The sequence below is a fragment of the Verticillium nonalfalfae genome (genome assembly GCF_003724135.2).
Source record: "Verticillium nonalfalfae strain VnAa140/NRRL 66861 chromosome Unknown scaffold_15, whole genome shotgun sequence".
In the NCBI taxonomy this organism is placed as follows: domain Eukaryota; kingdom Fungi; phylum Ascomycota; class Sordariomycetes; order Glomerellales; family Plectosphaerellaceae; genus Verticillium; species Verticillium nonalfalfae.
The window spans coordinates 1-66,404 of NW_021167240.1; the positions used below are offsets into that span (position 1 = coordinate 1).

Below are 66,404 nucleotides of genomic sequence, written 5' to 3' on the forward strand. Positions count from 1 at the left end.
CCACCCTTGCCCCCTAGGAAATTCCAGCCTCTCATTCGATTCGCAGCCATGGCCACGGCCTGCGGTTCAGGTGATGAAGAGATGGGCTCTTCGCCGCCGGATTGGATGGCGCTTTTTATGGGCATGAGCCACTTCGCTACCATATCTAGCAAAGTTGACAACCGCAACAGTCTTTTGTCCCCTGTACTTCACCACATGCGCGCCTTCTTCGACTATCGAGAGCGCCTGACGTTTCCATCATGCATTCCACGACTTTGGGCCGAGGTCGAAGCTCTCGACATAGACATCTCTCAAGAACGGAGGCAGATATACACGCGTGCTGTCCGCGAGCTTGACTTCATGATGATGATCTTCACCGAATTCCCAGAGACAAAGGAATTCTTACATGCGTTCACGTGGCTACACATGGTGGCAGACGACTTGATGCCTCTGGTCAGAGGGCCGTGTCCGCCCCAAGAGGCATTGGCCATCTTGAGTTATTTCTGTATGTCGATAGACTATTTGCCAATACATTGGTGGATGGCTGCCTGGGCTGATGGGCTTCGTCGATGGACAGTTGACCAACTAGACGAGAGGCATAGGGCGTGGGTCATAACGCCTCGAGGTTGGGGGGCCCATATGTGTGACTCCTTGTGGTCATCACAGTTCTCAGGCAGTGTATGATATCGAGAATGTCAGGACAAACATCGTAAAACGCAATGCTTTATCCCAAGTGTGAAGCGCAAACCCAATGCTTGACCGCCGCCATTCGCAGAAACCAAAAAGAAACAAAGAAAAGACCTGAATCGCCATGAACATGAATATACACCCAGACGTTTCATAGAACTCTGAATCCTGATGTGGAAAGGAGTATGTCCGCTGAGGTGGCGTCTACACCAAGCTTTTCAACTCAATGGGCTGTCGACTATAGAAATGCTCGTTAATGTCCGCCGTACTAGAGCTGATTGCCACGGGCTCCTCATACACGACATTACGTTGTTCAAGATCTCCGACATACCAAACCGCCAGGATCGCCATGGCGAGAGCCATCAATACAGCGTCGAAAATGTATATCCAAATCTCGTGAGAGATCAAATATCCTCCATTGCCCTGCAAATATTCGACCACGCGAAAGGCGCTTCGGACAAGAATTAAAAGGCTAGTCGTGTAGAGGACATAAAGATGACGTCTCCAGGAGATTGTGTTGACAACTGCCGATGGCGTTGGGGCGGCAGACAATCGAGTATGAAACGTGATGGTCACGATCATGAAAACGGAGAAGATAACAATCTGGACGAAGAGGCCGACGATAATGATCTTCTCGCCAAGTTCATATAGCTCAAGGGTGCCGACTGCCTGTATACCGCCTCCACCAGCCTGCAGCACGAAAGATACGATATCTCCAATGACGAAGATCTTGGTCAGCCATTTGACTGGAATAAGAGAGAGATGTTCAGCGTGGAGGGCTTGAATAATTCGACCAAGAATCATGTAGATCGACGCAGCAAAGAGAGCTGGAGCCACAAGAATCAACATGGATTGGACAACGAATGGTCCGATAGCCTCCTCATCGAAATGCGACATTATTCTTCCGCCGTAGCCGAGGGTCTGGACTGAGGAACACATTAGCGTTGTGATTGATGAGGTGAGTATAGGCGCCTTTTTTCTTACAGAGACCGCCAACCGTGAAGGCAGTGAAGTATAAAGCTCGAGTTCGCATCATTCTCCAGGTATGTGCTGCTGTTAAGAGCGCGAAAGTCGCAGCAGTGACGATTGCCGCCATGAGAGATGGAGTGTAATGGTACAGCGTGAAAACGAACTCTCCCTCTGCTTCTTCGGTAAGATTCGTCATATTGAAGGGGGCAGCGAAAAGGACAAACAGTGTTCAGATGTCTAGGAACACTGTAGAAAGCTGAAGGATATGGGATTCGAGGTTTGTTAGAAGGTTGGTATTGCGTTCGTTCAGGATCGAGACGATATTGAAGACTTGTAGGAGAGATGCGTGAAGTTGACAGGACTCAGAAGTTCTTTACTCAAATGGATCCTTCCTAGAGGTTGAGGTCAAAATCAAGACTTTTATATCCAACGATAATGGTACTGCAGGACTCGGAGGTTGCCACATCGTATTGACGCGATGCGAGTCCGAGATGGGCCATCAAAAAAAGGGGGCTTAGGAGAGGAAACCCCATGAAGATTGCGATGCATGGCTGCAGCGCTCAACCAGAAGTGTGGCAGTGCTTGCGGAGGTACCGAGCCTAGGAGACCTCGAAGGGTTTATGCCTGGGCCCTTGGCGTCGCGTCAGGGGTAAAACCGACTCCGTGTTTGCTCTAGCTCCTTTCGCCAGGACCATATGTGTTGGAGCTGTGTCAGTCGGACCATGTCCGTACCCGCACCAAGTCCGACATTCGCACTGGTGCAGTTTGAATATGACAAGATCTGTGTCGACCCCGCTGGCATCACATGCCAACCTATGTTCATTTGATCCTGCACATTGATATGGATGCAAGCTTGAAACAAATTTAGAATACGGTATTGTGCCAGCTTGCTGCAGAGCCGATGTGTTTTGTAAGATTCACAGGCCTCACACCCATTTCATAGAGTCAAGATCTTAAGTTTATCCCCCAGTACTGCGACAAACTTCGTAACAGACCTCGTGAGATGATAAAAGAGCCAAATTGAAGTTGACATCGAAAAGGTTTGCCTTTACCATGCCCAGTCACGATTTCTCTGGAAGACATTAGGTTGAATGTCATGGCATTTGGCCTAAAAGATGTAACCATTCTAAAGGTTTCCCAACGCTAAAAACTTAGCAACTATTTCAGCATCACTATCTGCAAATACTCTTTGAGAGTGCTCATTAGTATGCAAAGAAGCCGTTCTCCCTTTGGTGACAACTTCCTCCACTACACCCCTCCCCTTGGACTGAACGGTCTTGTATACACCCTGGGCGGGATATGCCAAAAGCCCAAACATTGCTGGTGGAGACTTAGATGTATGTCACAACTAGGGGGAAACCCGGAAAACATACCACTGCCAGGTCTGGTAACGAGACCCATTGAACCTTTTCCTACACCCTTGAAAAAGCCAAATGCGCCCTCTTTCTTGGCCCCTTCCAGAGGTTTCGTGACGACGCCGGTGATACCTGCATAGAAACCAGATCCAAAGTTCTACATCAACGTCATTATACTTTCTACTACAGTGGGGTATTTGGGGCGCGGAACAGCACTGGCTTACCTTTGCAGCCACAACCCCTCCAGACTTCCAATCCGTGACGGGCCCATGGTCAGTTACGGAATCGCCGTACAGTCGCGGCACTGCTTTCAATCCTTCGGTCAGTGCAAGGGGTACGTCCACGAGTGTTCCCTTCACAAGCGAGGTTGTCATCCCCTTGACACCGCGACCTGCGGCCGCCGCGGCAGTGGACCCCACGGAGGAGTTTTCAGATTCGTCCCCACGCACGCGCTTCATCTCCCTGAAGGGGTCGATAAAGGTACCACCCAGAGCAGTGGTAAAGTCTGTGATGGTGCCCAGCACCGACGAAGCTCCTGCAGTCAGTGGGTCCCACCGTTTGTTATCGACGATATACTCCTTGGGTCGGTAACTGGCAAACGATTAGCTGCCGTTGGAAAGACATCGTTAAAAGAAGCCACTGACGGTTTCACATCAGACATCTTCAGCTTTTTGGATCGCAATAGCGCAGCCAATGCAGCATCCGAGATTTTCAGAATATCGGTCGCTGCTTTTACCTTCTCTCCCTTGTGCTGGTAGCGCCACCTGGCGACCTCACCATGAAGGACATCGCAGCGCATGTCATCTAGCGGGAGCTGTTGTTGAAACAGTTCTACTGCACGCCTAACACCAAACTCCTGTCGCATCTTGCCCGCAATAGCCTCCGCCGCATTCTGTGCCTCCGGGCTGAGGCAGTACTGGATGGCTCCGGTCAAGCGTTCGACAGAGAGCGCTCTGTAGCTGATCGGTGGGGGCCCTGCGCGGTTCGACGCGATAACACCGCCCCAGAAGGGTTGACTGCATTTCCTGTCAGTTATATTCAAGGGCTGGAACGTAAGAGTCCACGAACTCGCCAAAGAAGGGGACGATTGTCGTTGGAATACCGTTCACGAGGCCACAGGCCGTGGTGCCTGCACCGCCGTGATGTACAACGGCAGCCACACGCTTGAAAAGCCACTCTGTCATGATATTAGAATCTGAAGCTCATTCTCACGAGCAGTTGGGGAGGTACGGACCGTGCGGGCAGTCTCCGAGATAAAACACAGAGTCAGTGTTCGGCTCGTCTCCACCAAGCTTGCTCCAGCCACGAGAGATGATGACCCTGACGCCAGCGATCCTGCATGCCTCTTTCAATATTGCCGTCATTTCCGTCGCATTATCAAGTACGATACTTCCGAAGCCGATGTACACCGGCTTAGGGCCGTTCGCTAGAAAGGCGGCGAGTTCCGGGGGAGGGGTGAATGAAGGTTCGTCTCGCATGAAAAAGCCGCAGATTTCTAGGCGACGTTGGCTTTCTGGTTCGCATGTGTTCCGATCAATTACTTACCTATTCTCGGGCCCCAGTCGCTCGGTTTCGGGACCAAAGCTGGAGACCAGCAATACGTGTAGGGTACCTTCATCAGGTCGATGATATCAGGGCCGACCGCCGCGGGCAGCGGCTCGAGTTCCAGACATGATGCCCTCCATGAGTTGATCACATCGCCCAACCTAGGTTAAGTCAGCTCGTTTAGAAGAAAGGCGTTGTGCAGACATCTCAAGCGTGACAGACGTACCCTTGCCATGTCATCAGGTCCACAACCCCATAACTCAAGTAGTTCGAGGTTTTGGGATCCATGTTGTGAGTCTTGACATTTGCCAACGGGTGTGGGAATGCTCGCGTAGCCGTCCACGGCATGGTGAACATCATGTGTAGAGGGATTCCTAGCGCTTGAGCGCAGTGTATATGCGCGAAGCTAGGGGGGTTCGCGATGATGGTGTCCGCGACAAAGGGCCGGCCTGAAACGGTGTCAGGCTGAACACAAGACTTCCAGCACCCGCGAAGCATCTCGTAAATCATTTTACGTTTGCGGGGGATGTCGCCGCCTCGGAGGGCCTCCATAGAGGGGATAAGGCCAGGGTTTTTGACCATGTACTCAGGAGTGTCAGGCATATATTTCTGGAAGAAGTTACAATACGGGATTTACATACGGACATGAGATCTTCAGGATCCCCACCGATGGGGTAGAACTCCAGCCCCGACGAGCGCACGAAATCTGCGAATGTGTCGTGTGTCGCCAGTCGCACCCTGTGGCCTGCTCTTTGCAGCGCCGTGCCTAGTGCGATGAAAGGCTGGACATCGCCTGAATACGTTAGTATTACCTCTCGCGATTATCATTTACAACCTCACCTCGACTTCCAACGACCTGAATATTAACATTGAGAGATGGGCAAGGGCCTTGCTGGGTTGCTGGTTCGGAAGCCTGAAATGGTGGTGAAGGTGGTAAAAGAAGTCTTAGTTCTTCGGGCTTTGTTGAAGTAAATTCGATATCAAGGCTGCCTTGTTCTTGATTTATGCATGAGCAGGTCATCCATCCGTTCGCGAAGTAAGACTTACCATTGACAGCTGCTGAGCTCGCCAGCACAGAGCCCGACGAGTGCACTTCATATGGCGGCGGAGTCTCCCAAGATGGATCCGTTTCTGGCGCTTCTCGGAAGCCGTCTACCTGGTCCTGCATTCTCGAAGACTCGTACGGCATGGTGAATGGAGTCTGAAGAAATCTGCCTGCCTGCTCTGGACGTGATAGAGACACATTCATATGTCGCAAATCAATGTTCTCCCCCCACAACTTTATACCACCACTACTCGAGCGCCACCGAAACTGAACTCGGTGCATGACGCAGATCGTGTCATGTTCACTGATGGACCTGATCTGTGCGCTGAGACACAAGGCGACTGGACTGAGTCGACGTTACGCTACACGATCAATCATTCGGGACGCTCGACTCCACTTCGGACAGCCCTCGCATTCGGGATCCGGTGCGATCCGCCAGGTTGGTTCCTAACATTAGTTAAGGTTTGCTACGGAAGACTTCAGGCCTAACTGGCTCAAGTCCCCAAAATCAAAAAAAAAAAAAAAAATCAAAAAAAAATCCGATAACTAGGTCTACCCCCTCTTGGAGACCCTTAAAAATGGATCTATCCTAGGTATGGGATTATCCAAGCTAATACGGCTTCATACGGCTTCGGACAGCTTCGTACAGCTTCGGACTATAGCCATGCCTTACGCCCATCTGTTGCCGTGCCTTGGGGCCACCTGTGGGTGTGCCTTGGGCCCATCTAAGATCGCACCACTTTTGAGGTTGGAGGTTTGTGTATACTCCTGACTAGAAAGCGAGTACTTGTCGTGTGTCGATTCCATGAGTTCCCTAGATTTAGTATCGTGAAGCCCACCGTTGATGCTGATACGCGAAGCCGAAGCGAACAGCGTCCGCAAGCGCCCAAGGTCCCGGGAAAACTCGCCAGAATCATGCGCCTTTCGCCACGAAGTGTTCTCTTTAGGCTCTTGCAGCGTCATCTTCTCGTGGAAGGTGGCCTTCAAAAGCTCTTGCACGTCGACGACCATGCTTTCGCAGTCATTGACGTCAACCGTTCGTGCATCCTCCATTGCAAGCCTCGCGAGTCTTTCGACGATTTCGCTCTGGTCAGCACATGCTGTCAGGGGGCGCAGGCCCGTGAGCATCTTCATCATTTGGAGCAAAGAGGCAATATGCTGATCATGTCGCATGGCCCGAGCTGCCGCTTCTGTCGTTCGACTAGCTGACTCGGCAGCCGCTGTTTCGTTTTGGATAATGTCAAGGTAGATTCGGAGTCTGAATGCCTGCCCCCTCAGCGTTTCTGTCATGTAAACCACGGCCCTCTCGCTGTTGACGGCGCGAAGCCGTCTATAAGTACGCTCAATAGTGGTTGCCCCGGGAAATACGACGAAATCCTGAAGGCGTGCAGAGATGCTCGATAAATGAATAGAGCAACCTTCCAAGAGATTTTCGAGGTCTTCAGCGTCATACGCTGGGATTATTTGGATTTGCAGGTTTGTGAAGCTTGATAACCGCCTAAGGATACACTGCATTAAAGTCACCTCGATCGTGAGGCGGCGTACGCTATCCGGAGCTTCTTTGACCGCAGAGAGAACGTCGTGAATCGTGAGGCGGACTTGAGAGTCAAAGTAACGAAGGCGAGCACACTGGCACCAAGCCCGATTGGTTCTGCCATATTATGCGCAATAGTCAGAGCCTGACTGAGCAATGTGTAGGGCTGGTCAAGTACCTACGAACTAGAGCAAGTGTGGGATCGGAGCTGTGTTTGGAAGGTGTAGCGTTGAGATTCGTACACCAGGTCGTAGAGTACTCGAAACATCGGTCGATAACGCTTTCTGTCGAGGCGACCTTATAGGATGTGGAAACAAAGTGCAGAATGAGGAGTGATGTGGCTCGTTCCCTTTTTATCCACGCCAGGTCAGGCTGAGCCATGCACGAGAACGCTCGCCCAATGGAACAGGTGCCCAATAGCCGACGTTCAGTCATATGCTCTTCCCTCTTCCCTGGCCATTCATTGAAATTCCACGGATGAGGCCTCCCGGACTTGAAACAAGAGACCATAGCCATCACATTTGCAAACGACGAGCACGTTCAACCTTATTCATGACCCATCAACTCCAACCCATCTGATCTACATCTTCACTCATAATACAAAATCCAGAGCAGGCACCAGAAGAGAACACTCGCCAGTGGCTCAACCTTTCCGAACCCCCCCGCTATGCAAGATTCCCAACCAGCCAGAAGAAGACAAAGGCGGAGGACCCCAAGAGAACTAGTATATATCCAAAGAAAATCTCGTATACAGGTTTGGTCGTAGTACAGCACATGCGCATCGACTTGGACGGATGAGCAACGCGGCGAGAGCTTTAGGTACTGAGACGCTATCTCGGGCTGAGAGGGCTCTTGCCAGGACCGACCGCCTTGCGTAGCTTCTGGAGTTCTTCTTCGAGCCTTCGCCTCTTCGCTTGCTCCTCCTGCGCGACTTGTTAGCTTCCATCGCGACCAAAATCTACGTAGCTGGAGTGTGCTTACCCGAATATCCTCCTGGAATTTCTTTCTCTCCTGCTTCATCGTCGCCCTGAATTGCTCGCTCAGCATCGACGCGCCGGCTCCGGGGCGCGCACCTGCACCAGCGCCAGGTACTGCCTTGAGCCTCTCAGCGTCGAGCTCCTCCTGCAGTCTGCTGACCTTGTCTCTGGCGCTGCGCATCTCGCCCTCAAGTTGGTCGCGTAGACTCGCCATCTCAAACTCGAGGCTTGCGCGAGCGGCCAGGGCATCGTCAAGGCGACCCTCAACATCGAGCTTCTCACGCTCGGCGCCGATAGTCTCGGCTGTAATGCCTTCAAGCTCCTTGAGCGTCGACGCTAGCTCATCCTTAAGACGCTCCACCTCCGTCTTCAGCTGCTCAACCTCGACCGTGCTCTTGACAGCGGCGACAGCGGCAGCCCTCTCCTTACGAGAGCCGTAAGCGCCGTCTAGCTCGGCCTGGGCGAAGGTGAGTTCCGTCTTAAGGCCGACCATCATTTCGTTCATCTTGTCCATCTCCTCTTGCTGGTCCTTGGCCTCCTTTGACTTGGCCTCAGCCTCTTGCTGCTTTTCCTCGGCGAGTCGCTCGGCATCTGCCAGCTTGGTGGTGAGAAGCGCTACGTTCTCCTTGGCCTGCTTGAGCTTTGATTCCGCGTCCTGTACCGTCGAGCTGACATCGGCCATTCTTGTCTGGACAGACCTGCTTTCCGCCTCCAGCGCCGCAATTCTGGCATCGCGTTCCTCAAGCTGTGGCCTGAACTGAGCAGCGCTGGCATCATTGACGGAGCGTGCGTTGTTGGCGTCTTCAACGTCCTGCAACGCTTGCGAGAGCAGTGTTTGGGCCTTGTTCGCCTCTTGCGCCGAGCTTTCGAGCAAGGCTCTGATCTGATCGATCTCGTCCTGCTTCGATCGCAGCTCTTCGTCCTTGGCCGAATCCGACTTGTTGTTCAGCTCGCGTTGCTGTTTGATCTGCCTCTTCAGAACCGACTTTTGGTCCTTCAACTTTGTAGCCTGAGCATAGAGCCACTGGACCTTGGTCGAGAAGGCAGACAGGGAATAAGGTTCGTTGACGTCCATGCCCTCATCTCCCGACACGTCATCTTCATCGGGCTCCAGACCCTGCTCCGCCCTCATCTTACGCCGCTGATCCTTGCGCTGCTGGATATCTGCAAAGCCGCTCTGAATTATGTCCCATAGCCCCATTAGCACGGCTTCAGACTGGTCGCCCTCTCTCTTCCTCGTTTCGCTGCTGGCGGTAAGTTGATCGACGCGGCTCAGCTGTGTTTCGAGGGCCTGGAGCGAGCGATCGGCGTAGTCAAACTGATCATCGAGCTCCGAGTTGGTCACATCAGGAGGAGTCGGGTACTTGGAGTCGACGGACAGCATCAGGTCGCGAAGCTGCGAGTTGAGATTGTCGACCCTGATTTCCGCGCGGGCCAGTGCTATAGACGCGGTAGCAGCTGCTGATTCGGCCTCTTCTAAGCTTTGCGACGTTTGGAATTCCTGGTCTTCTTGAACCGTCCGCAGGCCTCGCTCGAGATAGGCAAAGTGACTGTCGAGGGTCGAAGAACCCTGCAGAGACCTCTCAGATCCGGCAGAAGCGCCTGACGGCGGAGCCTGGTAATCGCTGTTCTTGGCTGGGTTAAGCTTGACGATGACGTCCCGCAAGGAGCGATTCAGCGTTTCGAGCTTCTGCTCCGTGCTCGATATCGATTGAAGGCGTTGGGTATCTTCCTGGCGCCAGGCATCGATCTCTTGCGCTAGGGCATCAGTCTGAGCGCGGAGCTGGTTGTTTTCATGCCGCAGCTGTTCACCCTGCCCCCGTGCTTGCGCATTCTCTTCGCTCCCAGCCTGGGCTTCGGATACTTCGTAGCGCAGGCGTTCATTCTCCGAGAGGAACTGGGAGTTGTCGCTTCTGAGGCGATCAATCTCAGCTTGCGCCTGCTCGTACTCGACTCGGAGGCGTTCATTTTCGGCTTGTCTCTGCGCGGTTTCGCCTCGGAGGCGCTCGATTTCTGCCTGTGCCTGGGCATTCTGCTCCCGGTTGGCGGACTTCAGCGGTGGCTCGATGGGGATGGAGCCCATGCCTCGACCGAGGGTCCCGTCATCGAGGCTCTGGTAGAGGCCTTGATCGTTAAAGTACATGTCGTCGCCAGGCTCCATGCTGTTGCGACCGTTTGAAAAGGCATAGAGACTCTCAGGACTCCCCGGCATGCCATTAGCAGGCGGGCCCATGTTCCGTGGCGCGGCCTTCTTTGATGCCTTGTGCGTCAACTGGAGAATGGCAGCCGTGTGCTGAAGCAGCCGCTGTCGGGGTTCCATGAGGCTCTTCTCGAGGTTCCAGAGTTGGGTGGCCAGCTCCTCGCATTTCTTCTCGCTCGCCTGTCTTTCCGCCTCGGCCTCGCGAGCAGAGTCTCCTCCGCTGTACCGGTTGAGCAAGCTCTTCCTCCTGTTTCCATCTTGCTTGCCGGTAGAATAAAGTTTGGACATGGATATCGCGGCATCCCGGTATTTCGCCTGAATGGTAAGATTCGTTCGGGCTTGTTGGATCCGTTGCGTCAACGTCTGAATCTGTTTCTTGAGCCCGTCCACCTCTTCCTGCGAAAGGATCTCGTAGGATTTGCTGTCCGTCAATGCCGTTTCCGTCAGAAGATGCACCTGTATCGGGTCTTTGAGGTCTACGAGAGCAGAACTCTGGATCTGTCCAGGGTTGAGCTGCACAAAGGGTCAGTAAGCGCCCCTGGTGTGGTGTCTGCCACGGAATACCACGAACCGGACTAGAACGGGGCGCATCGCTTCTGGAAGTGTTCGCCATATCCCTGGCGTATCCATCGACCAGCGTCTTGCCGTTGATGCCCAGTGGCTGCTGGTACTGGGCTGGGGAGAGCCTCCCCGGCGCATACCCATAGGGGTCTCTTCCTGGCGAAGACCGGTCCATAGCTGGTGACTATCCGCACAGCAGTTACCCAGCTCACAGCATCCTCCAAGCAGACTCGCTCAGGTTGCGCAAGAGAAAAGGGGGGGTCCGTCGAGCACGTCGGACTTGATGTAGCAGTTGGCGGTCGTCGCGTGGGGGCGCTCGATTAGGGGTTCGTTCACGGCTGGCTGCAGCGGGTTCCAGCACAAAGGCCCACTGGGACTCGGGAGTCGAGATGTTCGTCGAGGGATGTCGTAGCGAAGGTCGTCGGGTACGTCGAACCTACACACCTTATTGTCGAGTCGTGAAAAGAAAAAGAGAAAATGAAGTGGCTGCGATGCCATCAGCGGCAGGCATAGACACTAGGCAGGGCGGCATTGGCTGGGAGGAGAGGGCCAAGGGCGGATCTGCGGTACCTACGGTGAACCCCTTGCAGGCGCATCTGGCGATGCGCATTTGCTCGCTCCAGGCGCTATGCCCCTTTGGGGGCTCGCCCACGTCTTACTTTCAGCGCCTGGGGTGGCTGGGGTCTCTCGGCCACGCGCACCCGCCATGTCAGGCGCGTCCACCCGCCCGAGGCCAGTGCCAGTCGCGCTACGGCCCTGTATTTTTAGCTAGCCTCCTCTGAGTGTCGCCTTGGCCGGCGCTGGGGAATGTCCCAGTTGAGTGACGTGTTCAACTTGGGAAAGCAAATCCTGTCAGCGTCTAGCACACCATGTGCTAGCATGAGGCGCGCAACGCGCGAAGGAGAAGAAGGGTGGCCTCGAATTTGGAGAGGGTTCGCAAGCCATGCATGCGACAATGGACGCTTTGGTACCTCCTTTCGATCGCAATCTCGGGTCAACCCAGGGCCCTGGGCTAGGGTCGGAATAAGCGGGGCTGAGATATATGGGATCAATAGTCGATATCAAGACGTTACTGTGAGGCTCAACTCTAACGAAGGACATGCAAGAAAGGCTTTTGAAAACGTGCCAGGCTGTTGTGGCTGGCTTTATTTTTCGTCTGGGGTTTTTTCCCCCCGTCTGGCTGAAAACCTACATGAGCCCTCGCAGCTGGTCCTGCATCTCCTGAGGAACAGTCCTCTGCCTGCCCTCTCCTCCCTCGACCGGAGCCTGAACCCCTGAGGCCGTGGCAGATGTGTTTTCGCCCTCCAGCCTCCTCCTCAGCCCTTCAAACTCGTCGCGCCTCCTCTGTGCTCTGATGCCTACGAGCCACCCAGGCACGCGCCACCTCGTCATGGCACTAGGGAGGAGATCGTTCCTCCAGGAGTGTCCGACGACCCATCCCACCAGCGCACCGAGGACCGAACCCGGCCACTGGAACAGGGCCAGCTGCAGGGCGAGTGCGTACTTGTACGACTTATCTGACAAGGTGATGCCTGTGAAAGAGTCGCCCGAGGGGTTGGCAGACGACGTAGCGACCCGATATCGATAGATGTGTGGGATAATGGCATGGTATTGGGCGAGTATGGCGAAGATGATGGGAGTCGGACCAGCCGGCATGTAGTTGAAAAGTCCCGCTGTCAGCGGCCGAAGGAAGACTGTCAGAAGCAATGGCGGGATGACAGCTGTGAGGAGGCCAGAGACGACAATGAAGGACTGTGAAGCAACCATGTCAGCATCCGGTCCGTTAGCAGAGCGGTATAGAAACCTACAGCATATTTTCTCGATCCCCAGACCTGCTCAAGAATCCTCAGTTGATAGAGGGTCATGGAGGCAAACAAGGCCTCGCTCGAGTTTGTGTAACATAGCTGATAACTCAGCATTCGCCAGAATTGACGGTACTGCCAGAAATGCGAGTCCACGAGAATGTAGAAGTAATGCTTCACATCAAACAAACTCGCGACGACGGAGCTCGACACAAGACCAATGACCAGGGCGCGCGTCACGGGCGCATTCGTGAATGACATGATGGGCGAAGTGGCGGGGGAGCTGTTCGGTGGCACTTATGATCGCATCGTGTGTGGCAGTGGGTCAGGCACCGGCGATTGTCGTCGTCGTCGTAGGGCGCTCGTCGGCTTGGCTGACTCGTCCACGCTGAGGGCCGGAACCGTGAATATTCGATTGAGGTTGCCTAGTTTGGTCAAGGTGAAGAGTAGGCAATCAGGCAGTGCAGCAGCATGATCAACTGGGCAAGTTGGAGCTCGACCCGTCAATGATGCCACATGGACGATCTTCAAAGGACAACCCGAAGGCCAATCCGAAGGAAACCCCCCCTCCACGGGAGTTTAGAGCCAATGAGAATGAGTTGCGTCACAGGGGAGGGCCACTGGTCAGTGTGGCGCATTGGAGCTTACTGATTGGCGCTTGACGTGTTCTTCGAAGGCTCGGCTCGTGGTGGATGGCTGGGTACGTAACCCGGCGCGGCGCAGGCCACTCTCGCCGCCAATACGCAAGTGTCTTGTTTCTGACACTCGTGATAGCTTGGAAGGCCGACTTTAAGCTGGTTCGGCCGCCACTTGCTTCTTTTCCTTCCGTCCACACACCACCCGCACCAGCGTCAACTCTTAATACTGTACTTTTTTTTTGTTTGTGCGACTACATACCGCGCTATCCATACAGCCCTCCGAGTGCCTCAACGAACCAAGACAACTGGGATCGCCGAAGCTCAACAAACTTTCTGTCATCCGCTGCGACATGGCCGAGATCTTCCAGAACATCAGCAAATGGCTGCTACGCTCCCCTCCGTCCGAATGGGCCATCAACCAGCTTAGAGAGCTGTTGATCGGGGCGCTGAAACAAGGCCCCGTCCCGCAACATGTGGCATTCGAGATGGATGGCAACAGGCGCTATGCGCGGGGGAAACGGATGGAAACCATTGAGGGCCATCACCACGGCTTCGAAGCACTAGCAAGGGTACGTACGTCAATGCGGAAGATGTTTTGACCAACTGCTCACCATTTGCCAGGTCCTCGAAATCTGTTACAAGTCTGGCGTCAAGGTTGTGACTGTGTACGCCTTCAGCATCGAGAACTTCAACCGACCCCAATACGAAGTGGATGGCCTCATGGAACTGGCCAAGGTCAAGTTGGAGCAACTGACGCACCACGGCGACCTTCTTGACAAGTACGGCGCTGCTGTCAGGGTTCTTGGACAGAGGGATCTACTACGCGAGGACGTCCTCGAGGTTGTCGACAGGGCGGTGGAGATGACCAAGAACAACAAGAAGTGAGTGACCGTCAAGCTGCACGAATATCGTGCGATAAACTGACGACCCCAGAAACGCTCTCAACATTTGTCTTCCCTACACATCGCGGGAAGAGATGGCCACCGCGATTCGATCCACGGTAGAGGACTACATGACGCCTCCCGAGCCCAAGTTTACGGCATTCCCTGCTTCCCGCATTACGCAGAAGATTCTCTCGAAGCAGCTGGATGAGAAAGATCAGAAGGACTGGCCTGCGGTTCACGAGATCACGCCTATTCCTTCATCGCCTACACCATCCTCGCGGTCTGTCGCCGATGATGATACGGCGTCATCAGCGACACTGCCTCCCGGCTCCCCATCACCGCCGCACATCACACACCACGAACCCGGCCAATCCTTGCTGAAGAACCCCGAGACGATTACCGCTGAGACGCTCAACAACCACATGTATACGGCTGGAGATCCCCCTCTCGACATTTTTGTCCGCACTAGTGGCGTTGAGAGGTTGAGTGACTTTATGCTTTGGCAGGCTCACCAGGACACACAGATCTTCTTCCTCAAGTGTCTGTGGCCCGAGTTTGATCTGCAGCACTGGCTGCCCGTGCTGTTGGAGTGGCAGTGGAGGCAAAAGCAGATGGACCGTGAAGAGCGGCCCGAAAAGAAGAGGGCTCGAAAAGCGGTCAAGACGGCGTAGTCCTCGGCTTGGCGCGCGCGTCATGTGGGTGGGCATTTCTTGATTCGAGACTTCACCCTCCAATGCAAGACCTGGCCTGGCGCCTGGGTTGGGGTTGACGGAGGTTACGGTTGGGCTACTGTAATTAGTACTAGACGTTGGGACGGAAGATACCACGGCAGATTATACTCATACTTTTTTTCTTCATTTTCGATCCTTTTTTTTGGTGTCGTTTTTCTCACGAGAACACTGCCTACCCTGAAGAACCGAATGGCTGTGCAAAGTCAGGGGCGGGTTGCTTATCTGGGTGCACTTTCTTATCATGCTTCATTCTGTGGGTGGCCGTGCATCGCGCCTCCGACGTGTCCGCTCAACGTTGTTGCTGTGAGGAAAAGTGAAAACTAGAGTTCAATGTCAAGTTGCCGCAATTGTCATTGTCCAGCCCAGCAGCAAGACAAAGGCAAACGAGTGATCCAGGCCAGAATGCGACGTGACCAGCGCCCATGACGACACTGGCAAAGAGGCTTATCGATTGTAGTTGCGATCCCGATAAGAGATGTGGCTGGTGCGAGCCGAGGGGAAGGAGCTCCCACTGGAGTCTCTGGGGGCCTCAGGCCGGCTCCTCACTGGTTCCTGGCCCGTGACGGGATTTCTCCGCCCAAAGCCAGAGAGCAACAGCGCAGGAAATCAGTGGTAGGCGGCGGCAGGGCCCCCCCAAGTTGTCACTCTCTCGATCTCCCACCTCAACCACCTCACACGCTCGCTTCTACTCGCGTTCTGCCCACCGACCTCCAACATCTCCACACGATTTGACTATCCCAAACGCATTACGATGTCCTGAATCATTTCAATCAAGCTTCCAACTCTGCTCTCCGGTCGCATTCCGCCCCCAGGAGGCCCTCTTTAGAGTTCTCCCACAACTCGCACGACTTTCAAGACAAACCTCCTCCGGCCTCTTTGGCCTACCTCTCGACAACACCATCCCGAACCACACCTGCCCTTCTCCTCCCCTGCAGTCCGACCATGAAGTCGGCGAAGCCCCCGTCAGTGGACGGGCCGTCGAGTAGACGGTCCCAGCCCGTCCGACAGGCTCGAACCAACCCTCTGCGCGTCTCAAATCTGCGAGGGCCGATCGGCGGACGGGACTCTCTGCCTGGCGCTTCCAGCTCTGATCAACCCATCGACATCTTCCCCGCCGTCACACATTTCGCCGATGCGATCACCGCCCTGCCGAAAGAGCTCGTTCGCCATTTCACGCTGCTCAAGGAGGTCGATGCCAAAATATTTGCCCCAGAGGAAACCCTGTTCAACCTCGTCGACGCTGCCATGGCGCCCGTCGTCGCCGCGCAGCCCCCAGCGCCCAACGAGGCGGCCAGCTCACTCGCCCCGGTATCCGCGACCATCAGCGCGCAAAACAGCTCGACCGGCGTGGCGCACAGCATGCACATGCCACCTGCCCCCTCCGTCGCCGACTCCCACGCGCCCTCCGCTTCCGGCGGCCCCAACCCCGATCCTCGTCGCCAGCTGTACCAGCAGGTGGCCATCAAGATACAAGAGATGCTGGGTTCGCTCGAGGAGAAGAACCACGTCATCTCGACGGCCAACGACGCCCTGCAGAAACAGCTCGCCCGCATCGACGAGGTCTGGCCACACGTCGAGAACGAGTTCAGCGACGAGGCCAAGTGGGGGAGCACCACGCATTGGGCATACCCCGAAAACCGTGCCGGCAATAAGGCCGCCCACGCCGAGCGCTCACGGCGCGAGGGCGCTGCCGCCATATCGGCAGCTGCCCAGGCGCTGGCGGACGAGGCGGCCGCCAGGAGCGACGCCCGGAAGCAGGCGGTCCAGGCGAAGAAGAACCTTAAGACGCAGAATCACGACATGGATCTCGACGATAACGAAGGTCGCAGCAAGGCAGAAACTACGAAAAAGGGAGCCAAGGCGCGCAAGACGGCGGCCGACGCTGCCTCTGGTGCGGGCCCGGGCGTTACGACCAATGGCGCAACCAATGGCACAGCACCTCAGCCTAAGCGACGGAAGGTCGAGAAGCCGGCAGCCGCGACCGCGCCGGCAGATCGGGCCTTGGCTGGTGTGTTCGGGACCGATGCGCCCAAGACCAAGACCTCAAGCCCCAGGGGTACGCCGGCGCCCGAAGGACCCAAGAAGAGAAAGGCGCTGCCGAGTGGTAGCGGTCAGGCAAAGAAGAGGTTCGTTCTATCTGTCTGCTCACTCTTGGTTATATTCGCACACTGACACTTTTCGTCGCAGCAGGAACGGTGTCACAGACAACCCAACTTCAGCTACATCATCACCCGTCATTGGAGCGTTTCCAGACGCCAAGCTACCTCGTGGCTCACCAGTCCCTTTGCCTGTCAAGGCCCCGGTCGCCGCCCGCGCAAGACAAAACTCTATACAATCAACAGCAGATGCCAATAAGCTAAGACCGTCATCCTCTGCGTCCAACAAACCAAACGGCATAACGCAGGGCACGCCAGACCTCCCACTAACGCCCAATTGGCCGCGGCCGGGGGTGCCTGATCCCAAGCCAACAAAGGAGACGACGACTGCGCCAGCCAAGCCCGACACGGTCATGAAAGACGCCGAGCCCGTCGAGCCTCTGTCGGTTGCGAGCACCCCCGCCACGAGCAAGAAGGAACTGCCCACGGTACCGAAACAAGAGGAGATGGACCGCAAGAGCGAGCCTGTGCCGCAGACGGCCACCGCGGCCACCGTGACCAAGAGCGGCCGCGCCAGCAAACCATCGACACCAGCGTTGCCGAACTTCCCCGACGCCGTCGTGCGCTCGCGTACGTCGCGCAACGCGGACGGCAAGGACGCAGGCAAGCGCAAGAAGAGCACCTCGACTACGGCGGTGCAGGCGGCGCAGACAGCGCGGTCCATAGAGGAGGGTGCCAGGAACGGGAGCGGTGGCGTCGGTCTCGGTGCCGCCGCCGCACCAGGCGAGGAAGAGGAGGGCGACATTGACGCGGACGAGCCGCGATACTGCTACTGCAACAGCGTGAGCTACGGCGAGATGGTGGCGTGCGACGCCGACACGTGCGAGCGCGAGTGGTTCCATCTCGAGTGCGTGGGGTTGAAGGTGGCACCCAAGGGAAACGGTGAGTACTCTTTTCCCCAGTCCTGCGCCTCTGACGACCTGCATCTGCCTCCTGGCAGTGTGGCTGCGTTTCATTCCCCGCATGACGCGATTGCTGACATTTTTCGACAGCGAAATGGTTCTGCGAGCCGTGCAAGAAGCGTCTGACTGCCGCGGGCAAGAAGGTCAATGGCAGGTAGAGCCTGTGAATCTGGCGTACACAGGAGAGTTATCCGACGAACCCAGGCACATTCCACGCACAAGCATTCATCAAGCACCGTTATCGCTACTACCACCATCATCGTCATCACCGGTATGACATGTTTCCCGTCATACGACTTTGTCTAGTGCTTTTTTCTTTTCTATTGTTTTCGTCTTGTTCTCCTTGGGCGTTGGGAAAAAACATTCCTTGGACTTGGACGGGGAAGAGGAGGCATCCTCCTCCTCCACCGCATATCATACCAGGCGTTAGGGTTATGCGAATGTGAGCACGTTGCGGCGGCGACGGTGGGGAAATCCCGACATGACCCAGAAGGGGGTAGCATTCGGAAGTTTTCTTTTTTTTGGTTGTACGTGAAGTCAGTCAGACAGGAGACAAGTGACGACGAACCTGTCGTGTGGGCCCAAATGGTCCGGGTCTCACGGGATGACTTGAGGTGTACGTTGCGTGTGCAAAACAAGACATGAAGAACAAGGGGCCAAAAATGCAAAGAAAGGGACGTCATCGTGGGGCCCATCAACTACACGGCATAGCCCTTGAACACGATAACCGCGTGACTGTGAGGACCAAGTGACCCTGACCTGTTGGTGTTGGTCTGCCGTGGCTGCCGTTTTGGGATGATTTGGTTGAGGAGGCCGTGGTTGCCGGGGGGTTCTTCTGCTCAGGGGCGGAGAGGAGTGGTCATGTGAGCGTGCATCGTGGGCGGAGCGGAAGGGAGAAAAGGGAGCGCGAGCGTTCGGTCATTTGGCGAAAGCTGAGTCCCACCCCGGCCGAGCGCAGCGGTGTTGGTTCGGAATCCCAGGGTTCGTATAGGGAGGGGGCGAGTTCTAGACTCGGGGCGGCGGACAGGGGCACGATGAGGGCCATGCATATAACGCTTTAGGGGTTTATCCAGCTAAGGTAGGTACCTGCCTAGAGTTTACCGTCGGCCAGCGGCGTTTGGTTACCTGGGTAGGTAGCTAAGCTGGAAAGACATCCAGCGAGCAACAGCAGAAGCACAGAGCAAGCTGTCCTCTCTCTCTTGCGCCGGGTTCCAGTGGCTAGGTGGTGGGTGTGTGTTTCGGGGAATGCGAAGAAGGGGTGGGGGGGCGTGAACAGATCATTTTCTGGGGTAATTGGTGCGAACCGGACGGCGGCAGGCGGCAGATGCGGACAGGAGCATCTCCGGGCGGCGGTGGCATAGGATGGGCCTACCTAGGAAGCTAGCTGGCAGGCAGCCAGGCCCCGTGGTTACTTGCGCCTCATCTCGCCTCGGAGCGCATCGCATCATGTCACAGCGCCTGGGGAATAGAACGAGCGCGTTGGGGTGGGAAAGGGGAAATGCTGGTTCAGCTGACCTCAAGACGGCGCTCATTGGGCCAAACATGACGGGGGATGCAATGCATTGACGAACTGACGGGGTGGCTCTCGAGGGAACGGTGAGCTGGGGGAGACAATCCCGAAACTACATCGTAGCATCGAAGGTCCCTGTGCTGTGTTGTGTTGTGTTGTGTTGTAATGTGTGTGCATGTGTAGTGGGTGTGTGTATGTAAAATATTCCGGCTGGGTGGACGCGAGGCCCAGTCAGTGTTAGCGAGCGGTGCTGCGGCGGCTGGCCTCGGTTCATCAGACTTTTTTTGAGGGGTTCTTGGTGTTGAGAAGACGATGGATGGCTGGATGGTTGGATGACAAGGGTTGGTGTTCTTTTTTTCTTTCTTGCTTCGCGCCGACTTTTTTTTTTCTTCACCTTGCAGTCGCTTCCCCACAAATGGAAGAGGTCCCCGTCCCCTGCTGCTGGGCCACGAGGGCGTCCCGCTAGAAGGGCTCGGATCGGACTTGGGCGGTCTCTGTTTCGCACAGGGAGCCAGCAGCCGCAAGGTTCTAGCATGGGTTCGTGTTAGTCAGAGGAGAGAGAGAGCGAAAGAGCGCGAGAGAAGGCTCCCTGGTCTGGCCCTCGCCTCGCAGCGAGCGATCAGGTGGTGCGTATAGGCATCTACACTGACTGCAGTTGCCGTGCTGGCGTTGTCATCCCCCTTGACGTACGTGCCCTTGGCAGCTTACCTGAGCAAGCTGTTGATCTCGACCGTTTGCGGTCCACGGTCACCGCGGTCGCTTCACCACAACATGGCTGTTGAATGAAGCATTGGCAAGGGACATGGCCAACTCGCAATGACCAACCTGCCGATCAAGCCAGCCGTCCCCTCACGCCAGGCCTCGTCATGTGGCAGAAGAGACGGCTCTCTGTCGTGTCGCACGGGGCCAGCTCCAAGCAGCGCCTGGCACTCGAGCCCAAGCAGTTTCCATTAGTCGTAGCCTGCATCAATTACGTTTGCGAAACACCACCTCTTCACCTCACATGATCAGCCAACGCGCAGGCGCTGTGCCCTGTCTGGCAAGTCGTCTATTCGTGCTTGGCGCCGTTCCATCGACTTGTCCAAAGGGATGCACAAGAAGGAATAATGCTGCCGTTCCGTCAGTCGGACTCGTCGTGAAATTATGCAGCCGAAAGACACGTCAAGTGCCGTTGTCGGCCGTGGCTGGGGCGATCCGACGACGGAGAGACATGTTGAGGATATCCGAGTGTTCGCGGAGTTACGAGCAGGGGGGGACTTTGCTGGTTGTCTTGGTCACGATGTTCTGGAGCTCGGACGCTGAAGGTGATGCGGTGGTGAGGTTGGGTAGCTCGGTACAGGCTAGATGAGGTGAGGCGAGGTGGCCGTTCCTGGCCTGGGCTTCTTCCGCCCACCTCAGCGAGAAGGGGACGCCACAGCAGGACAAGGCAGCCGCGTGCTGGGAGGGTGCGGTGACATGACAGCACTGTGCCATTCTGACAGCGATGATGCCATCAGTGGACTCTTCAGCACCCGGCGGCTGCTGGACGTACCGTGGGTTTTGCCGTGCCTTGCTGTACTGCAACGCTGGCTGCACTACAGAGACCCCAAGTCGCCGATACCCTCTCCCCAATTGAGCAGCATCGCAATTCCCATTACCCAACGCGAAACTCGCAGCACCGCAACATCGCAACGTCGCGACACGACACCCCTCCCCTTGGACTGCACGACTGTCGCCATTCATGTCAGGTGTGGTGAGACCGGCAATTTGCTCGCGCGCTGGCCCGGTTCAAACAAGTGTCTGGTCATCTCGATGGCTGGAGTCAATGCCAAGAAGGCTCATGTGACCATGATCGAGTGGCCATCCCTTGGTTTCCATTACCCAATTTTTGCCAAAGAGAAACTCCAGCGTCTCCAGCGCCGGCCCTCTCCTGGTGGTGTCAATATGCGGGCCGGTGAAAGAGTCTCCTCTGTGCACCCTGACGGCGTTGTTTTCGCACACAGGTCAGCTTTGACCTCTCACACAGGGCCATCAGTGGCACACCCACCCTTGTTCCATGGAGATCCGGTCAGTCAGTCAGTCAGTCAGTCAGTCATTCATTGTGCCTGATCAACTGACGACCAACTGTGAGGCGACTTGCCATTCTCGTCTAGTACTTGATCCCATTTACACAGGATCTCTCGGATGAGTCGAAGCACCTGCAACAGAGAAAAAAAATCCCAGTTCGACAAGCCTTCCAAGACCTTACCGACATTGACTTTTTGGCCCTGACAAGACGTGGTCCTCTCCCCATCCCCATCCTTTTGATTCATTCTACCCTCCATCCCCGGCCGAGCTTTCCACATACCACAACCCTGTTTGGTCCCCTTCTGCTTTGCCCCCGCCCATCTCCTGCATTCCTCCGAGCTGGGTACCGACCGACCTACCTTTGCCTGCCCGCCTGTCTACCTACTCGACTACTACTTAGTCCGCCTGTCGCCTCCCGCACCATCTGGTTTGCTTAACGGTTGCGTCAAGCACGTCTCTGACTTACCTTTAACCCAACTTGCCCGTCTCGTCACACTCGAAATCTCGTGTCACCTACCCGGCCAGAAGAGGCTCCTTCTCCTCTTCCTCCACCACCACCACCACCACCACCGTCACCTCCACCTCACTACTATCCGTGTCTTCAGGAATTCCTTTGACACCAACAAACCTCCTTCCCCGCAGCACGACCTCTTCCTCTTACCTAAAAGGTCGGCCGTCTCGGACGAATAGCAAAAGCTTCCTGCTTTCGATCTCCATCTCGGTCTCCTCTGCTCTTTCCTCTCTCTCCGTCTCTCTCTCTCTCTCCCTCCTCTCTCACGCTCACACCCCGTACCACGCCCCGACTGCCACCCCCTAGGCCCAGCATGACCACCGCGTCGGCTTCTCAGAGCCACGCCCCCTCCGCAGGCCACGCTCGACCCCTCCAGCAGAAGCCTCAACCTAAATACAAAATGGATGTCGATCGCCCAGAGCTCCTCCGCCGTCCTTCGACCCCGGACCAGCACGGACGCTCCTCCTTTTCCTCTATTCGTGAAGACAGCTGTGGTCCGGCCCAGACCTTCACATCCTCCAAGGTCTCGTCCTACGCCACTGCTCACGAGAACGCCATCCTTGACGATTCGCCAACTCCCTCGCCGCCTGCCATCGATATGGCTGAGGTTCAGTTCCTACCACCCGTTACCTTGCCCAACAGCAGGCTGCATGGCAACTGGTTCCCTGCCAACAACTTCAAGGGATGGAAGCAAATCAATGTCAAGGGGAAGACGGCGAGCCGCAGCTTCGGTGATCTCCAAGCCCTGCACATGGCATGGAGCACCCCGCCAGCACCGTCCAAGGGAAAGAGCAAGTTTAGTCTCGGTAGCGCGCCCATTGAGAAGCTACCTCTCGAGCTGCTCGGTATGTTCTGCCATTTTTGTTTCCCTGGCTTCGCTGCCGTCCTTCCCTCGCACGTGTGCTGACCACCGCAGGCTCCATCATTGAGCTCCTCGTGCTCGATGTGCCTCCGCCAAACGGCGTCACCCGCCGCAATGTCGATCTCATGTCTCTGCTGTTGACCTCCAGGACCATGCACGGCGCGACCCTCAATGCTCTCTACAGGAACATCACCATCCCCCACTCGAGAATCTTCCGCAAGTTCCTCGCCAACACCACCGAACACCCGTCCCTCGGCACCATTACCCGACGACTTGACTTTAGCCACTTCAACAACTCGACCCTATTCGAGACGGCCAGCGAGCGCAAGACGACCCGCAACCTGACCTCCGAGACCCTACTGCAATGCCTCCAACTCACACCGCACCTTCAAGAGTTCCTCGCCATGGAGCACATTGACGATGACCTCAGCTCCGACGTGCTCCAGAAGCTCTTCTTCAACCTACCTCGACTGCAGGCGCTCGATTTTGCCGGCTGCACGTCGCCCTCGTTCCGAGCCTCCTTCAACTCGCTCGTGTCCATGGAGTGGCCTGAGACCATGTCGATCACCCGCCTGTCATTCCACAAGTGTCTGACCCTGCCCTCGGCGGTCTTTGAGACGATCCTCCCCCGCCTCGTCAACCTGACTCACCTCGACCTCGCCCAGACCAAGGTCACCGACAAGGCTCTCTGGTCGATTCCTCACACGGCCCGCATCACGCACCTGAACATTGCCAAGTGCACGCTGCTGACGGCCCCCAATATTATCCGGTTCTTTGCCGAGCACCCTGCCGTTCGACACACTCTGGTGTTCCTCAGCGTGGCCACCGATGCACGCAGCCAGCAGCTGCTGGCCCAGGAAGATGTCAGCGCCCTGCTCCCCGTCCTGCCCAAGACGCTGCGCTCGCTGAGCCTGAAGGGGAGCCGCATGGAGGAGTCGCACATTGAGCTGCTGCGGCCGTTGACGAAGCATCTTGAGGAGCTCGCTTTTGGACGCAATTTGGGCGTCATGGCGGCGTCCAAGCTGTTTGTGCCGGCGGAGAAGGACGAAGAAGACACTCACATGACTGACGCAGGCGATGCCGAGACCGAGGAGGAGGAGCCCGAGGAACCTTGCGCCCTGCGCTACGTTGACTTTTCGGACCTCTGGGGCAGTGAGCTCGACCTCGTCGATCTCTTCTCGAAGAAGTGCAACCTGCTGCAGGCAACGTCGAACCCGCTCGAGGTCATTGAGGTGTCGGAGCAGTCATTCAAGCCCCTGTCGCGCAACAAGACGCTCGAGCGCATCGGGTGGACGCTGCAGGAGATTGGCAGCAGGTGCTGGATGGTGCGTCTGCACAAGGACGGCGACCGCGGCCACCGCTGGTGGAAGATGGGCGCCGACCACTGGGGCATGCGGAAGATTCCCGTGGCGCGCGCCGATGTCGGCGGCATGTACGGCTCTTTCATGTTTGGCCGAAAGCTCTGAATTTGGTCTGCGATACCCCTTTCACGATTCAGCGGTTGCATTGTTGGATTTTGCTTTTTAATTTTGCTCGATGCGCAGCATGGGTGATGGGAGATGGAATGGGTATGGCACGACACAGCACAGCGCAGCGCAGCGAGGCAAGCCGTGATTTGGCTCGACTCTTGTCATTTTGTTCAGGGAGATTGTTCATGCGAACGCTCCCATTTGTTATTGGGATTTGCTTTTTGTCTGGTGTTTGGGAGATTCAAAAGTATATCCAGGGGCATGGACAGCGAAAAAGGGCAGCAAAAATACCTCGACACGACGAATTGCATTGGGACGGGCGGCAGGTCAAAACGACTGAGTTGGCATCTGATGATCTCTCCTCTCTTTTTTTTTTCTTGCTTGGTTGAAACAAGTTTCTCTATTTTCTGTACGCTATTCAGTCTTGGCAGAGTCGTCTGAGGATGATGCACTGTTTCGCACAAATGATCAGCCATGACCATATCGCTGCTGTACATTGCATCGCATGTGACATTGAGAAGTTTTGCTGGTGATCTTGATGGACGTTGATGAGGTGCGGGTGCGGATGCGAGCAGGGATGCTGTCACTGTGTCGTCATTGGCACTGCATTAGGAGACGCGGACCCTGCCATGACTGGACCCTGGGTGCGCTGCTTTAAGGACAAGCAGGGGCTGCAAGACGTCTCCACTTTGGGCCTGATGTGATTGATGTTACGTTGAGCCAGATGTGGCTTGCATGTGGATGGAATGCCAAATAAAGTGCCTGTACGACTTGGAAGCGACGCTCTCTCTTAGCAGAGCGAGACCTCGTACAAGGGGGCTCCTCAGTATCTCAGTGAATGTGCAAAACAGGGTGCAGGTTGCTTGGCATCTTGCGTAGTAATTGGGATCGCGACTGTGCCGCAGGCCCAGCCTTTGTACTGATGATCGAGGCTTCTCTCAATTTTTTCATTCTACTAATTTGATGGTCATTTTCAGTCTGCGATATTTATACACCCCGAAATGCAGTTCCCATTCAATGTCTGATGGAGCTGCCACGTCCCGGATTTCATTGGGCGTGGTCGTTCGTCAATGAGGTTTCGCTAAGCGCCTCGCCCGCGACAGGGGTCTCCGACGGCAGACGGCCGGCGATCGACTGGCAGCCAGTCAGCGGGGTGGCCGCCTCCTCGCGAGGTACGCCTCTCGCCCTTCGACCCAGGGACTGGTTGGCTGTGAAGCATTCGGTCTGGGCAACAGCCCGGCCCGGCGCGCGCAAGAGGTTCGCTTGATCCAGGCGGAATGAAACGGTGCGCGCGCGCGCTTGGTGAATCAGGCCTCGTCCGCTGCGCGGCTTGCCGCGTCAAAGGGTTGTTTGCTTCGGAGGAGGTACTGATAGTGTTATAAAGAATGGTCGTCTGGCAGCTTCTTGTTATGTGTTTTAGTCCTGTGATTCATTCATTCACTGCAGCCACTTTTCTAACGCCCGAGCCTTCTTTTTTATTGTCTTGTTTTCTTTGACTCTTTCTTTCAAGTCATCATCATACTGCAGGGCAGTCGCATATATACCCCGGAACAACAGCTCAGGGCCAGCGCCCAGATTGTTGCATCACTCCGCATTCCATCGGCCTCTACATATCTACAGCACGCCGGGACTTTCGATTCCCGCCATTCCTTCCTAATTCTACTTGCCGCCTCTGCATTCTGCATTCTACATAAAACACGATGGGCAAATTCGGACAGGCCATGCAGGCTGGCCAGACGGCCATCGAACTGACGCGCAACGCCCAGGGCCTCGCCAACGCCGCCTCAGACTTCCGCGCCGCCGACAAGCGCGACCTCGGCCGCCAGGCCGGCCACGCTGCCTTCAGCGAGGGCGCCGAGACGGGCAAGGCCGTCGGCAAGACGTGGCTCAAGACGTTCGAGGTGATCCCGCGCCTCGTCTGCCGCGCGCTGCAGCTCGTCTTCGCGCTCATCGCGTGCGGCTTCTACGGCCACCGCGTCGACGCCGACCGCAAGGACGAGGACGGCAGCGGCGGCTTCTCGCCCGAGTGGCTGTTCGCCGTCATCGTCGGCGGCCTGTCGGCCGTCACGGCCGTCGCCTTCCTCGCGGCGGCGCCGCTAAGCGCCATACCCGTCGTCGGCAGCCGGATCAAGATGTTCAAGACGTATCGCGCCTTTGCGTGGGACGCGACGCTGTTTGTCGCGTGGATCGTCGTCTTCGGCATCATGGCTGGCATCTTTCTCGGACGCGACAGCGATGACCCCTACAAGGGGGCCAGCACGGGCGCCATGAAGACGGCTGTGTGGGTTGACCTTGTCAATGCCATCTTCTGGGCCGTCTCTGCCGCGTATGGCTGCTTCAAGACGTTCCTGGGGGAGAAGGCCGATCAGGCGACGGACAAGATTGGCAAGAAGCTGTTTGAGAAGAAGCAACCGCAGGCGCCTGCCAAGAGCGACGGGTACGCGGAGAGCGTATGAGGGTTTGAAAACTCGTAAATGGCATAGAGATAGAACTAGGCGTTAGCGGATACTACTGGGTATTGACTTTTGCATATGCGGCTTTGCGTGAGATGAAGTTGACTTTTGACCATCGCTGAGCGGCACCGACAGACGGTCTGGTGAACTGAAGCAGGGAAGGGACGTTATGTAAGCCAGACTCCCAGCTCTAGCTCAGCCTTATGGCGCCACAAATGTACGTCACTTGTCAGCCTCACGCGACTTCCACGACACCTGTTCGCTTCAGAGCCGCGGCCAAGGCCAACTTTCCCATCCTGTGACCGCGTTCGGCCTTCTCCCCCACGGATTAGACTTCGCTACCCACAAAGCTCGGCTCGACGAGCAAACGCCGCCATCATGTCTCTCACCTGGGCTAAGTATGTCTCTCTTCGCCATGACTTGTATCGGAACCAACTAACGCGTGCCCTGTAGCGTCCGCTCCCTGGTCATCTTCTTTGGCCCCATCCTCCTCCCCAAGGCCTACGCCTACTACCAGAACCTCAAAAAGGCCCGCGCCCAGGCCGCTCTCCCGATCCGCCCCGTCACGCGCCCGGCGCTGCGCACCATCTTCTTCCTCTCCTTCCTCGCCTTCCTCCTCGTCGTCAAGGCGACGCCGCTCTTCGCCCCCGAGAACATCTTCGCCTTGACACAGTCCCGCCTGCAGATCCCCGTCGATGTCCTCTTCAACCGCCTCGCCGCTCTGCGGCCCGCCAACATCCTGACGCCCCGCGACGAGGCACTGCGCGCCCGGTTCGTCAACCTCGAGTCTCGCCTGCTTTACTTCCAGTTCGGCCCTGCCGCCATCGCAGACTGCCCCTTCTGCCGCTCCGACGACCCCAAATCCTACGCCTACTACGCCCTGCCCGCCATCATCGCGCCGCACCTCCTCAACCTCATCGCCCTCGCCGCCGCCGCCTCTCGTCCCTTTGCCGGCCCCCACGGGCCCCCCTGGCGAACGACTGTCACCGTTGCCGCCACCGCCCTCGCCGCCCTCGACGTCTACCTCGTCACGGCCTACAACCCGCGCCCCAACGCTGCGGCGCTGCGCCTCGGCGAGATCGACACCTTCCACTGGACCGCCCGCTCCCTGCGCCTCGTCGCCCTGGCGGCGCTGGACCTCGCCCTCGCCGCCGCCCTGTACCTCTCCTCCACGAACAGGGCGTTTGCCGCGCCGCCACCCGCCGCTGCGCGGCTCGAGCGCGTCAACCGCGCGCTCGCCACGGTTCGGAGCAAGATGACGGCGTTCGGCATCGTCCGCAACGCCGGCGTGCGGGACGAGGGCCTGAGGAGCAGGCAGTCCGGCTACTGGGCGCACGAGGTGCGCATCATGGGCGAGGTCATGGAGGAGAGGGAGGTCGTCGAGGGGGTCAACGATGCGATCGGCAGCGGACGGGTTGATATCGAGAGGATCGAGAGGGATGCCGAGGAGTATGCCAGGAGCGTGCTACAGGCTGAGGAGGAGGCGCCCGTGACGATGGTTGGTTGAGAAAACAAAAGGCCACAAAAGAAAAGGCCACATCCGTCATTCATGACGCGCGTGGTACGATAGAGACAGGTGGGAGGAGTCACGATACTGTTTTAGAAGACAGGCGATGAGATAGAGAGCATGTCTCGTTGCATTCATTGGTCAATTGCCGCCACGCCCCCCCTCCGCCCCTTTCGTGATCCTTCACCCTGCCGTACCAATGTGATACACCCCGAGTGGCCATCATCTCGTCCCTGCCTGACCCCGGCCGAACGGCCTCCCCCGCGTCTACCGAAAAGCACGCAACGCCATGTCGTGGGTGTCCCTACCATGGGAACATTTCAAGTGTTTTTCTTCTTCTTGCTCTTCACACCCTAAACAAAACAGCGCTTTTCCTACACCTTCTGCGTGGCGGCGCTCCCTGGGGGAGGGACTCTGACACCAGTGACACGGTGCTACTATGAGCCCCTCTCCGACCTCGCCGCGCTGCTCACGCTGCCCTTCCTCTCGCTGCCGTCGGCGTCTGGGCTCAGCGCCTCCTGTGCCTGGCGCTCGAGGAAGCCCGTCCAGAGATCGGCGAGCGACTCCTTATTGGCGGCCGTGCTCGATGTCGTGTCGGTGAAGAATTCGGCGCTCAGGGACGGCGTGCTGGGCGTGCGGTGGAAGGGGGAGGCGGGAAGGCGGAGCAGGCTGCTGCCGGAGGTGGTGCCTGGCCGGGCGAGGCCGGCCTGCTCCCGCTGTTCGTCGGTCCAGTCGAGATAGCCGGCCATGACCTGGAGGATCTGGAAGCGCTTGGGGTCGGAGCGGTCGAGGGTGAGGAAGTGGAGCAAGTGGTTGGTGACGACTTGTCTGAGGGGGGAAGCGTCAGCTGCGGATCAACATTTGAGCAAAGCCGTGAACAGCATACCTGTCAACATTGTCTTCGGGTTTGGTCTTCTTGAGATAGCGGAGGGCTTTGGTGAGGTGGTCGTTCAGCACAATGGCCTCGTGACGCAGCTTGCCGATGAGAAGGTTCTTCTCCTTGACCTCCTTTTCGAACGGTCCCGTACGCTCGAGCTCCTTGGTCGCGCTCTCCCGTGCCGTCTCGGCTTCCACGGCGCGGGCGTCCGCCTCCTGGACGAGCTTCTTTAGCGCTTGCAGCTGCTCTTCCGACGTCTCGACCATCTCGCGGAGCTCGCGCTTTCGCGCCTCCTGGATATCGCTCAGCGCCTTCTGCAGGCTGTCAATGGCCTGCGACTGCTTATCCCGGTCGGCGGCGGCTTCCTGGTAGTTCTCACGCAGGGTGGCGACCTGTTCCTCGAGCTCCGCCGTCTTGTCGACGAGGCTCTCCTTGACAGAGCGCTCCTCCATGGCAATGACTTCCCACTCGCCCATGGCATTCGTCGTCGTCTCGACCTCCTGCTTGAGGCTCGACACGAGCTTGGCCATCTCGTCCCGCTCCTTGACCCAGTTCTGCTGCGACAGGTTGCTGCGGCTGCGCAGACTTGTGACCTCCCGCGTTGCATCTTGCAGCTCCTCCCGGAGCTTCGCCAGCTCACCCTCGGACGACTTGGCGCCGTTCTGCAGCTCAGCGTTCTGGGATTCGATCTGCGCCTCTAGATCCTCGATGCGCTCCTTTGCCTCTTCGAGCTCGGCGCGATCGCGCTTTAGACGCTCGCCGAGGGTCGACTTGAGGTGGTTGACCCGCTCGAGGAGACCCTCGTACTGCTCTTCGGCGTGCTCCTTGGCGCTCGTCGCCGCCTCGAGCTCCGTCCTCAGCTGCGCCGTTTCTTCGTCGTTGGCTTCTGGTTTGGTGGATGCCTCGAGTTGTTTTCGTAGTTGTTCCACCTCGACCTTGAGATCATCCCTCTCCCTTGCAAGGGCGTCAAACGCTGCGGTCGGCTGCACGTTCGTCGTGTCGGCGGTGGCGACGGCGGGCTTCGCTATTGGGGGGTTCGCGTGGCCGTTGCCATCTTGCGCGTCATTGTGGCCGTTGACCTTCGGTGTGGCCTCGTCGGGCTGCACGGCCGTCTCCTCTGGTTGTGGTGTCGCCTGGTTGTTCCATCAGTATTACAGCACGATACCATCAGAGGGGGCAATCTTGTTACCTCGACAGGTGTCTCTGGCTCATCCTCACGTTCATCGGCGTCGCGTTGCGGCGCGGCAACGTCTACAGTCACGACATCCTTGGCCTTGTTGGCGTTCTTCTTCTTGTTGTTCTTCTTCTTCTTGCCTGCCAATGCGGGTCCCATTAACACACGATACGATGTACACCCGCGAGACTGCGGTGGGGGGGGAGGGGAGGGGATGCCCTGAACAATGGGAGGGCGTACCTGACGGCGTGGAGACGGGGTCCGTACTCGGTGCGGGAGTCGACATGATGGGCAGCTAAGCACTACATCGAGAGGCGTAGCGAGGGCTCGATTCGGCGTGGGCAATCGTCAAATGTGTCCTGCTGCGAGGTTCTGCGAGACGGCGTACGTGGAGCATGCGCGACGTTCCATGTACAATGTACCTACCTAACCTTACACGAGACGTGGAAGGGTCTGGTTAGTCATCGCGCCAACCACGCCAGCTGGATGGACGGACCCTTGTCTCGGACCAGGCACCTCAACAAAGGGACGGCCCCTAGCATTGCTGCACGCTGTACTTGCTGCTGTTCATAACAATATACCTACAATGCGGTTGCTTAAACTGAATTCTTGCCGGTCAATTGCCAACCGCTTGTCGAGCTTCTGGCCTCAGGACCACACCGGATGCGGCCACGATGGCCAACTTCCCACGTCTGTTTTGTTCTTGGTGTCCCGGAGTAAGGGCCGTGGCGTATGGCCAATGGGGCGCTTTCATGTACCATCAAAGAGCCATTGCCATATGGAAGGTGTCTTGCCCCACGGGTGATGCCAACATCCTGATACCTTAAGATTCAGAATGGATGTCATACATTTCGGCCATCGAATGGCCATAGACATAGACGCGAAGGAAGGAGTCGTCGAGGTAGGTCCGAGTAAATGGACCAGCCTGGCAACCGTCCATACTCAGTCTCTCGATGGTGGACTGCACCCCAACGTCCAGCGATGTCGTCAACAGTAGAAGCATGAATCGAATTCTCAGCCGGCTTGATACTATACAAGAACGTTTCGATGTCGCTTAGAATAACACGGAGGCTCGCCACCGGATCATCCCGTCGCCTTGAAGCTACCTGCCCGCCCTGGGAGATCTCTCTACACCTATGACTTCTGCATCGTCAGAGTCCGATCGGCCGGCGAGACCTAAGACGCGGCCGAGAAGCAGTGCGCCGAGAAAGGTGAGAGCAACGACAACAAGGGGGTTGCGTCACGGTACAAAGCGACATGCACATTGCCTTTTACATGCACTCGTCAGAGTCGGTAATAGTGCTGCTGTCTACCGCACTACACTTGCGAGATGATGCTGAACCGGTGATGCATTGGGCTCAGTACCTGAAAGACTATTCCCTGCCATTAGCTGTGTGAGCGGTATCCGCTCGGCACCTTTTTTATTTTTGGCACTCAATCTGGACCGATTGGTGTTCATATCTAGCATCAACTGCCAGCTGTCTGGAAGTTTCGCCGCTGAATAACCCCCGCAGAGACATTGTAGTCGACCGCCATAGTGGCCACATACCAAGTCTCGATATCTAAAAAGATATCTACATGACAAACTGTAAATCATGGCTGTGCTCAGATCTGGCTCTTCTGAAGTTTTGGATGAACCTTTGGAGGCTTGGATGGTATGTAAGATACTGCACTCATCCAGGGGCCAAACCGAATCTGTGACTCGACAGGGTTGAGTTTAGATCGCTTCCGCTTGATATGTTCAAGTTGGAGTGGCTTGCCATCATCGTTCCACAGGCAATGCGACCCGAGACCTATCTCACAGCCAAGCTTGGCGGCTCCAACAGTCGAGGCCGATGTGAAATAGAGGATGCGATCTTGCAACTCAACGGGAAGCGAGTTCAGCAACGTGGGCCGCTGCGGGCGTCTAGTCATCCAGAGAAGAAGCTCGATGGCCCGGCTTGTGGGGGGGTTCCAGCCGTCGAATAGTGCCGCTGGTTGTGTTCCTTCCATTTCACCATCTCCCATAAGTCGGATAATTGCGACCTGTTGAAGACTGAGAAGAGCATACGCGGTGCTCCGCCGCAGTGTTGCAGGCTGCTTTGCAGTTTGCAAGGTGAAGTGGCGTCGTATCTCCTCGAGACCATTGTTCAGATCTTGGACCAACACGAACCAGGACCTGCCGGCCTGGACGAACTTGGAGGCAGGCTTTTGCCACTCTGGCAGGTCACAGACGAATGCATAAGGTCCTCCCGGGCTCCGATCCCAACCGGTTCGCTCTACTACCGTGAAGTCAAGGGCGGCGATGCGTATTGTGGCGATTGCCAGTTTGAGAAATGTTTCTTGGTTGTACGAGTGTCGGAGTACGTGTCTCCATGTATGCCCAAAATCTTGCAAGATTCTTCCCACAAAGTACTTTTCTCTTGAGATGTCGCCGACATCCAAGTTCCAGCATGGAATCGAGAACTCGCTGGAAAATGCCGATGCTGTCGGTGCCGGGAACGGTGTTACGGAGAGGAAGTCGTCCACCGACAGGGCGCGGCTGCACGCAAGCTCCAGAGGCACTGCGGAGGAGCCAGACCGCTTATTTCGACTCAGGACACCTTGGTCGAGATCGAAGACCCAGGTGCTATCATAAAGACTATCTCGCCGGTCGCCAAATGGATTCACAATATCATACGCTTCAGACCAGCAGGCTTGGATACCCTCTCGCAAAGAGGTAAAAAGCTGGCCTAAGGGTTGTGAGAGGTTGTCCTTGAGGCGGTTGGGCCAACAGTTTGGTATTGTACTTGTTAATCACCTTTGTTTCGGCCTACCAGGAGCCTGGCGAACTCGTCAAAACAGCGCGCATCTGAGGCATCGGACTTCTGGTAACCCTGCCAGATTATGGGGTCTGTGACGAGACTGTAAGCAATGCTGCCGTTGGGAGGAAAAAGACCAAAGTCCTGCTGCCCACCTTGCTTCAAGTAGAACAAGGTACCCATATCTATTGTTCAGCGCGCTGGAGGGACAGAGGGTCGGTGGGTGGATTTGTTGCCAGTGCTGGAATAGTGTACTCACTAGGCACCCAAACGGCCCCTGGGCCTGTCCATCCACCCCCGTCGCTTAGTCACAATCCTTATCGGCTTGCTGGTGCTGGGTTTTTAGCCAGCCTCATGGATCTCTCTAAGAACTTTTCCTCTTTTCTTCTCCATACATATATTTACTCTTCGCTTGAGGGATGTGAGAAGAACCACACTCAAGTGCCTTCTCCGCGCTCGAGCTGAAGTAGACAGATACTCTGCCCTTTATAATCCCAGTGCTTGCCCGGTTTTCCACGGGTGCAAGGGGTTCGCTATGAGCATACATACCAAAAATATCTTCATCGCCATCGCTCTGTGACTGCGAGGCGCTCAACAACGCCTTCAATGGCTGGATCAAGAGCTGTCCACATGCTACTGCGTGGTTTCCAACGTCTGCAATTGACAGAAAATGTTGAAGAATATCATAACCCGTGCAAGAATGAGTTCCCCCAAACTCCAAATCTACAAAGCATCCCTCAATGTTTCACTCGCGTTCATGCCTTGGCCTTCTTCGCCTTCTTGCCCTTCGCTTTGGACACTTTAGGCTTCTCCACAGCCGCGGCTTCTTCCGTGGCCTCGACGGCAGTTGCGTCCTCCACCGCAGGAGCGGCATCGACAGCCTTGACCTCCTCCGCACCCTCGGCGGCGACAGTCTCGGGGGCGGCAGGCGCAGGAGCTTGCTTCAGCGCGGGAGCCTCAAACTCATATCCGAGCTCCTTCAGCTTCTCTGCGCGCTCCAGCCGCCTCTTCTCCTCCTTTGAGATCTTCTCGACCCAGGCAGACTCGCTCAACGGACGAGCGAGCTTGTTGCCCATGATCTTGCCCCAGGGCGTCTTCTTGAACCGCCTGTTGGCTCCCTTCCAGATGTCGGCGTGCAGCTGATCGCGGGGCACGAGCTTAACGCGCAGGATGTGGCCGAACAGGAGGTAAGAGTTCATGGTGCGGGCCGCAATGTCGGCATCGCCCTCAGACTTGAACTCGATGAAGGCGTAGTGCTTGGACTTTCCAGTGTGCTTGTTCCTTGACAGGCGCAGTTTGGTAACCTGCAAGTGAGGATTAGTTGTCTGCAGAAGCGGGGAGCGGTGAGGTGAGATGAACGTACGGGTCCAAACTGGTTGAAGTACGAACGCAGCTCATGCTCGTAGAAACTGCACAAAGTGTTAGCAATCATTGATTTTGGTGAACGCGGTGGTAGATCATACCCGTGAGGCAGGCGTCCAACGTAGATGACACCAGGCTCGTCCTTGGCGGCATTCTTGCTCGCGGCCAATGCCTTCTTCTCCTTCTTGGACAGCTTGGGTATTTTGCCGACATCCTGACCGGTCTTGAAATCAGACCCCTTGTCGGTCTGGCCAGTCTCCTCAGAATCAGAGTCTAGACCCGCGGCCAGGGCCTGGAGCTCAGCGTCGACCTCGCCATCGTCCTCCGACGCGTCATCCTCGAAGGGAATGACCGTCTCCTCCGCCGACTCGACAACGATCTCCTCGGGCTCTTCCTTGGGCTCTGCGATCTTGACCTTCTTGGCAACCTTCTTCTTCTCCTTGACGGCGGGGGCGGACTCGGCTGCGGCCTCGGTTTCGACGTCGACCTTGACCTCAGTTTCGGTCTGCTTCTTCGGCTTGGCCGCGGCCTTGACGGGCTTCTGCTTCTTGGGGGCGACAGGCGAAGTCTCCTCGGCGGCTAGAGCGACACACGGTTAATTGATTGTCGGGGAAAGCGGTGGTGGGTTTGTGCGAGACGGACCCTTGCGCTTCGTCACCTTCTCGACCTTCTTCACAACAGGCTCCGCGACGTTCGTCTTGGCTGAGGCACAATTAGCTGTTTTGACCCATATGACGGTCTATCAGGGGAATGCGACGCGTACACTTTCGCTTTCTAAGTTCGGGAGCCATTTTGGACGTGTCGTGGGGTTGTCGTGGGTTCTATCACTTCAATGTACTGAAGATACCGTCGACCTCTGCACTTGCGGCGTGGCTGGCGAACAATAACCAAAGAAAAATTTCCAGGTTCTGCCATCCATGTGCAGCTAACCCGACCCTTTGTGGGAAGCGGTGTGGCAAGACCCCTCTAGTCCCTCCTTCCAGCAGCGTTCTTCAGTGGGGAGCACCTCGACGGGCAGGAAGCACTGACCTCTCCTGCCACTGTCACCCGCGATTACCTTATACGGGAGCCACCACAGAAGTACTGAACCGCCCTGAGCCGCCCTGAATCTCTCGTCTCAGTCTGCTCACGAAGAGCTGCCACCATCCTCTGCCTGCCTATTGACCTTCATGGGCGGCATTGCAGCAAAGATAACAAACACATCAACAATCCCTTGGTGATTCAGTCATTTAGATCATTTTTGCGGTTCGACAGACGGACTACCCTTCTCACCGGTCAAAGCCGTAACCGCGGTGACCGTCTGCGCACTCTCCGCCCAAGGCACACACAGCCTTCAGTGCATTTACATGAAGGCTTTGGCCTCATTCATTCAGACCCCGCACCGCCCAATCTTTTGTAAAACTAAGCTTGCAACTCTGATCCGCCAGAGAATTTCAAGGATTTGACGCCTACCTCAGCCAGCACACCAAGCCACATCGATCTGGTCAATGTGATTGACCGCCGAACACCTGACTTCTCAACAACTGACTCGGTTCGGCCTCAGACCTTACCCGCGATGACAGTCTCGGAAGACCAGTTGACCCACGAGGAGGTGTGGGATGATTCGGCCCTCATCGACTCCTGGAATGAAGCTTTGGACGAATACAAGGCACGTCAGAACCGCGCTTTGGTCCTCTCGACCAACAGGAGTGACCTCCCCCTACTTCGATTTTGATGGCGACTGACTGCTCCGTGAAGAAATATCATAGCATTCACGCCAAGGGAGGCAAACTCGCAGACCTAGAGCCGCGCGCGTCCACTACCTCGAAGTAGGTCACAATTCCCCTGTCACGGGCGCCCTTCTCCATAAACAGTCAACTCTAATGGTGATCATGGCAGGATCCTCAAGGCTTTGCAACCAGAAACACGGGAAGGTGATCGGCCAGCTGAGGCAGATCTGCCACCCGGTGGCCTGGAAGAAACCCATCAAGTCAGTCAAGTCCTGACACCGTTATTCTGCAATCCTGCGGGCATCCTGATAAGGCCACCGAGGGTTGGCCTGGCGCTCCTCCATGTGGTTCAAAAGTCTTCGCACTTTTTGCTGACGCGCGTGGTCGCTGCAGGTCACTCTTGGAACCGCGCCCCCAACAGCAAGCGTATCGGAGTCGAGAGATACTGCAGGGGATGCGACAGCGATGGCACCCCCACAGTTGCTGCTCAGTACAGGTAGGTTCTGGCACTCTGTTGCTTGCCGAGCTTCGCCATCGGGCTGCTGACGACAAGGGTAGTGCAAGATGAGGGCCTCAAGAAACTTCTTATGTCGTGGTACTACGCGGGGTACTACACAGGGCTGTACGAGGGGCAGCAGCAGCAGCGTGCACAGCCGAGCGCATCGTGAAAGGCGCCAACAGTACCGATGGGCAAACCCCTAGGCCAAGCTTCGGACGAAATCTTGATGTCGCTGTGGGGAATCAGACCAGATTCGCCGGACGGGACACCAACTCTATCTGATCAACGGGCTGCAAGCGTAGTTCTGCGACACGATCTGTTCCACGACGCACCGGCACTCAAGCTAGCCACGTTTGAGGCTCGACAAGGCATGTGTCGAGGCTGGGCGCCCACTCAGAGCTACTGCAGCTTTGCCAAGGAGGAACGGCCTGGAATCCATGGGGACAATTGGAGCGATGGATATCTAGCACTGCACCATCACCCCCTCGTCTGGATCGGCCCATTCAGCTACGCAGTATCAGATTGTGACGAGTGTTGCCCCTTTTTATCGTCCGTCCGCAAATCGCTGCCAGAGCTGTTTCGTTTCGCCTGCCACGGTTGGGTAATCTCACAGCTGTTCAGACCTCATCTCAAGTATGGCAGCTTCGGGCCTTCCGACCGCAGGGCTGATCAATGGGAGCCTTCAGATATTTCGTCTTGACAACATTAACATGATTGGAGAAACACTGAAGCAGAGTGCACCTGATGTCGCGACACTGACAGACGTCACAGATAATACTGACCGGCCTTCCAACGATTGAGGTACCTTGACAGGCCCGTTTGAGCACGTGCTGACGAACATGCAATCATCAATGGCGATACATCAGACTTGAAGTTTCGGTAATCGGCTTGCCGCACCACAGCATACCGGCACTGCGGCAATGAACGGAACGGCAGCGAGAGCTTCGATTGCGCGGCTCGCTGGATTGTTGCGCAGGATTTAATTTCAAAAATTCCGTAGGCCTCCGGCTTCCCGCGTGCCTTTGAGCAGTCAGAAAATCACGGGCCGAAGAGCTCACTGGTCCTCGTCATCTCAAGAAGCAGGGCACCCTTAGCAATAGCGGCCATCGCGGTATCAGACTAGACGAGAAACCCCTCTCTGACAGCAACCCAAGAGATGGGCAGAGTTCGTGCGACGACATGGGTTATGGCGTTGCGACCATGACGACGCGCCTTGAGCGTAGCCAAGAAGGATGTTTCAGAGCCTCCATGCCGCCGTTTGGAGTTGTGGGCACGTCCAAGCAGCTGGCGAATGAGGGCGTCAAGGGGGTCGGTTTTCCCTACAGGCGAGCGACAGGCGGATGCGACTCAGCAACCCGCCAAGGTGCGTGAGCTGTCGTCTCTAACTCGTCGTGGCTGGTCTGGAAGGCTGGTCGTGTGCCATTGGCCAACGTACCCCAGTTCTTAGCTTCCGGCAGCTAAAATCCCCCTTTCGCTCTTTTCGCCCGCTGCACATGTCCCAAGGGGTCCAACCACCACCAGCTGAGCCAGTCCGGTGCCTGAGTTTAAGGTTTAGCGCGAGCGCTGCTCCCAAGTTCAATGGCCGAGTTGCGCTGACCCAAGTTACGACGGGATCACGCGAAAGACTTTTGCTGTGCAGGTATCACAAGCTTGCGAGGCGACGACAACAGCATCGCCATTTTTTTTTGAAGCTTGCAAAGTTACCAAGGAGCCATGTGCATGACAGCAGCAGGATCAGCAGGCGCCTGTCAGTATCATTGGTGACAACGGCCCTCAGCGTCTTGCGGAAGATGGGCCGCTCGGGCCAGGCAAGGGGCCCAGCAACGCCCAAACGCGACTCGAGACGAATCTGTCACAGCAACCCCTTGTCGAGCTTGCCCACGCAACCCACCTTGGATGCTTCGACGACGATACCAAACCCCCTGTACCGTCTGTATCCATGTCCTTTTCCTCTGGTCTTGGCCTCTGTCTTGGGATGGCAATGCAACCACCGCTGTTCATCCATCGGACGCAGGCGACCCGAGCGGCGTCAACCAGGGACATGCTCTCGTCTTGTTTCGAGAGCAAGCCATTGCAGCCTCTTGGCCCGCTGCGCCCCTGACGTGCCATGCCTTTCGTCTCTGCTCCGAGCGCGTCTTGGGAGCTTCATGCGACCTTGATTTAAGCACTGATGTTGCCCTTCCGTCTCGAAATAGTTTCTGCTTTTGCCCTCCATCTCTTCCTCTCTCTCTTCAGTCAACTCGTGTGCTCGCTCATTGCCGTGTGGACTTTCATTCCCTTCAGGTTTTTTTCATTCACTTCACTTCACGAGCAGGAACTCGCCGGAACCATCCAGCATATTTCACACCTTTGCACCCCGTTCGACACGGCCTCCTGAGGGAAAAAATACGTCTTTACCAGCCAGTCTGTGATCCACAACAGTCAAACGTCTTCCGTCAATTCGTCTTAGTAATACATACTCCAACAAACTAAATCGACAAGATGAAGTTCTCCGCAGCGCTCTCCATCTCGGCCGTCGCCGCCCTGGCCTCCGCCACGAACCACGAGGAGTCGCCGGCCAAGGCCTTGATGCCTCTGCCTGCCGGCATGAAGGGCCACGGCATCACCGAGGGTTCGGACACCAACGTGATTGTCATTTGGGTCAACCCTGGTAACGGCGCCGAGACCACCACTGTCAACCAGCAGGTCACCGTTACCGAGACTGTCGTCGTCGGGGCCCAGACCCCTCCTGCCGTCCACCCGCCTCCTGCGGCGCCTCCGGTCCACCCGCCTCCGGCCGCCGCTCCTCCGGCCGAGGCCATGCCACCTGCGCATCCTCCTCCGGCTGCTGCCCCTCCCGTCCACCCTCCTGCTGAGGCTGTCCCCCCGACTCCTGCGCCCCCTGGCGCCGAAACGCCCGCTGCCCCTGCCGCAGGTGCCACCCACAGCGTCACGGTCGGCGGCCCCGGTGGTCTTATCTACGCCCCTGACCAGATTCACGCTGCTGTCGGCGACATGGTCATCTTCACTTTCCTGAGCGCCAACCACACCACCACTCAGTCCAGCTTTGACCTGCCTTGTGACCCCCTGGCCGGTGGCATGGACTCTGGCTTCATTCCCAACCCTAACAACACTGTCGAGCCCCCTCCTCAGGTTGCCATGCAGGTTATGGTCTCTGACCCTCTTTGTAAGTTGCCCGTCTGCCAGATGCCAAGGTTCGTGAGCTAACGACGCCAGGGTTCTACTGTGCCCAGGGCCCTCACTGCGGCAAGGGTATGGTCTTCTCCATTAACCCTACTGCTGAGCGCACCCATGCCATGTTCCAGTCGATGGCCATTCAACAGAAGGGTGACGGTGCTGCCAGCCCCATTACCGGCGGCTCGCCTGCCCCCCCTGCTGCCCCGCCTGCCGCCCCTCCCGCTGCTCCTCCCGCCGGCACTGAGCTCGCTCCTCTTCCCGGCGCCACCGATGCTCCCGTCGCGTCTCCCCCGGCTCCCGGCGGTGGCAACGGTGTCCAGAACGGTGTCGGCCAGATCGACCAGAACGGCGCCTGCGTGTGCACCGTCCAGTGCGACATGGGCTCGTTCCCCAACCTGGACATGCAGGGCGTCGGTGCCGTCGGTGGCATGGGCGGCTCGATCCCCATCGGCCAGCCCGTCCGCAAGAGGTGGTAAGCGGATCGTGAATGTAAGCTTGAGCCTCACGTTGCTCGCTTACGGGGAGAGATATACCAAACTTTTTCTTTTTATCACACATTTATTTGTCCGGAGTTGAAGACGAGATGAAAGGAAGATATGATTGGCAACGCTGTTGTAGACACCCGCTTGAGGCAACTGGGACTGGCTGGCCTAGAGCTCCATGGGGCCCTTGGAGACAGGGGTTGTACACACACTTTGAAGTATGACTGGTTCGTATCTTTCTGGATATGTCCAAATTAATAGGATTTGATCATGACTGTAACTGCTTGCGCGTGACGTGATTGCATGTGAGCGTGTCTGCGAGATCGATGTTGGGGGCGCCTGCTGGGCACGCCTCGAAAGCCATCTGCAAGACGTCGTTGTGAGAGGTTTAGGAGTGGTCTATGGGCGTTGACGCCGACTCTGAAGAAACAGGAAAATGCGATGTCAGCGAACAAACGAGGGAGGAGGTTGAGGAGGCAGAGAAAATCTTGGTGGTCAGCATTTCATTTCGTCACGACGAGTCTGACTGCTATTTGGCCTGGGGGCCGCATCCGTCCTCCTCATGCGGCAACCGCATCCCATCAACCCGCGCCCACCACCCTGGCCCTACCTCTCTGTCTCGCTTCGTCGCGCCTCTATCCTGCTCAGGCCATCTATTTCTTGCCCTTGTCCTTGGCAGGCTTGTCCTCGCCAGTGACCTTGCGTGCCTCGGCTAAGCAGAGCGGAGCGTCAGCGAGGTCCTACCTGTTATTTGGAAAAAAAAAAAAAAAAGGAGGTTTTCGGGGCGAAGCGCGTGCGCAGGCAGGCAGGAAAGATACAAGATGACATACCGGCAGCCTGCTTCTGGCGCATAATCTCAGCTGCGCTCTCACGGGAGCGCTGGAGCTCGGTGCCGCTTTGGCTGTTGCCGGATTTCTGCATGGGCACGTCAGCTGAACGGCCCGTTGCTTCTAGTCAAGACTCTGTCTCTCTCCCCCTCTCTCTCCGACGACGATGATGATGATGATGATGATGATGATGAGTATGGCTCGGTGGGCGAGGGTCTTTGCTGTGGAGCATCGTTGTCGTCGTCGAGCAGGCGTGGCACGTCTCATCACTTGGACTCGTTCATTCATTTCCCGCTCCTCTCCTGACGTCGAATATGGGGAGACCAGGTCCCAACATGTTGGGAGATGTAGGGGCGGATTCGGGGCAAGGAGGTGCTCTCTCACCATGGCAGCCTGCTTCTTCAGGTTCGCCTCACGGGCCTTGTCGCGCTGGTTACCACGGGCCATTGCTTTCTTAGTGATGTTTCGCTGAGCCTATCTTTCTTCTTCTTCTTCTTCTTCTTCTTCTTCTTCTCTCTGGTTGTCTTGGGCACGTTGGGTACGGGACTTTCCCCGAGTATTCGCCTGGTGAGTGAGATGTGTTATCTGGCTGGCTCTTCAGGGGTTGGTGGTGGTGGTGGGAAGCCGAAGGACAGGTGGGTGAGCGCGAGGGTGACGGAGTGAGGTGAGAAAAAAAGATGAAGCAGGCAGGCGGTGAGGCTGCGTCCTTTGTGCCCAGGCTTTGGCTTTATTCGCCTTTTAGGGGGGACAGAGAGGACATGTAGGGGGTCCAGACCTGCAACGGGATTTGCGGAGTGTCTGATTGGCGGATATCGTTTCTCGACCAATGAGAGATCTGGAAAATCACGATTGGCTCTGTCCGTGTGGGCGCGGGACAGTCTTCCAGATATCGATGGCCATTTCGACCAAGAACCAGCATGGCCTGTCATCGGCGGCACTTCTGGTCCGACACGCTCACCGCGGCAGCCGGAAGCCAGGACGGCGGGAAACGCACTTGACACGTCACAGGCGGTTCAGAACACTGGCAAACTGATTGATCTGCCTATTACAGCCAGGAGCAAAGCGCAATCCGGAATCCAAGACAAGTGTGCTCTGCTCAAACACCACAAGTCGATGGATGCTGCTATATGGCTTTTGAGCGCGAGACGTCCGGAGACATGTGGTTGCCCTCAGCCTCCCGGTGAGAAAGAAAACAACGCCACCAATTTTGTCCCTACGAGGGAGAAACCCTCTGATACAGGCAAGGAGGAAACGAGTAAGAAAAAGCTGAAAGACCACATCCACCCCATCTTGCTATTTCTGCCACAAGCGGCTTTACCATAGAGCCCCGTTTCCCAGTCCAGGATCCATCGTGCCCGCCGCTTTTCTGCCTGCATTGTATGTTCTCCCAGTCAAAGTCATGGAAGAGTATTCAAAATAAACCAAGGTCCAGTGAAAGTCGGAATCCTGTGTTCGAGAAACGGACCAGGCAGCGAAGCGCAGGCTGTGTATGCAGAGCCAAGTGCTTGTAGGAAGAAGAAAATGGGCTTCAATGCATGTAGAGCCCGCTGACTGAGCCGCAGCATGTATCGAATCAACGCACATCTCGGCTTGGGTCCTCCGACGTCTTGCCCAGAAAAGAGAAAGAGGGCTCCGCCTGACAGAATCCAGAAACAAGACGCAGCAGTCGTGTCTATCCAGGTCCTTTGATCGCCAAAAATGAGCAGGCGGTCCTCAGTTGCTGACGGCAGGATCGAAAGGGTGGCAAAATCCAGTGTAAAATGTAACGATGCAGAAAGTGACAAAGGGAGAAAGAAACTGAAGAAGAAAAAAACAAGAAAAACATCCTAATGAAGAAGAAGAGGCAGAAATCAAAACGTTCGTTTCATCTATGTCCATGAATCGAGGGTTATATGTTTCCCCCCCAAGTACACGCCAACCAGATCAGAAAACCCACCTTGCCTGTGGAGGGGAATCCCCGACGGTGGCTGTCCTGTTGCAATGCTCACACCTCCCCGGCGAATGCCCGTCTCCATCGTTGGCCCATCCATGCGATCCGCGGTCGTAGTGTACAACGATAAGCAGCGTCACTTCCGCAAGAAGGAAGAAAGAAAGACGTGCTCCGAAATTGAGGAGGGGGTGGAGGTAGTATACGCGGATGAGGCCAGACAGAGAGACCCAGGCCAGGGAAATCGTCGTTTGTGTAGTGCACAGAGAGTAAAAGGAAAGACCGGTCGTCAAGTCGTGGCAGCGTCACCATGCTGAAATGAAGAGGAGGGCAAAAGGGCTGATGAGAGCCATGTAACCACCCCTCGTAACGTAACGTAATCCGTCGTGTCAAAGCCGTTTTTCCTGCATATCGTACCACTTCCAAGAGGCATGTTCCTCAGGTGCTGCGTTGTCGCAGGCACCCTACAGCCACTGGGAGTCATCGCCGTTGTTGGAAGCAGCGGTGCCGTTGCCGTTGGGAGCTTGGCTCTGCTGGTTCTGCTGGCCCTGCGGGACCTGCTGGGCCTGACCCTGGAACTGTTGGCCCTGGTTGAGAGGCTGGAACTGCTGCTGCGGTTGGAACTGAGGCTGAGCAGGGTTCCAGGCCAGTTGAGAGGGCTGTTGAGGAGCCTGGGTGGCAGTGGGAGAGGCAACAGTCAGGTTCGAGGTGTGAGGGTAGCTCATGGCCTGGGCAGTCCCATTGCGGGCGCTACCGTTGACGAAACCGCTGGGCAAGGGGGCGCCAGGCTGGACAATCGAAGCGTTGTTGACCATGGCGCGGTTCTGACCAGGACGCAGGGGGATTTGGCCTTGGGTGTTGTCGGCAGGGGTTATCTGGCCAGACGAGGTGGCGCTGCCGCGGCTGTCGTAGGCCTGAACCTTGGCCTGGATGCGGCGGCCGTAAGGGGTCGAACGCACAGCGGGAAGGAAGGGGCGGATAACCTCAACCATGCGGTGCTTGCCCTCGGGAGTGGCGTACTCGAGTGCCGTCTGAATGACATAGTTGGCATACGAGTCACGCAGCAGGCGGTCCATCTCGCCAGGCTGAAGGAGCTCGTCGACGATCATGTCACGGCCCTGGGCCTGAGAGCAGCGGAGAAGCTTCTCGATGACGTTGGAGCTGAACTTGTGGCGAGAAAGCTGGCAGATGCGGTTGCGGAACATGCCAACGACTGGCTCGGTAAAGGCGGGTTCGTTGAGGTCGATGATGTACTGCACGACGTAGTTGCCGAAGGGATCCTGGACGAGGACAGGGGCATGTTCCGTAATCTTGCCAATGAGCCAGACCTTCTGAGCGCCATCGGCATGGTCGATGCAGCGCTGGAGAACGCAGCAGCCGTGGCGGTGGGTGCCGACATCGACGCAGTGGTTGCCAACAGCGTCGAAAATGAATTGGGCATCAGGGGCGCTTAACTTGTTGAGGCACTTCTGGATGACATGGTTGCCATTCAGATCCTGGATCAGCTCAACAACCCGGTAGCGAAGGGCGTCAATGATCATCTGAACCTGGATAGAGGTCGTGACAAACTCGATCATCTTCTGCAGCGCGCGCGTGCCGTGCTGGTTCAGAGCGATACGGACCATGTCCTGAGCAGCGTTCTGAATGAGCACCGTTCGCTCGTCGTCATTGCAGTACTCAAGCAGCTTCTGGCAGAGGTAGTTGCCAAAGGGATCGGTCATGAGCTCGATGACGTGCTGGTTGGTCTCGAGCCAGATCATGTGGACCTGGTCAGGATTGCGCTCCTCAAGCTTCTTCTGCAAGTAGCGGCAGCCATGCTGGTCTTTGCACAGCTCGTAAATCTGACCACCGACGTGCTCAAGAGGCAGGTTCTGGTAGCGCTGCATAGCTGTAACAAGGATCGAATTAGCATGCGCTCATTCCGGCTAGGAGAGAATGCTTACCGTCATTGTCCTGTTGGCGTCGGTGCTGGATCACACGCGCCTGGCTGTCACGCGGGGCTGAATGGGCAGGGATGGCAGGAGTGTACAGAGAACCGTAACCGGTGAAGTTCTGAGGCGGGTAGGCCGAGCCGCCGTTAAGATTCAGATTCTGCATGGCAAGAAGGGGAACGCCGTAGGCACCGTTGAGCTGGCCGTTGTTCTGGGGGTTATACATGTTGACTGGGCCATTGCCGTACGGGTTGAAGCCTTGGTTGATGCCGTTTTGGCCAGCACTATTGGGACCAGACACACCAACCTGGCCGCCAACATTGTTGAGACCGTTGGTCTGCTGGTTATTGCCGTTGTTGCCACCAAAAGGAGCAGCGTTCTGGTTGAGGCCGTTCAGGCCGTTGGTAGGGCCGAAGGGTGCAGCATTCCCGTGGAGAGCGCTCTGAATGGACGGGTAGTTGCCACTCTGCTGGCCCGAGCCAATGTTACTGTCCGACGACAGCTCGCGGCTGTGACGGGGAGGGGCTGCACCGGCAGGAATGCGACCGATGCTAGCGTTGTGGTTGTGGAAATGCTGCTGAGCATGGTTGTTGGCACCCGAGGCATTTTTGACGGTCGGGACAGAGTTAGCAGAGAAGGAACTCTGCAGCTTGGGAGGAGTAGTCATGTTGCCGTTGCTGGTGGGAGACACGACCGAGTTGCTGTCGGAGGGGTTCTCGGAGAAGTACTTGAGGTCCAGAGAGTGACGGACTGACGACGGACGCGAGCCGATGACGGAACCGTCGGCGGAGGACGAACCGTTGAGCTGAGCGTTGATGCTCGAGAGACTCTGTCGGGCGCGATGACGGTTAATATGACCCCAACCGTTGGTGGACGAAGACGCGTCAGGTGCAGGAGACGGGGAGAGAGCAAGGTCAAGAGCAGCAGAAGACGCGGAGAGCTGTGGCGATGGCCGACGTCAGAACCGTGGTCAAAGACAAGGTGAGGCAGCTCAAAGGTAAGAAAGGGGATAGGGGTGGAGGATAACAGGTGAAGGAGCCAAAGTACGAATACTCTGTAAAGGGAAAGGAAGGGTGAATGAAGGTGGACCGTTGGCAGCGTGGTCAGAGACGGGATAGGGCAATGATTTGGGGGATGCGTCGCAGCAGCAGGAGCAAAAATGAACAACGCCTTCCACAATACAAGAACGATCAACAAACTCTCTTGGCCATAGCGCCATCGAGAGAGCATTCACCGTAGTTCGGGGACTCGTCTTCCATGTTGCCGCCTGAAGCTCACGTGAAGGCTCATTCGCTGAGCGATGACAGGCACCCAGCAGGCCAGCTAGCCAACGTCAAGGGGCAAGTGTAATAGAAGCAGAAGGAGCGGTTAGGTAAAAAGAGAAAGAAAGAAAGAAAGAAAGAGGAAAAGTAGACATACCATTTGGCCCTCGGCGCGAACGAGGGTAGGGAACTGGTCATCAGTCAGAGCCTGGACGTACTTGGCGTCGCCGGCATTGTCGTCCTCGCCGAAGAGGAAGCGGGCAGTGCCAGTCTGGTCAAGGTCCGCGCCATAGAGACCCGTACGAGAACGAGTGACGGGCATCGAGTAGCGGTTGTAACTGTTGTCGACGGAACCACGTCCCTCTTTGTCAGCCATGATTCGTGATCCCAAGGTCTTCGGAGTGGGCAAGCTGGAGAGTTGAGTAGAAAGCTGGGATGAACCAAGATATGGGGGCTGTGGGGAAAAGAGGGAAAAGTGTACGTGCTAGAATCGGGAAAGTCGTGTCAAAAGGAGATAAGGGATATCGGATGTGAGAGTAAGGCTTGCGCTGGAGACGCAAAAATACCAGAGGATAACAGATGAGGAAGGAAGATCGTTCGCTAGGTAGGCACCGAAATGCCCACGGAGAAGGGAAGCTGTGGCAAAGAGTTTTCGTTCACTCTCCCTACAGGCGACGGTCCTTGGAAGTGAGGCCCAGTGAATCATCTCTCCCGAGAGGGTGAATGCTCTCAAGACAAGATACGAGCAACAGCTTGGGGAAGGCAAGGCGGGATCTCCAGGAAAAGCTAGGTAAGGAGTCTAGATGTTCGGGGCTAGTGTGAAGATGTCGGGTCCAAGGTCCTGTCCGAAAGAGAACATTGACTCGCCAACAACTGCGGCAGCACTGCTTTCTTTCAAGGTATCATGGGACCAGCAATGGGGATGCAGGCATGGGGGTGCAGTAAAGGGGATGGTAGGGTATTGTGAGAGACCAGTGGTATCGCGCGCCCACTCGAGCCGCTATGAAACGTAATCCTTCTCGAGGAATAAGGTCGTCGGGGGGAAAGCCCCGAGAATCATTGATCACCGGTCAAGATACTCGCCCACAGCTTGTCCACATGATCGAAGCGAGCAGGGAAAGGAGGGGGGACTCACGCATTTGAAGAGCGGTGGCTCGATGGATCTTGCCTGACCGCTTCCTCTTTCTCGTCTTCGTCGCTGTTCCTCCTTGAAGCAGGCACCGACCTCGAAGGAAGATGGTGCTCGTCGAAAGCCATGCGTGCGGACTGCTGCATGATGCCCGACTGCGGCGACGCGAGGTTCGACCCTGACCGGCCGGGCCGGCCGAAGAGCCCTGGTGGCGACGTCAAGCTCGAAGTCGAGTAACGGTTGGGGCGGGAGAACATGGAGGGGAAGCCGGAGCTGTCATGGTATTCAGGCGGCGTCGTCGGCTCGGATTGGTGGCCAGCTCGCTGGAGATCGTCCTGCATCTTGAGAAGCTCCATCTCTTCGCGTCGCTGAACCTGTTCCAGTTTCTGCATCTCAAGCTCGAAGCGGCGCTTCTGGTCGCGGAGGCGTTCGTATTCTCGCTTTTTCTTTTCCAGCTGGGATTTACGGTTAGCAGGCTGTTCGTCTCCGTCGGGCTGGGTTAGGCGAGCAGAGCACATGGTGCCCTCGCTTGGTGAGGCGACATACCAATTGCACCTGGGAGTTGCTGTACGACTACACGATCAATGTCAGCCCAAAAATCCCCGTCAGGTCCGGATGCCCGTCAGATTCCACCCCGCGCAGAATGGCAGACAAGGGCCTTGATAGCATGTTGCTCGCAAGAAAGCACATACGTTTTCATATTGGCTCGGGTCGGGCCCAGCCATGGGACTGCGTAGGGAGGTAATAGAAGACAGTGTTGGTACACGCCCCGAATCGGTGGTGAAGCGACGAGGCAGGGTGGTTCGTAGATCGTGAGTCTGGACTGGGTTGGGCATGCGCGTGTTGCCGTTCCGCGGAGGTGAGACAAGGTTGTTCATGGTCGCCTCGTTGCGAGGCGACTGCTGAGATCGAAAGCGCAAGTCGTCCATTTTCTTCTCGTTCAAGTCGTCGCTGAATGGTTCCTGGAACTCTCTCTTTCTCTCGCTCTCTGTTTGTAGAGGCTTGTCTGCTTCCTCTCGTGTCGTCTTTCGTTCTGCGTTACTACAACAATCTTTCGTACACGCCCGCAATTGGGCTGGGTGGAAGAAGAGGGATTTCGAGTGGAGGATTGTTCGAGTTGTTCGTCTATCGGCGCTGCTGGTGCCGACGAAGGGCAGCGGTCAGCAGTGGAAGCGTGCCAGATTTGGCGTGGGAGGGTCGAAAGGCAGAGAACAAAACGTGGTGGAGGGGGGTGTGGCAGAGGAGGAGAGACAGGCGAGACAATTCAAGATAAAGAGGCAAGGCAAAGGCAGGCTAGAGCCGTCAAAAATGGTAAAGTCAGGTAACAGGGTAACGGGCCACACACACGCGCTATGGCGAGTCGGAGGCGGGGGGGTCTTGGGCCTTGGACCGTTGGGGGTAATGATGGGCGATTCGCGAGCGCGGGAACCCAAGAACCGAAAGCCCAAGAGCGACACAAATGGCAGAGCAGAGGCTGAGCTGGACCAAGAATAGAGAGGGTAGACTCGCTCTCTCGTGAAGAGAAAGTGATAGCAACAATTCTTGCACCTTTCGAGTGTGCTCAACATACCCAAGTGTCGTTCGGCTGCTTCTGCCTGTCAACCCTAAGGTAGGGGGTGCTGCACGAAGCCCTATGCTTCTGACGGGCGGGATTCGCTCGTTCCCATCGCGCATGTGGCCAAAGGCCGACATTGGTTGGGGAAGCCCAGAAGACCAGCAAAAGGGGGAAGAGGGGTAAGGGTGAAAGACACAAACTAAGACTGATGAAATAATGAGAAACAAAAAGACGTACCATGGACACGTTGTTGAATGTGCTTGTTACGCTCTTCTGATCTGCTATGATCTTTGCTGTCACCAAAAGTGAACAAGCTCGCTGTCGCGACTTTAGATAGCTGGGTCGGCAACCTTAGGTATGAGGCAAGTGAGTTGGTAGAAAAGATAATGGCGACAGCTCTTCTCACACACGTCACGTCGCGCACCCTGGAGAGCCAGAGGTGAACAGGCCGAGGAAAGGTTGGGTAGGTTAAAAAAAAAAAAAGTAGACCGAGATAAACACACGGCACACTGTCCATGTAAGAGGACAAGTCCAGGTCGAATCAAAGAAGAGAGAGAAAAAGGAACGAAACAAGCACACTGCACAGACGCTTGACGACCCTGGCCGGGCAATAAAGGACGTGGGGAGAGCAACGCGACAGTTCCAGATAGGTCAAAAGGCAAGGTCCGGTTGATGACCAGCTAGCTTCCCTCGCTCAGGCGGAGAACAGAAGAGGGGGGCACACTTGAGGCTTGAGGCTTAAGGCTTGAGGGGGCGGGAGGGAAGAAAATGTATCGTTCAGGGCCACGGAGGCACTGTATGGAGGACGCCAGGACCACGACTAGGAGCTTGATCGTGGAGCCCCCTCCCCCCAGGATGCCGCTTTTCTAGCGTCAATCAGACCGCAAGACTGATAAACCGCCCATGCCGCGCTCCTCAATGTCTCCTCTGGGTGGTGCCTGGTCTTTCTCCCCCTTCCCTGGTCTCCTGCCCATTGTTCATTCTCAGTCGATGGCTCCGAGGCCCAGAAGCACAGCCAGCGGATGGCCCAAGAGACCCCTGCGCTAACGTTGCTCCACCGGTTGGTCCCCTGGTCCCTCATCGCTTCTAGCGCAGAACCCTCCTCCGGCGAGTGAGTGCGTGGGTGGGTGAGATGGCCCGAAGGGTGTGTGGTGGGACGGGCGACGCCGCCTGGTAGGGTATCTCAAACAAACCCCCCAGTAGCGCCAAATCGGCGGAAGAGTTGCCTTGGGCGTGGGCATGCGTGTCCCTAAGTCAGGTACCGCCTGCCCACGTCACACATCCTGGCTGGGGGTGGTGGGATGGTAAAGCTACGAACCTTGACAGTGAGACACCGCGCGGTCACCGTTCGTAGTGAATACCGACTGATCGGTGTTCCCCAGGCTTGAATCGTAAGTTTCTCATGATGATGGTCCTCTTCTGACAACTCACATCATTGAGTCGAGCACCACAGGCAACAGAGTCACCAAGTGGACCAGGGCAGGGAGCAGCAGCGCCTCGTTCCGTCCACCAGTGTGTGTCTGACCAAGGCGTTGTGTCCAGGGAGGGCTCGGCACACTAGAGCAGCACATCATGAACGGTCGGGCCTAGCACTCCCCTCCATGCCACTTACTGTCAGGGGGCGCTTAGCTACAGCCTGTTCCGCCTGTCGTCTGATTTGGGGAAAGGTACCCCTTTTTTCGCAAGTCGGTCCGCGTAGCCAGCCATTGCGTCCTTCCTCCTGCCACATGACCGTGTGTCCAAGGTCTTCCCAGGTGTCCGTCAGCGGTGAGGACTTCGGACGACCGAAGTTCAACAACAGCGGGAGAAAAGGTGTCCCGCTACGCTACTGATGACTCCCACAAATGAGTTGGCCGTTTGACTTCGTGGCATTGAACGCCTCAACCATAGTGGCCAGCCGCCACTGGAGGCCAGCTTGATTGTGGCCCAGAACTGCTACATCGCAGACCAGGTCCTTATTAGGGTTCATTCTTTGCCTTTTCTCAACCATGACGAAGCCCGCGATTCGCCCCCGCTCCCCGTTCTGCAGCATCGCAGGAGGCCGGGTCCACCCACCCAGCCTTGGCGGTGTGTGGCCACAGTCATGGCACTCATCCAGTGCCAGTACCATTGTGTCGGTGCGTTTTTGCTTCGTTGCGAGGGAACGGTGAGCAGCAGCCTTTCACCGACAGACGGCAGATATTGCATTGAGGCCGCTTGGCCCAATCTCACGCGATGAGAGATCTAAGCCACGTCCGTGCTGTGTTCGCGTTCCACCTGTCAAAAGTCCTTTTTGGGAGGAGTGTATACAATAGTCCGTGCCAACGGTGATCGCATGAGACACGGCGGCTGTTCAAGCGTTGATGGCGAACAGTCTCCAACTATTGATGGATCAGGCAGGTCTAAAATTGGTGGCTCCGAGGATCTTGCTCAATTTCAAGCCCAGGAGCCGTAGAAGTTTGCCACGACTGTCGAGCTGAAGGTCGGGAACGTCCTGGCCACAGCTCGGTTTAAGATCATACTCGCCAGCCGATTTGATAGGAGCCTTGATTGGATACGATTTCTTCGAAGAGATGGGGAAAGTTCGTCAACTCGCCCCTCAACCCCTCAGTCTGTCAACCCCTCCAAAGGCAACATTAGCCACGTATGGCTCGGCGTGGCTCGATGGCCCACATTCGACATCGTCTTGGTCGGGCCGCGAAACTCGTGCATTTGTGCGATCGTGACGCTTCCCGTCACTGTCAGCTTCTGAATAGGGGCGTCGACACTGTGTCGACTGCGGATTGCAAATACAGGCTTTGAGATGTTCGCTGGTGCAGGATGAGCCGTCATGGGCTGCGTGAGACCTACCTGAGTCCTAAAGGCTTGCCAACGTCTCTCGTAGAAGAAGTAAGAGACCATCAAAGTGGGGGTTCAATATCCCGCTCGGCGATGAAAACCAGGACAGGCCTGGTTTCCGAGTCCCACCCTTCTCGCGTCGCGCAACGGGCGGCATTTGTTGTCTTTGGAGGATCTGTTCGCCCTTCCGTCTCGAGCGAGGCAACAGTTGCCAAATATCAATCGTGGTTGTTGCAGTGCCATCTCGTTCGTCTTCGGTGGTTTTGGGCAGGCACCTTCACGTAGCAGCCCCGTTTTGGAGGCATTCAATCCACAGATCGCAAGAGACCACTGCACTTACACGCGTGCTAGTGCACGTTGCTGCAAGTCAGCTCTCTCATCGTTGCCTGGCACGGGCACATCTCTCTCGTCCTCGGAACTGTCCTGCATGGTAGACCTGCCTCGAGCCCAGACTGGGGTTCGAAACCGCTCCAGCCTCTCTCTCCTTGCCAGCCTCCCTTTTTCGTCCCATCTCGTCTCCACACCGAGATGCCGTCCACCGCCATACAAAGGAACCAAATGGGGTAAAAATCTGTGTAGACGCCCACCCGTCAAAGCGGCGGGCAAGTTTGACTAGCAGGTCGGATCCCACGCCAACATACTTAGCCTTACAGTACTAGCCTTGGAAAGCCACTCCATCGCTCAATGCGCTTCACCGACTTTTAGGGCCCGCATCGAGTGGCTCTTGTCGCAGACGCCGGCTGATGCTAGCAGTGGGGAGGGAGCAATTCGGCAGGCAGGCTTTCATTTGCATGCCGTTCTAGTTCTCGTTCACCGGATTCTGACGAGGGACACAGGCGGTCGTTAACAGTCGTATGTGTACGACAAACGCCACTTCGTCGTGCAAGGTGTGGGTGAATGAGGGGTCCATCTATTTTGTGGATGGCTGATCGTCATCAACCCGTTCCAGCAATGCCATGTATTTGAGTCGAGGCAATATCGGCTCGCTGATCAGCAAGCGTGCTGCTCGCCACCTCAAAACCCGTGTGAGGCCAGCAATCCTCGACAAGTCGTGAGGCTCGTGCTTTAGATGCTAGTCGAGTTTCTCGAGTTGACAATGCGGCATCCAAGCTGCCGTATCAGGGAGTTGCCCGTCATTGCTGATTGACGCATCATGCCGCCGGGAAGATCCTGTATATCACGCCTAGGTCTGCGGGAGGCGATGGTCCCCAGGCTTTCGCAGCAACCACCCACGAAGCTGGGCCTGCAGCTCCGATGTTGGATCTGGCCCTGCGTGGTCAGGTGTCTAGACTAAGAAGAATGCGGCAGAGGACGGCTCGGGACACGGTGATGCAGCTCGTCATAGCGGTCCTGCCAGCGCAGCATGCAGCGCCTCTTGCGCTTGCGCCTGCATCACATCTTGCTGCAGCCCATGCGGGGAACGATGGGGGAGTGTAACGACAAGCCAAGAGAGGGGCGAGGAGGGGTTGTCCAAGCATCGCCTTCGAGGCCCGTAGTGAGATGCATGTTGCGCATTAGGTGGGGTGAAGGCGCGCAATTTTCAAGTCGCGCAGAGCCCTCGTGTTCAGGGCACAATAATTTGGTCTGACACGGGTTAACAAGCAGGCAATGAAGCAGGCAATGAAGCAGGCAATGTTTGCTGTTGAAGCTGGAGAAGAACATGGCGGGGTGCTTAAGGGTACGTCACAGTGGTCTATCGTGGAAGGTGCCACTTGACATCTGATCTCGGGTAGGAGGCCACGCGAAGAAGGCACCAAGGGGATAAGGTTCTTTCCATACCTACCTAGGTACCTTACCTTGTGTAGGTATCTAGGAAAGGTACCTTTGCATTGTCCTTCTACGATCGGACGAAGTAATCGCGCACGGTTTCGTCGATGCAAAGGCTGTGAGTTTTCGTCTAGAGGGCTTGCCACTCAACAAATGACGGGAGGTAGATACCCATGAGCACAACGGATCGGCCGCCACTGATATCTCATCGCCTAAGTCGCCAGTAATCTAAGCACAAGGCAAGGTACCCAAAATAAGGTCAAGCTCATGGGATGACGATACGAATGCAACACAGGTCAGACTTGCTCGACCATGTCTTCCCTGGAGATAGCTTGGAACAGCCATCAACGAGATATGTGCCTTTATGACGTAAAACCAGCGTACCACAGCATGAACCACCAAGTCACATCGTGTAAAGATTCGGAAGCGCTTGACCCGTAGAGTCCGGATACTCCTGCGGCAGGGGGAGAGCTTGTTCAACGTGAAGCCGTGAGACCAGCTGGGATGGCGCAAATAAATCACCTCTAAACTTGCCCCAGCCATGACCAACATTGATCTAACCACCTCTCAGAAATACGGAGATACCATCAATGATCTAACAAGATATCTCCTTGACTCTTCAGTGAAACAAGATGCGCCCCTACCTATCATCGCCAATCGGATTCGTGTTGCGTATGTTGTCTCGCCATCTGCAGGTTGCTGTCAGGTACAACCGCTCGTAGCACGAGATGAGAATTGATTCTGCATCCCGGACCGGGATATGCTTGCCTTGCTTTCATGGGAGGGCGTAGGCCAACGATGCCGATATTCCAAGACTTGAGTTGCCGATAGCTGACATGTCATCCGAATTTTGGCGTACATCAACTACCAGTACCCTAGGCACCTTGGCCAGTATGCGTCATTGAAGAGCCAAGGAATGCGCCACCCAATATGGGGCTATTCCGGGATATGCTTATGCTTTAGCCTCAAGGCTGCGAAGGCGTTGAGGGTGATAGCCTTTACTTTGGGCATTTTTCAACGTGTATTGATCACAGCAGCCATGCTTCCTGACGAGCCGTCGCGTATCCGCTACACGGCTTCCAGTGCGCTATCTGACATTCATGCACCGGCAAAAGGTCATGCCTAGTAGCGTGATGCCAAATGAGAGGCAGCTTTGCTCTAGTGCTTCATCTGAAAAAGTGCTGGAAGAGCTGAGGCTATATGGAACGTTTGCGTGCTAATCTTGGTGATGTTGTTGTACAAGGTAGGTAGATCTGGTAGTATATCATCAAATAACGGGTTGTATCTAATATTTATTATCCCCTGAAATGATACTCTTCGATTGTCTCCTCCTGCCCAGCACCAGAGACATTTGACCCGGTGGTCGCCTCTATTGGGAAGCTGTGAGGTCAATTCAGACAAGCTTTTGACCCAAACATCCGCAACCAGGGTGCATTCTTATCGCTCTTATCGCAAAGCCCCTCGTCACCGACCACCACAAGACAACGTTCCTGCAGCGCGGGGCAACTGCCGCCACCCGTCAACTCCGAGGAAGATTTTCTTGCACTGTCGCGGCACGCACTGCACCTGGACTCATCAGAGTCAATTCTCATGCCAGTCACCCTGCACCTCGTCGCGTTCGGTCGGACCACCACTTCGTCACGGCCTGCCTTTGTTGTCGGCGTATACCCGAGTACACACGGACTGATCATGAGACTTCAGAGACGCAGGTGATCTCAAGATGCCGTACCTCGACGACGGCTTCGAGGCCCTGCTGGAGCCCTTTTACAACGGCAAGAAGCTCACGGATCCCATCTCAACCCAGGAAGACAAATTTCAACTGCTGCCCGCCTTTCTCAAAGTCAAGGGCCTGGTGAAGCAACACATTGACTCCTACAACTTCTTCGTCGACCATGAGATCAAGGACATTGTGCGCGCGAACCGCACCATCCGAAGTGATGTGAACAGCTCCTTCTGGCTTGAGTAGGTGGACCACGAACCACATTCATGGCTATGAATCGTTTTCATATACTTACGAGAATTCTAGGTTCACGGACATCCGGGTCGAGAGCCCAAGCCGTCTTGACTTTAACGATGCGCGTGCACACAGTGAGGTCACTCCCATGGAATGTCGTCTGCGCGACATGACCTATGGCGCTCCCATCTTTGTTGACATCGCCTACATCCGCGACAAGTCCAAAATCGTCCGCAGAAATGTTCCCCTTGGACGGCTGCCCGTCATGCTCAAGTCAGCCAAGTGCCGTCTCAACGGTGCTTCTAACAAGGAGATGGCTCTCATGAACGAATGTCCTCTCGACCCCGGCGGCTATTTTATCATCAACGGCACGGAGAAGGTCATCCTGATTCAGGAGCAGCTGAGTAAGAACCGTGTCATTGTCGAGGCTGATGAAAAGAACAACATCATCACCGCCTCTGTGACCAGTTCTACCCACGAGCGCAAGACCAAGACCAATATCACGCTGAAGAAAGATCGCATCTCCCTCGTCCACAACGTCCTCGTGGAACCCGCACCCATTGTCATCGTTCTCAAAGCTCTGGGTGGCCTGTCTGACCTCGAGATTATGCAGCTTGTTGCTGGTGATGACGGAAGATACCAGGATGAGTTCACCGTCAACTTTGACGAGGCAACAAAGCAGGGTGTCTATACCCAGCAGCAGGCCCTGGAGTGGATTGGATCGCGCGTCAAGATGGGCGGCAGGGGCAGGTTTCAGCCCAACTCGCAGGCCCGGAAGAACAACATCGAGGAGGGTATGGATGCGCTATCCAACCTTATTATTGCCCACATACCCGTCGAGGGCCTCGACTTCTACCCGAAGGCCATCTACGTTGCTTTCATGACGCGCCGTGTTCTCATGGCTCAAGCCAACATGAGCCTCGTGGATGACAGGGATTTCGTCGGAAACAAGCGACTCGAGCTTGCTGGACAGTTGCTCTCTCTTCTTTTCGAGGATTTGTTCAAAAAGTTTTGCGGCGACGTCAAGGCCAGCATCGACAAGGTACTTAAGAAAGACAACCGCGCCGTGGCCATGGACGCTGTTACCATGATCAGCAACCACGCCAACAACATTGGTCAGGGAATCAACCGAGCGATCCAGACGGGCAACTGGACAGTGAAGCGATTCAACATGAATCGAGCCGGCGTCACTCACGTCCTGAGTCGTCTGAGCTATATCAGTGCCCTGGGTATGATGACGCGCATCAGCAGTCAGTTTGAGAAGACGCGAAAGGTCAGTGGACCGCGTGCGCTGCAGCCCTCACAGTGGGGTATGTTGTGTCCCTCGGATACACCCGAAGGTGAGGCTTGCGGTCTGGTCAAGAACCTGGCTCTCATGACGCATATTACCACCAACGCCGAGGAGGAACCTGTCAAGCGTTGGGTTTTTACCGTGGACGACAATGTCGAACCCATCAGGAACTTCTCCGGAAGTGAGATGCATCGCGAGGGATCGTATATCATCCACATCAACGGCACGCCGTTTGCGCTTACCAAATTCCCGAAAAGGTTCACGAACCGCTTCAGAACGATGCGTCGCCGTGGCTGGATCTCGCCCTTTGTCGGCGTTCATATTAACAACCACTTCAACGCTGTTCATATTGCTACTGACGAAGGACGAATCTGTCGGCCCTACATTATTGTCAAGAACGGCAAGCCGAAGCTGAAGGCGGAGCACCTGAAGCTTCTCCAGCTCGGCAAGGCCACTTTCGATGACTTCTTGACGAATGGTGTCGTCGAGTATTTGGATGTCAACGAGGAGAACGATACGCTTGTGGCTCTGTACGAAACCGACGTCAACCAAAGCACCACGCACATGGAAATCGAACCCTTCACAATTCTCGGGGCCGTAGCAGGCCTCATTCCCTTCCCGCACCACAACCAGTCACCCCGTAACACCTACCAGTGTGCCATGGGCAAGCAAGCTATTGGCGCAATTGCCTACAACCAATTCAACCGCATCGACACATTGCTCTACACCCTCGTATACCCGCAACGGCCGATGGTCATCTCCAAGACGATTCAGCTCATCCACTACGACAAGCTGCCAGCCGGACAGAACGCCACAGTCGTTGTCATGTCCTACTCTGGCTACGATATCGAGGATGCCCTGGTACTCAACAAGGCCTCGTGCGACCGTGGCTTTGGACGCTGTCAGGTGTTCCGAAAGTACTCGGCTGAGCTGCAAAAGTACCCGAACGGTAAACGAGAACGCATCGGAGACCCGCAGTACGAGGAAATGGAGGGCAAGCCTAGACGGCGCATTGCCAAACACGCAGCTCTGGATCCTGATGGCTTGGCCATGGTCGGTGGCCAGGTCAGGGCTGGCGAGGCCATGGTGAAGAAGGAGACCCCTCTGGACACCGGGTCGACTGGTATCGGTAACGACCGCGGCCCTAGCGAGTTCCGCGACTCGTCACTATCGTACCGCATTCCTGATCCGGCATACATCGACAAAGTGATGATCTCTCAGAGCGAAAAGGACAACATGGTCATCAAGGTGCAGACGCGACAGACGAGAAGGCCGGAGTTGGGTGACAAGTTTTCGTCACGTCACGGACAGAAAGGTGTTGTTGGCATTATCGTGGAGCAAGAGGACCTACCGTTCTCTGACAAGGGCCTGGTCCCTGATATTATCATGAACCCTCACGGTTTCCCCTCTCGAATGACGGTCGGAAAGCTGCTCGAGTGCCTCACAGGCAAGGCGTCGGTCTTGGACGGTCGTCCGGACTACGGTTTCGGCGACGCCTTCCGCTCGCATCCGCTCAAGCAGATGAGCGAGGCTCTCGTCGACCACGGTTTCTCATGGGAGGGCAAAGACTACTTCACGTCTGGCATCACGGGTGAACCGCTTGAGGCCTACATTTTCAACGGCCCCATCTACTACCAGCGTCTCAAGCACATGGTCCAGGACAAGATGCACTCTCGTGCGCGGGGACCTCGTGCCATCCTCACGAGACAACCGACGGAGGGTCGTTCGCGCGAGGGTGGTCTGCGTCTGGGCGAGATGGAGCGTGACTGTCTGATTGCCTACGGCGCCTCGCAATTGCTGTTGGAGCGTCTGATGATCAGCTCGGACGGCACAGAGATCGACATTTGCCAGCAGTGTGGCCTCTTTGGTTACAAGGGCTACTGCCACACGTGCAGGAGCACCAAGGAGGTGACCAAGATGACGATGCCGTATGCTGCGAAGCTACTGGTGCAAGAACTGATCAGTATGAATGTCGGTGTGAGGTTACAGATGGAGGATGAGTTCCCGCATCCGAAGGAATGATGTACATAAATGAATTTCAAAGGAGAAATAACATGCCAAGAGGTACACACGAGAAGGGTCACTTGGTGATATGCAGTTTACCATGACCTGACGTTTGCGCGACTATGGACGGCACGCTTTATTCCTTCAATTATGACGGAAGGTAAGACGAAAATACTAGTAATGAAAGTCACTACAGGGGCGCGTAGCAACTATTTTCCCGTTCCCCATTCCCGGCAGAGAGACACGATGGTTCGATTTCTTGCCCGTCTCGCGCCGGCATCCGGTCCCACCCGCGATCGTGCATCCCAGCTAACAATTTTCTGACATCATTCTTCTCGAGCTTCCCTCCTCCCGTTCAACCCACACACCGGCGCCTCCCACAAGACACTCTCCTGTCGATGCCTACCGCCACCCAACCGCCATGGCCAGCACGCGCCTCGCAATAGCGACAGCCCACAGGTGCTGCAGGCTGTGTCGGTCACCCTCGCAGCAGCAGCTCCGCGCCATCACACATCTTAGCACTGCCCGCCCTCCCACGACAGCTTCGGCTTCAGCTCCAGGCTCGGCACCTGCGACGCCACAGCCTCACCAGCTCGCGAGCACACCACATATGAGACGCGAAACTGACCTGCCCAATCGCTACTTTGACCCATCAAATGGCGTTCCCGGCGAAGGCCCCCCAGATCCGCAAGGCAAACCGCCAGACGAGAACCGAGTGAACCTCGGCCGCAGTACGCCTTCTCCTCCCCCTCCCATCTTTTCGACAACGTCGAGCCACCAGCCCTCCTCCCGCATTGCCCGTCCACGAAGCCCTGACAGCAGACCGCTAACATGACCCTCTTGACAGCCCTCCGCATCCTCCAAGACCGCCTCCCGACCCTCCTCCAATACCCCCTCGACCAAGACATCCTCGCCCCCAACATCTCCCTCCACCTCTTCCCCTCGACGCACCCGCACCTCCCCGTCGTCTCGGGCCGCGTGGCCTACACCGCCGCCCTCTGGACGTCCCCGATCGCCTGGAACCGCATCCCCGTCATCGGCAACGTCCGCCTCGAGGTCCACACGGCGCGCATGACGCGCCAGCCCATCCCCGGCGCCGCGCCCCCGCGCCCCGGCGGCCGCGACGAGCAGCTCGTCGTGCGCTGGTCGACGTGTGCCGCGCCGGGGCGCGAGGGCGAGGGCCCGCGCGCGCTCGAGGTCGGCAAGGGCGAGAAGAAGGAGCAGCACTTTTCCGGGCTCTTCATCTTCCAGTTTGACCAGAAGGGCAGGATCCTCAGCCACACCATCGAGACGGTGCAGGGCGGCGGCGACTGGGAGAGGGGGGTCGGGGCCAAGGTCGTCGGGCTGACGGACTGGCTGCTCGGCGGGCTCGGGAGGGGGGAGCCGTGCCCGGCCTTTCAAGCCACGTCTCCGACGAGGGACGACGGGGGTCGAGGTGGCAGAGATTGATAGCGCTTGAGGAGATGACGGGTTGGACCAGGGCTGGCCTGCTTGAGGGGATGGTTAACCGGGAAGATGAGGGAGATGCACATATATGTACAACACTCAGAGTTTTGTTACTAGGTCTACGGAGTTCAGGGATATTGCGGAAGACGGCGGGGAGTCGCAGGAGAGCTCAGAAGACATTGACGGCGCTGACACTCTGCTCTACTACTACCATGATGTACAATAACTCGGAATAGACATCTCATGAACCTACGTTAGACTGGAAAACGCTATCCAAGTGTTGTAGATTTAAGACGTCAACCCCTTCCGAAGATAATCACGAGCAGACATTGCTTGTATGGTACCAAGGTCGCAGCTTTCGTACATGGTCGTTCGTGCTCGTGCTTCATCTCCAGTATATTCACAAATTGGTGTTCTCAAATGACCCACGAGCCATCCCCGACCGAGTGTTACGGGTCCTCTAGGCCGCAACTTGCGGTCAAATGCCGAATGAAGCTCGTTCAGGAGGTGTGGGCCGTCTACAAGGTGTCAGCCAGTCAGTCTGAACCCCCCCGAGCAGAAACAAAAAGACAAGAACAGCCTACTATTGAATTGATTGAAGGAAGTAAGTATATGTTCAAAATGTATGTGATCAACAAAAAAACTCAAAAGAGGATGCCTCGTACTGGAATCGAACCAGTGATCTCATCATTACTAGTGATGCGCTTTACCACTAAGCCAACGAGGCTTATTGATATTGGCTATCAACATAAGAATATATGAAGCCAACATTTGACGTGCTATAGTTTCATAGTCAAGTCCTGGATTGTGGCTCTTTGAGATCCTTGCCAGGCTTTGTCTCTGGTGCTTGATATCTCGCAATTCGTGTCGCCAAATCTTACATCTCTGCTTGATCTCATACGACGGCACAACTGTTTGATCATGCCTACCTGCCTATTCGACCAAACACAAGGTCCAAGCTACCCAGATTCGCTAGTATGCCACGTTTCCAGCCAAGGAAACAACACCTCACGAACGATGATGTAGCGGAAATATCACATTAAAGCACTCTGGCTGCCCATCTAATCAGCAGCCAAATGCCTCTCGAACCTTGCGCTGCTACACATACATACACATTGGTCCATCCCCTGCAAGCGCCGCATTTCGCTTCGGGAATCCAACATCTCATCGCAAACGCAGGCGGGACGGGTTCCCCCTCCCGCGGCATCCTCATACGCAGCATCTTTTCATCTAGATCGCGTTAATTGTCCTCCACCTCTAAAGTCATTCCCCCCCTTTTTTCATAACGATGCGCACTTAAGCAACAAACTCCTTGGCGCCGCTGGCCTCCCACTTGCCAGGAATCAGCGCCAGGGGGACGATGCCGGAAACGTGCATCTCGGGGCCGAAGATCTTGGCGTTCAGGCCGAGCTCCTGGGTGGCAGCCTTCATGTTCTTGAGACCCTCTTGGTAGTTGGGACCGGCACGACGGACCCAGATCTGGACGTTGTGCTCGTTCAGGGTGGTCGCGAACTCGCGCAGCGCGCGGATGACACCCTTGAATGTGCTGGCAACGTTGGTGAAGTTGGCAATACCACCACCGATGAACAGGACCTTGCCCTCCTTGGCGACAGGGGCACGGAGCATGAGGTCGAGGACGGTGCGGGCGTAGTGGTAGGTCTGGGACTCGGTAGGGGCACCGGAGTACTCGCCGTAGTTGGCGAGCTGGTCGGCGAAACCGGCCGACGCAATGGCATCAGCGTAGACGACGGAAGCACCACCACCGGCGACAAGGGTCCAGATACGGCCCGTCGCGTTGAGGACGGTGAGCTTAAGGGAAGCACCCGTCTTGGCATCAAGGTCGGCGATGTAAGCCTCCTCCTTGGTCAGCTCACGGCCGAAGGGAGCAGGGAAGTCCAGAGGGGGGCCGGCATCGATGTTGACCTTCTCGCCGCCGGCGACGTTGGTGAGGCCCAGAGCAGCCGGTGAGCGGGCAATGGCCCACTTGACACCGCACTCAAAGTCGGCAGTCTGATCAATCTTGGCAGCAAGATCAAGGAAGTGAACGGTAGCGGAAGTGGCATCCTCGTTAGGGATAACGACGAGGGGGTTGATCTCGAGGTAGGCTGCAATTCGGTCAGCACAGGAGTGTGAAGTTTATGTTGAAGGGGCATACTGACTGAAGTTGCATTCGACGTAGACAGCGTACAGGCGGCTGATGAAGTCGACAAGGACGTTGTGCACACCCTTGGGGACCTTCTTGAGCAGAGTGCTGGCGATTTCCTCGTTGGAGGGGTATTCAGAGAGGTCGACAGGAATGAGGATCTTCTCGGCCTTCTCATCAACATCACCAACATCGACACCACCCTCGTGAGTGAAGAGAATCCAGTCGCCCTGTAGATCATAGTCAGCATTCACAGGTTCTGCCAACGAGATATGACAACGTGGTTGGTTGGTTGGTGCGTTTTGCCGGGCCATGGGTTGTGCCAGCTATCGTGTCTTCCGTTCGTCCGTCGGCTCGGCAGAGTCTTCCCGTATCGGGCAACCCAACGACGCGTGTCCACTTTTCAGCGACACACACAGCCAGACCAAGCCATATAAAAGATCACGACGCTCCATCTGAGACGGATGTCTTTCAACCTTTTCTTTTGTACGACTTTTTGGATGCCCGATTCGAATTCGACATCTCGTATCGCCTCAGAAACGCCCGGAATCCGTTGTTAGATGCACAACCCAATGGACCACCCAGCACTGAATCACTTGCACGACCCTAGGGGGAGCCAAAAGGAGCGAAGACTCGACTTACCTCACGAACGCTCATGATGTTGATGTAGTACTCGGTGTCCTGGGGGTGAGGAACGAACGGCTCGACGAGGAACTGGCGCAGAACACCAGTGACGTGCTCGACCTGCTGCTCCTTGCCCGCACGCTCGGCGACCCAAGCCTTGGCCTCGGGCCAGGTCTTGTTGAGGGCCAGAAGACCGCTCTTGCCTCGCCTCTTGATCAGCTGATCAGGCTTCGCGACGAACTTGGCGCCGGACTGGAGGAGCCAGGGGTAGGTGACCTCGGCCTGGTCGAGGATGTCGTTGACGTTGGCATCCTCGGGGAAGTGCAGAGAAGCGAGTCTGGGGGGAGGGTTGTGCTTGGTCGGCTTGGGAAGAGGAGTGTCCTTGACGACGGGGCTCCTGGTGAGGTGGTAGTTGAGGATGGCCTTGCCGTCGGCCTCGAAGATGCTCTTGGCTACGAAAAGGTCAGAGTCGGGACGTCAGGCACACGCAACGGCTCGCGCGCGGCAGAACCTGGACGAGGGGGGGAACTTGCCGGCCATTGTGTGGTTGTGTGAGGTAGGTTTTGCGGGTTTCTTTGAGGTTTGTGGTTTTGGATTGTCTCGATGTCGAGCTGGCAGGAAGTCTTGTCAGTGGCGGATGAGAAATACTGGTGTTGTTCGCTTTCCAAGCGGAATTGCGTGGTTGAGAAGCTCAAGCACAACTGCAAGAAGGAGAGTACAGCGGCACTATGGCGGGTCGACTCGAGAGAGAGAGGCTGTCTTGAACCAAAGTTGGGGCAGGTGGGCGGCTTGAGGGGGTGAAGATTGAGTGCGAGGACGAGTTCGACTTACCGGCTACAACGGTGGTGCGAGCAGAGTTCCTGGTATCAAGCGAAGATCAGGAAAGTCGAGGCGGTGAAGGAAGAAGAAGGATGAGGCAGGTTTGATGATTGGGATGCACAGGAGGTGGAAGGATGGCAGCTGTGAGGTGTGAGGTGGAGGGAGAAGATCGTCAGCCTTTCAAAAATTTGGTCGCCCGACACAGCAGCTGAGTGTTGGTCTAGGATTCGGGTCGCTGGGGGACCTGAATTGGGTGGGTAGAGGGGGTGAGGGGGTGATTGAGGCGCTGACGGTCTGGTGGGCGGTGGGCAGCAGGCCATCCACTCAGTCAGTCAGTCCAGTCGGTGGGCGATTGGGATGACGGGACGGACAGGTACAGGGGCATGCGCTAACCACGCCAAACCTGAAAGCCTTTGGGGGATGTGCAAGAGGTGCAGGGAGGGACCTCCCGGTGGAGACAAGTACCGGTACTTCAGGTCCCAAATGGTTGTTGAGGTTTGAGTGGACCCCAACTTGCAGCAGACCCCCTACCCCTCCAGCCCCGCCGTTGGAGCTTCACCTCAACCCACTGGACCTCTTCACCTATACCTCCCTTTCTGCCTCAAAGCGGTGTCGCAGCTAGTGGCTGGAGCATTGCTGTCCAATTCTTGCTGTCAACGAAGTTTTGGATACCCTGCTGCTGTCATTGTGCCTACTACGGCATGACAAGCTTTTGTTCTGTATCCTGGTAGCCCAGGCCTAAGCAAGTGGTCCCTCCCGCCCATGGAGGGGCAAAGGCAAGACACAGTCATCGAGGTGTGTGTGCGTGTCAAGCTCTGGAGGGCTGATGCTTGCGGGAGCTCCTCGTGGGGCCCACCTATCGAGGGGCAAGGATGGGTGGAGAATGCACCCCCAGTCCCGGCAGCCCGCGGACGACCCGACGGTGGGACAATTTATTGAACAACCTGCGTCACCAAGTGCATCCAGCCTGGACAGCCCCTCGATGCGGTGTGCGAGGTGGTGCGTTGCCTCCTCCGAAGGCCGGTCGCCGGCGGACTCGGATGGGGACCACCGACAGGAACAGTGCAGCTCGGAGCCTCGGCCGGGCATCAGTGGCGGTCACTCTCGGGTCGGAGGTGTGGACAGGCAGGATCACGTATGCATCAAGTTCATCCACCATCGATCGGGGGACGGCGTAGAGGGAAGGGGAGGGGGAGAACAGGGTCACATCATCTGTGTGGCTTTTCATCCTTCCGTCGTCTCTCTTCTCCTTCGACTGCAACACGCCTCACTCAGGTACCCGATATCGCAGAGAGGGGATTTTTTTTTGGGGATGCAGTTTTTTTCTCCTAGGGGCGTTCGACGAGAGAAATTACGAGGTCCCTGGATCCTGGCGCGGATGGTGCAGGCGCAGCGGCAGCGGGCTCGACGGGAAACAGGGTGGGGACCAGGTACCGATACCTTGGGGCCACGGTCGCGGACCACACCCTAAAGCCAGGCCAGAGACACGACGCGCCATTGTCTCTGCGCCATGAGTGAGGTGGTGGCACTGGATTGGGGGCGGGCCAGGTCTCGTCTGCGTGGCAGTCAGTCAACAACTGAAGTGTTGTTGAACGTCGAGGCCCCCCTTCCCCTTCCCGCATCCCTCTCCCCATCGCCAATCGCTGTTCCCCAACTTTCTGACCGCCTACTGCTGAGTGCTGACCCTTCACTGCGTGTGGCCAACAGATTTCACCCCCCTTGGATCGACTTGAGGTGCTTTGCCTGAACGACCAAGCTAGCTTGCTACCTTGCCTCCTACCAAGTACCACCTCACTCACGCAAACGAACGAATGCCCACCAGCCAACCATCAGCCAAACAATTGAACAATTTCTTTCCTTGGGGTCGTCCGATCAACTACCTTCTTCGACCGCCCCTTTTTCTTTCCATTTCATTCCCTCTCACACCATTCACCTCCCACCCCCTCCAGTTCCACACACTCTCGCCATCAACGTCAGAGACCCTGCTTCCTCTCCGTACCACCATCAATTGCAAGCAACAAACGTCTTGCTGCTCGGTCAGAGACCCTCCATTGTAAGTCGATCTCAAAACTCCCTGGTACAAAACAGCTCTTTTCTCGAAACAAGGCGTCTTTCGTTGTTGCTTGCGCTGGAGAACTTTCTTTCCCAACCGAACCCCCATGCCAGATTTGAACCCCTGTACCGCTTGGACCCACCGCCTTTTTTTTGGTGGTGCCCAGGTGAAGTGCCCCCCCCCCCCCCCTCGTCGGGTCCCCCAGCACCTACCGGCCGCCGGACAGCCTCGCTGCGAATCTGGCTGGGATCCAACGAATTCAGCTTGCACCAAATTCCCCTTCCCTTCCTCTCCTGAATTCTTACTCCTCCTCATCCCACCCGCTGCCCACACCTTTGCTCCGTGCAACTTCTTCCCCTTCTCCCAGTCCTCCATCGTCGAGTCTACCTTACTCGAACCCCTCCATCGCCGTTCACGATACCTTCGTCTGGGCGTTAATTGTCAGGTTTCTCCCTGCTGACCTCCTTCTGCC

The 66,404-nt window shown here is 56.4% G+C and overlaps 17 protein-coding genes and 1 non-coding gene across 18 annotated transcripts; 8 read left to right on the forward strand and 10 right to left on the reverse strand.

Moving 5' to 3' along the window:
- Positions 1-870: 870 nt before the first annotated feature.
- On the reverse strand, positions 871-5,724 carry D7B24_002111 (uncharacterized protein; the record flags this gene model as incomplete). The annotated part of the gene is made up of 11 exons (XM_028636327.1): positions 871-1,592; positions 3,009-3,147; positions 3,215-3,581; positions 3,635-4,006; positions 4,059-4,167; positions 4,225-4,485; positions 4,536-4,696; positions 4,762-4,984; positions 5,051-5,120; positions 5,177-5,328; positions 5,583-5,724. 11 exons carry the CDS (start codon positions 5,722-5,724, stop codon positions 871-873), a joined length of 2,718 nt encoding a protein of 905 aa, XP_028497661.1.
- Positions 5,725-6,249: 525 nt separating this feature from the next.
- On the reverse strand, positions 6,250-6,717 carry D7B24_002112 (uncharacterized protein; the record flags this gene model as incomplete). The annotated part of the gene is made up of 1 exon (XM_028636328.1): positions 6,250-6,717. One exon carries the CDS (start codon positions 6,715-6,717, stop codon positions 6,250-6,252), a length of 468 nt encoding a protein of 155 aa, XP_028497662.1.
- Positions 6,718-7,944: 1,227 nt separating this feature from the next.
- On the reverse strand, positions 7,945-11,027 carry D7B24_002113 (uncharacterized protein; the record flags this gene model as incomplete). The annotated part of the gene is made up of 3 exons (XM_028636329.1): positions 7,945-8,037; positions 8,096-10,804; positions 10,863-11,027. 3 exons carry the CDS (start codon positions 11,025-11,027, stop codon positions 7,945-7,947), a joined length of 2,967 nt encoding a protein of 988 aa, XP_028497663.1.
- Positions 11,028-12,040: 1,013 nt separating this feature from the next.
- Positions 12,041-12,915, reverse strand: D7B24_002114 (uncharacterized protein; the record flags this gene model as incomplete). The annotated part of the gene is made up of 2 exons (XM_028636330.1): positions 12,041-12,604; positions 12,661-12,915. 2 exons carry the CDS (start codon positions 12,913-12,915, stop codon positions 12,041-12,043), a joined length of 819 nt encoding a protein of 272 aa, XP_028497664.1.
- A 727-nt stretch (positions 12,916-13,642) lies between these two features.
- On the forward strand, positions 13,643-14,847 carry RER2 (cis-prenyltransferase; the record flags this gene model as incomplete). Its single annotated transcript, XM_028636331.1, has 3 exons — positions 13,643-13,861; positions 13,914-14,173; positions 14,226-14,847. 3 exons carry the CDS (start codon positions 13,643-13,645, stop codon positions 14,845-14,847), a joined length of 1,101 nt encoding a protein of 366 aa, XP_028497665.1.
- Positions 14,848-15,849: 1,002 nt separating this feature from the next.
- D7B24_002116 (uncharacterized protein) lies at positions 15,850-18,123 on the forward strand (the record flags this gene model as incomplete). The annotated part of the gene is made up of 3 exons (XM_028636332.1): positions 15,850-17,033; positions 17,095-17,945; positions 18,056-18,123. The coding sequence occupies 3 exons, from the start codon at positions 15,850-15,852 to the stop codon at positions 18,121-18,123; spliced, it is 2,103 nt and encodes a 700-aa protein (XP_028497666.1).
- Positions 18,124-22,345: 4,222 nt separating this feature from the next.
- Positions 22,346-24,360, forward strand: D7B24_002117 (uncharacterized protein; the record flags this gene model as incomplete). The annotated part of the gene is made up of 2 exons (XM_028636333.1): positions 22,346-22,877; positions 22,949-24,360. 2 exons carry the CDS (start codon positions 22,346-22,348, stop codon positions 24,358-24,360), a joined length of 1,944 nt encoding a protein of 647 aa, XP_028497667.1.
- Positions 24,361-26,063: 1,703 nt separating this feature from the next.
- D7B24_002118 (uncharacterized protein) lies at positions 26,064-26,819 on the forward strand (the record flags this gene model as incomplete). Its single annotated transcript, XM_028636334.1, has 1 exon — positions 26,064-26,819. The coding sequence occupies one exon, from the start codon at positions 26,064-26,066 to the stop codon at positions 26,817-26,819; it is 756 nt and encodes a 251-aa protein (XP_028497668.1).
- A 375-nt stretch (positions 26,820-27,194) lies between these two features.
- Positions 27,195-28,323, forward strand: D7B24_002119 (uncharacterized protein; the record flags this gene model as incomplete). The annotated part of the gene is made up of 2 exons (XM_028636335.1): positions 27,195-27,214; positions 27,270-28,323. The coding sequence occupies 2 exons, from the start codon at positions 27,195-27,197 to the stop codon at positions 28,321-28,323; spliced, it is 1,074 nt and encodes a 357-aa protein (XP_028497669.1).
- Positions 28,324-28,697: 374 nt separating this feature from the next.
- D7B24_002120 (uncharacterized protein) lies at positions 28,698-30,660 on the reverse strand (the record flags this gene model as incomplete). The annotated part of the gene is made up of 5 exons (XM_028636336.1): positions 28,698-28,703; positions 28,797-29,151; positions 29,210-30,333; positions 30,390-30,514; positions 30,615-30,660. 5 exons carry the CDS (start codon positions 30,658-30,660, stop codon positions 28,698-28,700), a joined length of 1,656 nt encoding a protein of 551 aa, XP_028497670.1.
- Positions 30,661-33,909: 3,249 nt separating this feature from the next.
- Positions 33,910-35,307, reverse strand: D7B24_002121 (uncharacterized protein; the record flags this gene model as incomplete). The annotated part of the gene is made up of 5 exons (XM_028636337.1): positions 33,910-34,458; positions 34,518-34,563; positions 34,618-35,095; positions 35,159-35,218; positions 35,280-35,307. The coding sequence occupies 5 exons, from the start codon at positions 35,305-35,307 to the stop codon at positions 33,910-33,912; spliced, it is 1,161 nt and encodes a 386-aa protein (XP_028497671.1).
- A 3,898-nt stretch (positions 35,308-39,205) lies between these two features.
- Positions 39,206-40,377, forward strand: D7B24_002122 (uncharacterized protein; the record flags this gene model as incomplete). The annotated part of the gene is made up of 2 exons (XM_028636338.1): positions 39,206-39,890; positions 39,941-40,377. 2 exons carry the CDS (start codon positions 39,206-39,208, stop codon positions 40,375-40,377), a joined length of 1,122 nt encoding a protein of 373 aa, XP_028497672.1.
- Positions 40,378-41,036: 659 nt separating this feature from the next.
- Positions 41,037-41,657, reverse strand: D7B24_002123 (uncharacterized protein; the record flags this gene model as incomplete). Its single annotated transcript, XM_028636339.1, has 3 exons — positions 41,037-41,095; positions 41,214-41,298; positions 41,595-41,657. 3 exons carry the CDS (start codon positions 41,655-41,657, stop codon positions 41,037-41,039), a joined length of 207 nt encoding a protein of 68 aa, XP_028497673.1.
- Positions 41,658-43,601: 1,944 nt separating this feature from the next.
- D7B24_002124 (uncharacterized protein) lies at positions 43,602-48,388 on the reverse strand (the record flags this gene model as incomplete). The annotated part of the gene is made up of 7 exons (XM_028636340.1): positions 43,602-45,025; positions 45,081-46,008; positions 46,303-46,335; positions 46,488-46,740; positions 47,466-47,914; positions 48,006-48,032; positions 48,152-48,388. The coding sequence occupies 7 exons, from the start codon at positions 48,386-48,388 to the stop codon at positions 43,602-43,604; spliced, it is 3,351 nt and encodes a 1,116-aa protein (XP_028497674.1).
- A 6,930-nt stretch (positions 48,389-55,318) lies between these two features.
- On the forward strand, positions 55,319-58,865 carry RPC2 (DNA-directed RNA polymerase III subunit; the record flags this gene model as incomplete). The annotated part of the gene is made up of 2 exons (XM_028636341.1): positions 55,319-55,560; positions 55,625-58,865. 2 exons carry the CDS (start codon positions 55,319-55,321, stop codon positions 58,863-58,865), a joined length of 3,483 nt encoding a protein of 1,160 aa, XP_028497675.1.
- A 403-nt stretch (positions 58,866-59,268) lies between these two features.
- D7B24_002126 (uncharacterized protein) lies at positions 59,269-60,296 on the forward strand (the record flags this gene model as incomplete). Its single annotated transcript, XM_028636342.1, has 2 exons — positions 59,269-59,578; positions 59,695-60,296. 2 exons carry the CDS (start codon positions 59,269-59,271, stop codon positions 60,294-60,296), a joined length of 912 nt encoding a protein of 303 aa, XP_028497676.1.
- A 652-nt stretch (positions 60,297-60,948) lies between these two features.
- On the reverse strand, positions 60,949-61,020 carry D7B24_002127. The gene has a single exon. It is a non-coding gene; the product is annotated as a tRNA-Thr (tRNA).
- Positions 61,021-61,589: 569 nt separating this feature from the next.
- Positions 61,590-63,600, reverse strand: ACL2 (glutathione synthetase ATP-binding domain-like protein; the record flags this gene model as incomplete). Its single annotated transcript, XM_028636343.1, has 4 exons — positions 61,590-62,398; positions 62,453-62,666; positions 63,079-63,512; positions 63,546-63,600. The coding sequence occupies 4 exons, from the start codon at positions 63,598-63,600 to the stop codon at positions 61,590-61,592; spliced, it is 1,512 nt and encodes a 503-aa protein (XP_028497677.1).
- Between the last annotated feature and the right edge of the window lie 2,804 nt (positions 63,601-66,404).